Here is a 72,089-nt window from a genome sequence, read left to right on the forward strand (position 1 = left end):
ATTTTCAAAAATAATTTTAAAATTCTTGAAATATTTCAAACTTAATAAAATATGAATTTCGTAATTTTTAAAGAATCCCGGAATTAAATACGTATTTAACAAATAATTGAAATCAAAAAATCATATATGGCTAAATAATTGATGAAATATTAATTTCTCAATGTTAAAAACTCCTAAAAATAATTAATAAAATTATGAAGCCATAAAAATAATTTTAGAGATAATCCCCATATTTATGAAAATAAATCTTGAATAGGATCTCTTTAAATACAAAAATAAAACAACACAGCTTCACAACTAATTACACAAATCATCCTCGAACACCAATAATCATATATAAGTAATAATAATTTACTATCCAGCTGACAGAACCCACAGACATATTTTATTATATAATTACTTAATAATTACACATTAAAATAATATAAAAATATACGAGTCGTTATAATCTTCCCCCCTTAAAAAGATTTTGTCCTCAGAATCTGAATTTTAACCCAACAAGTGAGGATATTTGTCAAACATATCTGACTTAAACTCCCAAGTAGACTCTTCTACTTGAGGATTCATTCAAAGCACACTCACCAAGGATATAGACTCATTCCTAAGGATTTACTCATAATGATCTAAGATCTGAGTCGATCATTCCATGCTGAACAATTTGGACAAGAGCCCGTCGGCTCCTACTTAACGATTTGGTTCGAATCAAGAACATATCACTTTAATAATGACATGCTGAACACGTTATAAAGGTCTGCAACTGTAATGACAATGCTAACTCATGAGCACTTCATCTATCTTTCTCGATACCTCTAACAGGTACATATATTTAGGGCTCAACTCGCTCCTTCTAACTAAACCTCACTGATTTCTTTCAAAGTGAAATTTTTGTTAATATCCACGATCCTACTTTTATATTCATACTCTTTCGATGCAAATCCATCTTCTTTCTTTGTCCATCCCAAACTGCGTCAACTCTTTTTCGAATCAACACCACTACGTCCTTGGTGCGCTGAATTTACTCAGGATCTAACAACATTTCTACTCCCACTTTCTCTCAATAGAGGGAAACTCACACTTATGCTCACACAGGCATTTCAAGGTAGCATTTCCTATTACCATGATAATTATTAGCATTGAAGACTCAATCAATGGTAGGTGATTACCACAGTTTCCTTTTAAATTCAAACTATATACTTTCAACATACCTTATATTTCCTGAATCGTCCTTTCACTTTGACCCTTCGTCTAAAGAGGATAGTTAGTACTCACTTTCAATTTAGTTCCCAAACATTCGAACACCTCTTACTCATTTTCATCAGTTAAGACTAGAGAGTAATCTCATATATTCACTTCTTATCACCTTTAGGTATTCGACCCCAACTTACACTCTCAATCCGTCTTTTCTACTCAAGACATCTGTCCCTAATTGGACCTTGCTTGGTTTGTATTTACTCAAACAACCGTGGCTCATAATCAATTTTGACCAGAATTTCATACTTTTGAAGCTTAGTATACAATTTCTACTTTTTAACTCTGCGCGCATATCTCTTCAGGTGTTCAACTTGGCCTTTCTTAGTCCTTAAATGGGCGAGGATGTTATCAAGAAATACAATTACATCATCCAAGTACTCCTTGTACCCCATGTTCCTTAATTCCTTATAGACAACTGATACAATTGTTATCCCATATATTATCACCAGAACTCACAACGCTCGTAACTCATCCTAATCACAATCTTTGATATGTCCTCAGGCTGGATCTTAAGTCAATCCCTGAGAACTAACACACTCCTTGAATTAAGTCATATAAGTAAATAATTCTTAATTGGGGTTACTCATTTAAACTCCCGGTAATCATTACATACTCTCATAATTTCCTCCTTCTTTTTAGCAACATCTCTGGCGTAAACTAAGGGACTATATCTGGTATGCTCATTTTCCTGACTAATATCTTTTACATTTATCGAACTATTATTTCTCCCCACTGGCCTACAAGGAAATTCCAAGACAATTACATGTTACTCGATTCCTTCAACTTAAGTATTTTATTCCTCGTATCTTTACACAAGGTGAATCTAGTTTATCACCTTAGCTTATTAACTCTTTTCTTCGCACAATTGGAAGAGCTTCTTATCTTGCTCCTTCTTTTAGCAACTCACCCTACTACTGGCTTCCATACGTTTTACTATTAATCTTTCCCGAATTAATCTTTGTCTTATGACAGGTCAACCAATTCGTTACTAAAATCATATCAAACTCCTCTAGCTTTAAGGGTGTCGGATCAGCTGCACTACGTCCGAATTCTAACCGCTCGATCTTTTGGTCCCTCTGGAAGTTCTACCTCTAGCCGTGCTGGATATTGGCCCTTGGGATGTAATACCCTGAGTAACCATTCCAAAATTCCTTGTAATAACCTTACTAAAATGGTAGCGAATAACTCCTGGATTTTCTGGATTACATTCCAACGCAGCATGACCCTTATGACCGCATTTGAAACATTGAACATTCTTTGTTTTCGAATTTGAGAACCACATTAGCATTTAACTTCATATAATTGGAACCGACTTCTACATAACTGACCATTAACTGATAAAATTAACCAACTCTTCCTCTTGAATTGACCAATTGGAGTATCATCTGAAATCCCACTAACACATCATAGTATACGTTGTATTTTTAAAAGTAGGATATTTTCCAGAAATTTGGGCATCATTTCCTCTATATTACTGACTACCAGTCGGGCTCAAGCCGACACCAACAATCAACCAACAACCATATCACCCATCAACATTAACCAAACCACCAACAAGTATACTAACCATCTTCCACCACTCCACTCCACAGTTCACAATACTGTGACACATAACATGTTAATAACCATATGTATCACTAACCAACATAATAAAACGGGGTTGGCTATTTCAGCCACAATTACCAACAAGCAACTTCACAAACTAGGTCAACTTAAGAACCTCTTCTACGCATACTAATCTAAGTTTCAGCCAATCATACTTCTAAAGACGGTTCCCTATCATTTTCCATAGACTCGTGTACCACTGAATTAACTTTTCTAAGACAAAAACCTTCTCCAATGGATCACCAATCCCTTTCTGCTGTCGTTATTCCAAAATAGCAACCGAGTACAGAACTTTTACTTCTCCTAACGGTCAACTCTTTGTTTACTTCCCATAACTAGGACGGTCTAACCATAATGGTTACTGAAGGAAATTCATCATCATAAAATACCAAATGAGATTTCAAAATCAGAATAATCCATTCTAAAAGAGATGTGAAGGAGATGCCGATATGACTGGGAACAACCATACAAGTACGTAAGATGGCCAGTCTTAGTACCATACAGCTTACAACACATATTTCGGTGGCGTCCCACCAGACCCTTTGTCACACAGACAAATAGTCACATCATATGTATTATTTGCCCCAATCAACCGATACAACCTCCAAGGAAATAAATATAAGGGTGCAAGGTATAAATCTCAATACTGATCCACCTTCAATATGAGACTCGGCTGTCATGGCAGCCGCTGACTATTACCCTTCCACCTGAACTTTCACGGTCAAATTCGCTTGCTCGAGAAAAAGAAACTAGAAACCTCAACTAGACATTGCCAATGATCCCTATATATAAGGAAAACTTACTAAAACCTAGGGCAGTTCCATCCAATCCCCAACAAACATCAGGGTTACGCCTTCGAACCCTTGACTAATCTCACAGACTCGCTCCTTTGGTTGAGTTGCTGACTCATATCTATATAGAATAAACCTTCTTGCACTCTTCTGACTCTATTCCTAACCTAAATCAGGGACTCAAACCTGTAGCTCTGATACCAACTGTGACGGCCTCAACCCCGTGTTGGGAACCACGGACTTAGGGTGTTACTACGTTTTACGATAAAGATTACGAAAAGAGGATTACCTTGTTAATGGTTGATTCCACGCTCTTCTATTGTATTCCTAAATTCCCTTGAGCGAAGTGTGGCCTCCGTCTTCTCAAGTTATCCTCTCTTCTTGCTCCTTGGTGGCTACAATATGTTTTCACACAATTGCCAAGCAAGAAGAGAATAAGAATATATATAGGCTACAATAGGGACCATGGATAATTAGGATGGGCCTTCTAATTACATCTTGAGCCTAGCCCAATGTAATTAAATATTAATTCAATCCACTAAAGAATTAATATTTGCACTACCTTTCCTAATACCGTAATTTAATTAATTCGGTTCCAATATTATTTGCTTATTAAATTCCCCATGTTTAAAATATCATATGTCCATTAATTAAATAAATTACTGATAATTTATTTATTTAATATCTTTTATCCTTGATCATCCACTCAACCTTTATTTAATTATGCCAGAATAAATTCCACCTGCAGGGTTTCACATAATTAAATCTTTTTGAGCTTTCAAGGGGACATCATTAACCCGAATATTATCAGGACATGGATTCCTTCAATAAATAATATCCATCATGTATATAATTCCATCACCCAAAATATAATGATATAATTCAAAAGAATTATTTCATATATAAATCAAAGCATGTAAATAATATACACGTGTCAATTATTATTTCCGGATTAAGAACCTAAGCATTAATAATAACATAGAATCTTAGTTCTCCTTCTTAATCAGTATTAAGGGAACAATTCTAAATTTGATCCTGTTCAATATACACAAAGTATACTAGTATTATTTATTAGTCAATATAAACTAATCTAAATAATACTACAGCCATACCAGTGGATTGTCCAACACCACCTGTGTTGTGACCTTATTATATTATATAACCGTATTTAACAATCTAATATTCTGTATCCCATTTGATACTAGATTGTTCACAATATATAATATTAGACAACATGTAAACATTCAAATGATTCTCAAATAAACTGGCCAGAAATAAATGTACATACTTCAAATAAATATTTATAGTATACACTAACAATCTCCCACTTATACTCAAAATATTCTATGTGTACATCAGTGTTTATTTAATCCACTATTACATAAAAATCTATGTGTCCATCCATCTGACTCCTATCGCTTCCACATGCTTGTCAAAAACCTTGGTTGGCAAGCTCTTTGTGAAAGGATCTGCTCGGTTGTCTTCTGATGATATGTGAGCCACAACTATATCCCCTCGCTTTACGATTCCTCGTATGAGATGATACTTACGTTCAATATATTTAGCTGCTTTGTGGTCTCGCGGTTCCTTTGAATTTGCCACAGCACCAGTGTTATCACAATACACCGTCAAGCTCCTAGGCAAATTAGGTACCACATCTAAGTCCAAAAGGAAGTTCCTGAACCATACAGCCTCCTTGGCAGCCTCAGAGGCCGCCACGTACTCGGCCTCCATGGTGGAGTCTGCAATGCATTTATGCTTTACACTCCTCCATATAACGGCTCCACCTCCCAAAGTAAAAACATATCCCGAGGTTGATTTCCTCTTATCCCTATCTGATTGGAAATCTGAATCAGTATATCCCGAAGGAAATAGATCTGAGGCCTTGTAAATTAACATATACTCCTTAGTCCTTCTCAGGTACTTGAGTATAGTTTTTACTGCACTCCAATGTTCCTGACCTGGGTTCGACTGATATCTACTAACCATGCCTACAGCAAAGCAGATGTCAGGCCTCGTACATAACATAGCATACATTAAGCTTCCACATGCTGAAGCATAAGGAATTGCTTTCATGCTCTCTATATCCTTAGGTGTCGAAGGACACTGCTTCTTAGATAGAGCAACTCCATGCTTAAAAGGTAAAAAACCTTTCTTGGAGTTATGCATGTTAAAACGAGCTAATACTTCATCAATGTAGGGCTCTTGAGATAAAGCCAACATCCTTTTCTTGCGATCCCTTATAACTTTGATCCCAAGGATGTATGCCGCTTCACCTAAGTCCTTCATGTCAAATTGTTTGAACAACCATGCCTTTACTGATGACAACATCTCAACATTGTTTCCAATGAGTAAAATATCATCTACATATAGTACTAGAAAAACCACTGCATTACCTTCACTTCTCTTATACACGCACGATTCGCTTGGACTTTGATCAAATCCATATGACTGGACTGCCTGATCAAAACGAATATTCCAGTCTCTAGAAGCTTATTTAAGTCCATAAATAGACCTCTTAAGCTTACATACCAGATGCTCTTGGCCTTCCTTAATGAATCCTTTTGGTTGCTGCATATAGATGGTTTCTTCAAGACTTCCATTAAGAAAAGCTGTCTTGACATCCATTTGCCAAATCTCATAATCGAGATGAGCTGCTATAGATAAAAGAATACGGATTGACTTAAGCATGACTACCGGTGAAAAGGTTTCCTCATAATCGATACCTTCTTTCTGAGTATACCCTTTCGCAACAAGTCTTGCTTTCCAGGCTTTCACCTTTTTATCTAATCCCCTCTTTTTCTTGTAGATCCACATACATCCAATAGGTTTTATACCTTTGGGTGGTTCCACGAGCTCCTAGACCTGATTAGAATACATTGATTATATCTCAGATTCCATCGCCTTTTGCCAAAGATCTGCATCTTTGTCTTGTACTGCCTCTTCGTATGTACGGGGATCATTATCATGTTCACCAGGGACCAAGTCTGAAGACTCTCCCAAAAACATGAATCTATCAGGCTGTTGAACAACCCTCCCACTACAACGAGGCATTGGTGCGGTATTAGTGATAGGTTATACATTATGTTGTGGTTGTTCTACTTGTACTATAGCTTCATGGGTATTATTTGTCCATCCCACTAGTTCCTCTAAAACGACACTACTCATGGGTTTGTGATTCATTATATAGTCCTCCTCCAAGAATCTTGCATTGGTGCTAACAATGACATCCCGATTCTTCGGAATATAAAATAAATATCCTTTCGTTCCCATGGGGTAGCCTACAAACAACCTTACTTCTGTACGAGATTCTAACTTAGTCGCGTTCTTGTTCAGCACATGTGCTGGACAACCCCATATTCGAATATGTCTTAGACTCGGTTTATCCCCGGTCCACAATTCTAAGGGGGTTTTAGGAACCGACTTAGAAGGTACTAAGTTCAGAAGATAAGCTGATGTCTCTAAGGCATGTCCCTAGAACGACTTGGGTAAATCCGAATAACTCATCATCGATCTAACACTCTCTAAAAGAGTCCGGTTCCTTCTCTCTACTACACCGTTCTGCTGGGGTGTGCCTGGTGCAGTTAACTGGGATTCTATCCCATTTTCTGATAAATATTCCCTAAATTCTCCAAGCAAGTATTCGCCACCACGATTTGATCGTAGTGACTTGATACTTTTATTAAGTCGCTTCTCCGTTTTAGCTTTGTACTCTTTGAACTTATCAAAGCACTCAGACTTACAGTGCAACAAATAAACGTACTCATATCTAGAATAATCATCAATCAAAGTGATGAAATATTCATAACCACCACTTGCTTGGATATTCATGGGTCCACATAAATCAGAGTGAACCAATTCTAACAGTTGTTTGGCTCTATTCCCTTTTGCCTTGAAAGGCCTATTAGTCATTTTACCTTCCAAGCAGGATTCACAAACTGAAAATGACTCCACTGCCAATGAGCTTAAAGGCCCGTCTACTACCAGTCTTTGAATCCTCCTCAAGTTAATATGACCTAATCTCAAGTGCCAAAGATATGTTTGGTTCAAACTAGAAGGTTCCTTTCTTTTAGTAGAGTTAGAAGATGTGTTGTTCAATTCCCTAAATTGCAGTTGCAGTGCAGGTTGACTAGGATTAATTATATACAAATTGTCTTGCAATGTACCAGAACATATAATTCGTTTATTCATCATAATAGAAACATTACGATCCAAACAAATATTATAACCATCCAAAGCAAGTTTAGAAACCGAAATTAAATTCCTTCTAAAAGAAGGTACATAAAGACAATTGTTCAAAACCAAAATCCTATCAAAACCAAAAGATAAATGAATAACTCCTACTGCAACTACTACTACTTTCGTAGAATCTCCCATGAACACGTATATCTCACCATCTCTAAGCATTCTGGATAGTTGGAACCCCTGCATAAAATTACAAACATGATCAGTGGCTCCTGTATCTACACACCAAGTGCTCGTAGATATAGCCGCTATAAATGTTTCTGTAACTAGAGAAAGAGACATACCAATATTGTTTGTCTTCTTAGGAAGAGGACAATCCTGTTTCCAGTGACCTGGCTGTTTGCATCTTAAGCACTTTCCCTTAGGCTTTCTCACACCACCCTGAACTCCCACTACTTTCACAGCTTTCTGTGTCTGAGCCTTTTTCTTCTTCTTAATACCTTTCGGCTTAGAGGAAGAACCTTTCTCAGCCACATTCACTTGAACACTCTGCCGAAATAATCCTTCAGCTGCCTGAAGTTCTGTCAGCAGTTCCGCGAGACTATACTGCCTCTTGTTCATGTTATAATTCAAGCGGAACTGCTCAAAACTCTTGGACAAGCTCATAAGGATAATGTCAATCTGGGTTTCCCCGTCAAGTTCAGCACCAAGGATCTCTATCTCATTCAGATGAGACATCATCTTGAGAACATGATCCCTTACAGGTGTGCCTTCAGCCATCTGAGTGTTCATTAAAGCCTTCATGGCTACTTGCCTAGTAGCCCTATTTTGATCTCCAAAAAGTTCCTTGAGATTAAAGAGCATATCCGAAGCAGTGGCCATAGACTGATGCTGATGCTGCAAAACATCCGACATTGCTGCCAGAATGTAACATCGCGACATTTCATCAGCCTTAATCCACCGTTTATAATACTATTTCTCATCTTCAGGAGCATCAACAACATGCTGTTCAGGCTTGGGTTCATAAGTGCAAAACTTGTACTCCTCAGCAGTCAACACAATGTCCAAATTTCGTTTCCATTCAATATAGTTAGGTCCGGTAAGTTTGTTATCCTTAAGTATGGTGAATAGTGGATTAAAACCCATTTTATCCTGAGAATCATGCATAAAAACATCACATAAATAAGGGTGCATTAATTATTAAGATCTATTGATTCCTCTAACAATTATTAAAATTTAATGCACTAACATATAAACACCATAAGCTTCTGGTACGCCACGATGTGTGACATGTATACCACCTAATTTTGTTTAAATGTTACTTCGGTCCTATTACTAAACAATATGCCACGTTGGGGTGGACTATATTATTTTTCATAGCTAAGTGTATACCATCATCAAATCTTAAATTATTTGAAATCTATGGAACTTGGTACGCCACGATGGGTGGCGTGTATACCTTCCAATTATTCGTAATTTTGCCTTGAATAGAATACTTCAATTCAATATTCATCAATAGTTTGATTTCCAGGTAGTGGAGGAGTCACATCGGTCTCGCTTAAAACCCACAGCCTTACAAGTTCGATGAACCCGTTTTTGACAAAATCGCCCCAAATCAGAAATAAAGAAAATCCGTATTTATTCCTTTCAAAATTTATTAACTTAAGAAGTTTGTTCTAGTAATTTCTATAACATTCTAGACACCATAAATTACATGCCACGATGGGTGACGTATATATAATTTATATTCGTCTTTATGTTAAATTACCTACAACCAATAATGGAGACCATGGGATTTAATTTCATATTAATTCCCTCTCCCACTTAGAATTTTTTTTTATTAAAATTGAGGAATTTTAAAATTAAATGGGGCCCTATGTTGTTATAATTATGTCTAATCATGCATTCAAAATACACACATAATTTTAGCAACATATAACATTTAATTAAAGCAATAAATAAAATGTATGTCCATGTCGTCCTAATTAAGTTAAACATGCAATTTTAAAAGAATTACACACATAATTAACGACACACATAATCAATAAATTAAAGCAATAATTAAAATTTAATGGAAAAAATTAAAATAAATTTTCCACTATTATGGCCCTTAAAAAAAATCCAGCTCTAAAAAAAATCTATCCCAAGCGCGCCCCGACGCCCCAAGCAGCCCCAGCAGCCCCAGCAGTCCCAGCTGCCGCAGCAGCCGCAGCAGCCCCAGCTGCCGCAGCAGCCCCAGCTGCCGCAGCAGCCCCAGCAGTCCCAGCTGCTGTAGCAGCCCCAGCAGTCCCAGCTGTCGCAGCGGCCCCAGCAGCCCCATGTAATCGCACAGCGGAACAAAAAACTACCGGAATTGATTTCCGATCGCACATAACTATTACAAAATACCCGGAACAATTACAAAAAAATAGATCTAATACAAAACTAGTTTTGTAAAATCTATTCTAACACGATCAACCCTCGTGTAAATTACAACCACGATTAAACCACGTGGAAACCAAAACAAAAATTAACCACGATTAAACCACGTGGGATCCAAACACATAATTAAAATATACATGGCCATAATAGTGGATTAACAACCTGCATCAAAACCAATACAAGCAAAACACTATATACACGCATATATAATTACGACATGGACATTATATCATAAAACGTAGAACCCATTACCAGGCTCTTGATACCAATTGTTGGGAACCATGGACTTAGGGTGTTACTACGTTTTACGATAAAGATTACGAAAAGAGGATTACCTTGTTAATGGTTGATTTCACGCTCTTCTATTGTATTCCCAAATTCCCTTGAGCGAAGTGTGGCCTCCGTCTTCTCAAGTTATCCTCTCTTCTTGCTCCTTGGTGGCTACAATATGTTTTTGTTGTAAATCTCACTAACAAATATAGCAACATAGAAGCAAGTGTATAAAGAATTTAACAAGTTTAGGCCAAGACCACAGTTAACAAAACAAAACATGCAGGTAAACAAAATCAGTAACTGAAATAACGTAGAGAGAAAGAAAGATGTACCCGAAACCATAGCTTTTAACAGTGACTGAAATACAGGTTCACAGATACAAAATGCCAAGAAAAATGATCACAGCTGAGTCACCAGGCCTTGCTCGAAGTCCTGGCTGCTCTTGAAGAGAATATTGCCCCTACCTGATGCGTTTGGGATGCGCACAATATCTCCACCAGGATAAAACAGCTCGGAGTTTATGTTAACAGCAGCAACAAAAGCTCCACTTCGACCAGCACCTCGGTCACCGGAAAATATCAGCACTTCAGGACTTGTGGGAGAGAAATGCAGAAAGATTGAAGAGAAGAGAAGAGAATGTAGTGTGTTCTCTCTTATTCATTCAGTTTAGCCTCTATTTATAGGAGAGGAAAAATGAAACTGTCCACACACTTGATGTCTGAATTAAACTGCTTCATTAATGAAAAAATCAAAACTGATCAGATTTTGAATTCATTAATGAAAAAATCAAAACTGATCAGCTTTTGAATTTAAATTATTTGTAACAGCTTTTCACATTAACACCCACATTATTATCAGAACTTAAGTTAAGTTCTGATTTGATTCATCAGTACTTAAGTTCTGATTCTGATATCAGAACTTGTTAAGTTCTGATTTTATTCATCAGTTCTTAAGTTCTGATATCAGAACTTGTTACAGATCAGATTATTTGCAGGTTCATTATATTTAGACTAAGCCCACTAACAAAGTGACTTAGCCTATTTCAGTACCCAGCCCAATAATCCAGTCACCGATAAATAAATTCGAATTAAAATAATTCTCAAATAAATAAAATCCTCGCCCAGGTCGCCTCGCGTACGCGAGACGCCGAGACATTCGCCCAAATCGCCCTTCGACCCGACCCGGTCCGGTCCGGTCCGGTCCGGTGCGTGGCGGGGCGGGGCGGGGCGCGCGCGTGAAGCACATAACAACACAATGGACCATCACACACCTTAGTAGTTGTATACTACTCATGTGGGTAATACCATATAAAGCACACACCCTCCTTTATTTATTTCAATGTGGGACAAACATTCTCAAATTTTTCCAAGCTTTTCCAAGCTACTTTCAACTCTCATTTCATATGGATTTCATTAAGAAAATTCTTAAAACCATACATGAAAATTTAAGTTCAAATATCATTGAACAATTTCCAATCATTAGATTTTAGGATTAACATCAAGAACATAATTAAATTAAGCTCTAAAATCCTAATTTTCTAACAATCCCCCACAAATCCATACAGAAATGCGATCAATTTCCCTTCATGACTTGTTTTTCAGAGTCGGTACCCTTCCGGGTTTGAACCCTCCTAATTCCTCTACTTCAATGGCTATCGGACTCAGATGGAATGTTTCACCTTGAATTTTAATCCGTTTAGTATAACCATATTCCATAGACGACGACAAGTCAAAGGTTATGGTGCCAATCTACGGCTTTGAGACATTAATGGTCATGTCTCGATCCTGTTCGTCGAATGCTTCAAGGATTAACCCTATCCTCTAATTGCGACCACACAATTACATTCGCTTAGCTGGGCATCTCCAGAGATATACTGCCTCTATCTCGTCAAATGACTTGATCCCATTCAGAGTTTTAACACTCTTGCTTTTCTGGCAGTGTCAGTACCTTCTAGGTTTACAGGGAATAGACTCAGATACTATAGTATCATCTATATAGCAAAGGTACTACCAACTCATCCTTACAGCTTGTTATTACCCATTGAATACACTTCGAGGGATCTCCTCTCATGTGTATTGGGTTCCCACTGTTGATGAATTATGATGGGTTGACAGTCCCATCCCCAACCTTGACTTAAGGACCACTGCAGGTTCCAGTCCTTTAGTAAGAGGATCAGCTATATTATTCTGAGTTCCTATGAACTCTATAGCTATGATCCTATCAGTCACTAAACCCCTTATAGACTTGAGTCTAACTTGGATGTGTCTCTTAGTTTTAGCATTATGCTTTTTACTGCTAATCTTGTCGATAGTTGTTCGACTATCACAGTGAATAGCAATAGCAGGAAGCGGTCTGCTTACTACAGGTATTACAGACATAAGTCTGTGTAACCATTCAGCCTCCGTCCCTGTGGCATCAAGTGCACACAACTCAGCCTCAAAAGTAGACCGAGTAATTATAGTCTGTCTGCTTGACTTCCAGGATATTGCTCCACCAGCCAAGGTGAACACGTATCCAGTCACTCCATTGGAACCAGACTTCTTAGCTATCCAACTTGCATCACTGTACCCTTCAAGCACACCAGGAAATCTCCTGTAGTGTAAACTAAGGTACATTGTGCCTTTTAGATATCTAAGTACTCTATCAAGAGCATCCCAATGAGTTCTGTTTGGACAGCTTGTATATCTAGCCAATTTAGACACAGAATATGAAATATCTGGTCTAGTGCAGTTAGCAAGATACTGCAAGCTCCCAATAATCTGAGAATACCTTAACTGAGACACAGGCACTCCTGAAGTATTCTTGACAAGGGAAACTTTCGAATCATAAGGTGTACTAGCGATTCTACACTGTGAATAACCATATTTCTCAAGTATAGATTTCTCTATATAATGAGATTGAGTCAAGGTTATTCCTTCAGTGGACTGAACCAGTTTGATTCCAAGAATCACACTTGCCTCACCCATATCCTTCATTTCAAAATGTCTTTTCAAGAATTCTTTAGTCTCGTTAATAATCTCAATATTGGTTCCAAACAATAAAATGTCATCCACATATAGGCACAAAATAATACACTCATTACCTTTAACTTTAGTGTAAACACACTTATCACTTTCATTAATCTTATAACTGAAAGGCAATATAGTTTCATCAAACTTTTTATGCCAATCTCTGGGAGCTTGTTTCAAGCCATAGATGGACTTGATCAACTTACATACTTTCCTTTCATTGCCTGATGCAACAAATCCATCAGGTTGATCCATATAAATCTCTTCTTCAAGTTCACCATGAAGAAAAGTCGTCTTTACATCCATCTGATGGATGATAAGACCATGGACTGAAGCCAATGCTATAAGCATTCGGATTGTTACCATTCTTGCAACCGGAGAGTATGTATCAAAATAATCAATTCCTTTCTTTTGCTTAAAACCCTTAGCTACCAATCTAGCTTTGTACTTATCTATTGAGCCGTCAGGGTTCAGCTTCCTTTTAAAGACCCATTTGCACCCAATAGTAGAACACCCAGGAGGGAGATCAACCAACTCCCATGTTCCATTAGAAAAAATAGAGTCAATTTCACTCTTGACAGCGCCCTTCCAGTGCCTTGACTCAGAAGAATCCATAGCTTGCAGGAAAGTTAAAGGTTCATCCTCGATATTGTAAGTGATGAAATCACCTCCAAAATCCTTGACTACCTTTGCACGCTTACTCCTCCTTGGTTCCTCTAGTTCCTTAGGAATAGAGCTACTACTAGGTTCCGCCCCCACATTTGTCATCTTTTCCACATGATCAGGAATAGAACTTGATGTGTGAGTAGGATCTTCATCAGAAATCATTTCAGGTATTCCAGTCTTCATAGGGTAGACATCCTCAAAGAATGTCGCATCTCGAAATTCAACTATCGTGTTTGCCACTATACCATCTATGTCAGATTTTAACACTAAAAATCTCATAGCTGTAGTGGTTTCAAGATAGCCCAGAAAGATACAGTCAACAGTCTTTGGACCTAGTTTCTTTCTCTTGTGTTCAGGAACAAGCACCTTAGCAAGGCACCCCCACACACGAAGATACTTAAGACTAGTCATCCTGCCTTTCCATAACTCCAAGGGTGTTTTATCCATGTGTTTCAGAGGGACTCTATTCAAAATATGGCAAACCGTATTTAGAGCCTCCCCCCACATGTATTTAGGCAACCCGGAGTTAATAAGCATACTATTAATCATATCTTTAAATGTTCTGTTCTTTCGCTCAGCAACCCCATTAGACTCAGGTGTGTATGGTGGAGTAACTTCATGAACTATACCATTGTTTGCACAAAATTCATTAAAAGCATTACTCGTATACTCACCACCTCTATCAGATCTCAATCTTTTAAGTAACTTACTAGTTTGTTTTTCTACTTCAGTTTTATATATAATGAATTTACTAAGTGTTTCATCCTTATGTCTAAGTAAATAAACATAACAGTATCTACTACTATCATCTATAAAAGTAATGAAGTATCTAAACTGGTCCTTGGTCAACACACCACCAAATTCACAAATATCAGTGTGTACTAAATCTAACAAGTCTGAATCCCTAACAACGTTATGAAAAGGTTTCCTTATCTGTTTAGCAGACACACATACTTGACATTTAGAATTCTTTTCTATGGTATATTTTGGAATCAACTCTAAGTTCATCATGTTCTTAAGAGCACCAAAGTTTAAATGACCTAGTCTAGCATACCATATATTTGAGGACTCAATACAGTTAACAGTGGGAATAACATTATTATTCAAATTTCCCAAAACGGGATCCGCATTAATAACAAATAAACCATTTGACAAGTAACCCTTGCCAAAGAATGTACCAGTGTGAATAAGAACTACTTTATTACACTTGAACGAAATTTCAAAACCGCTAGAAACTAAACAGCTTCCACTTATTATATTTCTACGCATGTTGGGAACATGATGCACTCTCGTCAGAGATAGAATACGTCCTGAAGGGAACTTCAGATCCACGTTTCCAACTCCATGTACTTGAGCAACACTAGCATTCCCCATCTTCACAGTCAGGCTATGACTCTGTTGATAAGATACAAATAAACTAATATCAGCACAAATATGTACATTAGCTCCAGTATCTATCAACCATTCATTTGACAGATAGGTAGAAAATATCACAGGGTTGTAGGATACATACCGGTCAACGTCGGTTTCAGAAGCCGTAGCCTCACCAACAACCATGTTCACTACAGGCCCACTTGCAGTTCCAAGCACAACATTTGCTTGCGCTACCTCAGTTTTCTTCGCTTTCTTCGTAGGGCAGTCCTTACTCCAGTGCCCAACCTGCCCACAAGACCAGCATGGTTTGTTTGCCTTGGGTTTCTTGGCCTTGTCTTTGTCACTCTTAGGTTTATTACTATTAGCTTTCTTAGCAAAAGCCTTCCTCTTTTGTCCTACAGTTGCTATGTTTACCTTCGAGGTACCGTGTTCAGTTGGCATCACATGTCCCTGTTTGGACTTGTGTTGTTCTTGCACCGAGATGTCCAGCATAAGGTTGGTCCAGGTGATCTCTCCTTTCTGTCTTTTCAGGGAGAGAGAGAACTCTTCCCAAGACTTCGGGAGTTTTTCAATCACACTCATCACCTTGAACTTCTCCGGGAGATTCATTCCAGACTCCTTCAAAGCATGCACTATCATCTCGAACTCATGGACCTGCTCAGTCATGGACTTATTGTCCACCAGCTTGAACTCGAGGAACCTTGCCACAGAATACTTTTCTAGACCTTGTAAGTCAGTATTATGTGTCTGGTCCAGCTTCTCCCATAAGAGTTTTGCAGAGTAGGCATCAGAAGAATAGACATCAAACAAAGTGTTTGTTAGTGCCGCCAGAATGGCCGCCCTAGCCACTCCATCCTTCTCAGCCCACTTCGCAAAAGCCTTAACTGTGTCAGCCTTCTCTTGATCCACTACTGGTTTCTCATATTTCACAACCGGCCACAGACCCTTTATAGTCAACCACAACTTCATCCTTTTCTGCCAGCGAGAAAAGCCAATGCCACCGTTGAATTTCTCCGGTAAACCGGTTAGTTCAACAGCTTGTGGGAAACTATAGGTGGTCCAATCAATGGCCCCAGCAGTTGCACCCGAACTGCTACCACCACCAACGATAACCTCACTTTCGTTAACCATTATGCTAAATTCTATATAACTAATATTCTCTTCAAGAATGTTGTAAATCTCACTAACAAATATAGCAACATAGAAGCAAGTGTATAAAGAATTTAACAAGTTTAGGCCAAGACCACAGTTAACAAAACAAAACATGCAGGTAAACAAAATCAGTAACTGAAATAACGTAGAGAGAAAGAAAGATGTACCCGAAACCATAGCTTTCAAAAGTGACTGAAATACAGGTTCACAGATACAAAATGCCAAGAAAAATGATCACAGCTGAGTCACCAGGCCTTGCTCGAAGTCCTGGCTGCTCTTGAAGAGAATATTTCCCCTACCTGCTGCGTTTGGGATGCGCACAATATCTCCACCAGGATAAAACAGCTCGGAGTTTATGTTAACAGCAGCAACAAAAGCTCCACTTCGACCAACACCTCAGTCGCTGGAAAATATCAGCACTTCAGGACTTGTGGGAGAGAAATGCAGAGAGATTGAAGAGAAGAGAAGAGAATGTAGTGTGTTCTCTCTTATTCATTCAGTTTAGCCTCTATTTATAGGAGAGGAAAAATGAAACTGTCCACACACTTAATGTCTGAATTAAACTGCTTCATTAATGAAAAAATCAAAACTGATCAGATTTTGAATTCATTAATGAAAAAATCAAAACTGATCAGCCACATTATTATCAGAACTTAAGTTAAGTTCTGATTTGATTCATCAGTACTTAAGTTCTGATTCTTTCATCAGTTCTTAAGTTCTGAAATCAGAACTTGTTACAGATCAGATTATTTGCAGGTTCATTATATTTAGACTAAGCCCACTAACAAAGTGACTTAGCCTATTTCAGTACCCAGCTCAATAATCCAGTCACCGATAAATAAATTTGAATTAAAATAATTCTCAAATAAATAAAATCCTCGCCCAGGTCGCCTCGCGTACGCGAGACGCCGAGACATTCGCCCAAATCGCCCTTCGACCCGACCCGGTCCGGTGCGTGGCGGGGCGGGGCGCGCGTTTGTGTGTGTGTGCACGTGAAGCACATAACAACACAATGGACCATCACACACCTTAGTAGTTGTATACTACTCATGTGGGTAATACCATATAAAGCACACACCCTCCTTTATTTTTTTCAATGTGGGACAAACATTCTCAAATTTTTCCAAGCTTTTCCAAGCTACTTTCAACTCTCATTTCATATGGATTTCATTAAGAAAATTCTTAAAACCATACATGAAAATTTAAGTTCAAATATCATTGAACAATTTCCAATCATTAGATTTTAGGATTAACATCAAGAACATAATTAAATTAAGCTCTAAAATCCTAATTTTCTAACAGTTTTCACACAATTGCCAAGCAAGAAGAGAATAACAATATATATAGGCTACAATAGGGACCATGGATAATTAGGTTGGGCCTTCTAATTACATCTTGAGCCTAGCCCAATGTAATTAAATATTAATTCAATCCACTAAAGAATTAATATTTGCACTACCTTTCCTAATACCGTAATTTAATTAATTCGGTTCCAATATTATTTGCTTATTAAATTCCCCATGTTTAAAATATCATATGTCCATTAATTAAATAAATTACTGATAATTTATTTAATTAATATCTTTTATCCTTGATCATCCACTCAACCTTTATTTAATTATGCCAGAATAAATTCCACCTGCAGGGTTTCACATAATTAAATCTTTTTGAGCTTTCAAGGGGACATCATTAACCCGAATATTATCAGGACATGGATTCCTTTAATAAATAATATCCACCATGTATATAATTCCATCACCCAAAATATAATGATATAATTCAAAAGAATTAATTCATATATAAATCAAAGCATGTAAATAATATACACGTGTCAATTACTATTTCCGGATTAAGAACCTAAGCATTAATAATAACATAGAATCTTAGTTCTCCTTCTTAATCAGTATTAAGGGAACAATTCTAAATTTGATCATGTTTAATATACACAAAGTATACTAGTATTATTTATTAGTCAATATAAACTAATCTAAATAATACTACAGCCATACCAGTGGATTGTCCAACACCACATGTGCTGTGAACCTTATTATATTATATAACCGTATTTAACAATCTAATATTCTGTATCCCATTTGACACTAGATTGATCAGAATATATAATATTAGACAACATGTAAACATTCAAATGATTCTCAAATAAACTGGCCAGAAATAAATGTACATACTTCAAATAAATATTTATAGTATACACTAACACCCCGGGGTCAGGAGTTGACGTCACCAACAACAATACTAATAAACAATATAACCCAAATTATTAATTATACATAATCTCGACCCCCTTTACCAAGACCTTTTCCAGGTTTAAGTATGACTTAGGTTACAACCGACACAAAACCAGCTTACTAAAAACAATCCAAACAATACTATCCTTGTTCAGCAACTCAACAGACCCGCTTGGGTCCAACACAACTACCTCAGAGGAGCCTGACACGGAGGGAACTGGAACTCTGCCCCGACTACCACTGAAGAATCTCCTAGGTATCTGCAATACATATATAAAACATTTTGCAAGGGTGAGCAATCAATTGTTCAGCAGTAACACTATATGAATAATAATCAAAAACAATTTATGATAAACAATTATAGGAACAGAAATCATAACTTGCTAGAAAACAAGTAAAACATGTATGAACTGGATATCCAAAACTAGCATGCTCTGTAAAAACCAAATCATTAGTTGTGTGCTGTGCATAAATACCAAATTTCAATTTTAGCATACTCTTTCATTTTCAAATCTTCCGTCCCATCGCAGGACCCATAAACCATTTGTCCCGTTACGGGGTCCCAACATCATTTGTTCCGTTACGGGAACCATAAAACTTATCCCATCACATGATCTATAAACTTGTCCCATCACAGAACCTATAAAACTTGTTCCTCTCCGGGAACCTCAAAATCACTTGCTCAGATATAAAAGTATTGGATGATCCCTGGTGAGACATCTGATCAGGCTATCCTATGAAACTTGTTCCGGAACTCAGAGACTAGCTAGGTCTCTGTCATGCTGGGCTGGTGGTTATAATAGGGTGCGCAACCCTTTCGCCTCTTACGCTAACTTCCAGTTACGGGCCTTCTGCGCACACTCATCCAATTATCTGATCATTTTTATCCAGTTTTCTAAATCACTTACCTATCTCTTATTAAAACAATTATAACACAGCACATTTTCCAAAACATTTTTATTTTATTCAAAATTTTAGAGATAGGCATTTTCAGAAGTTACTTTCCCCCAAAATACAAGTTAACAAAACAATTTAAATCCAGGGGATACGTAACTTAAATCGTTCTGTTCCAGTACGTAATTTAAATCAACAATTATTCATATATACTGAATAGTAAAAGATTTGTTCAGGGGTACTTGCCTTGCAGAGCTTTACAAATAATATTGATTGACCTTGAGCCGACACGGACACTTAGGCTTTATCACCTAACCACTAGATTACCCTGGCTTCAACTTCAACACTCCGGTCCTTCGATTGGAACCTTACTGAACTTGTCGGCTGTCCACTAGGCTATCCAGCGCCAACTCCTGGGCTTTCCGACTAGCACCTACAAAGTCAAAATACCCTAATTTAGACCTTCGATTATACTTGACATATCCTCGCTAACAATCTACCCGAACATTAACAAAACCCGACTCGTAATACTTCATATAATCATACACGTATCAATTAGGGTTCACGTCTTCGAAAGTCGGTTCGGTGTTCGTTTTCAGAAATAGGTATATTTATCCTTTATGAAATTAGGGCTATCGATTTTCGTAAAGTATTTCATCACAACACATAATCAGATTTCGTATAAGGTACGTACATATAACCGATCGACGTCCCGATAGTCATTGGGTACGGCCCCGTATTTCCGTAATTAAATTTTCCGGAAATCGGGAAGCACCCCTTTGTTTATCGGCTAACCCGTCGAACATCCCGACGTCAAATCAATCACAACAACAACCCAACCCAATTCAAATTTCAACCACCAACTTCAGTCAACAACAACAATTCACAAATTCACCAATATCACTTAAATACAATTATTAATTATCAGTCCCGTTTTATAATTTTAATCGCATTTTATAGTTTTATTCGCAATTCGTATTTTAAATCATATTTTGTATTTTAAATTGTAGGACTCAAAACAACGTCATCACCGTCCACCGTCGGCTCGCCGAAACTCATCGCCGACGGCGGTAAAAATCGCGGGTTCCCATTTATTACGGGCTTCCAATCGCAAATTTCACCGATAAAACTTTCCGAATAATTAAAATCATAATTCAAAAATCATAGAAACTCATTCGAATTTTATTTTCAAAAAAAATCAAATAGGGATTCAAGTAACAACACAGAACCCCGACCAACACAGCAGGAGGAGCACACACAGCATGCACAACACGCGCCACCACTCGCCGGAAAACACAGCGAGGGCGGCGACCGGAAAGAAACGAAACAGGGAGGCACACGACAAAAGGATATCACACTCACGCAACACATACAACTCAACATACACAACGGTAAACAGAATCAAGGCGGAAAATATAAGGCGGCTCACCGGAAAAAAAAAATCAACCAGAGAACAACAAGGCGGCAACAGGGAAGAAGAAGACGGGGAAAATGGGGAAAACACAGAAAGAAGAGAAATAAGAAGAGATAAAGAGAGTGAAGGGCGAGAGGGAGAAATGAGTGAGGGAGAGAGACAATCGAGAGAGATTGAGCAGCAAAGAGATCGAGAAAGAGGATGTAAGAGAGAGAGACAGGGCTGAGAATTAGGACGGGTTGAACCCGATTAAAAATCCCCCCTTCTGCTAGGAGATAAGAACAATCGCAATTATCTAACTTTATCGCTATATTTCTAATTTCTGACACCGCAATTCAAAGAATTAATCGAGCATTTAGCGGGTAAAACAATCCGAAAATTCACGAAAATAATTTTAAAAATCCCAAAATAATTAGGAGTTAATAAAACAAAATTTCCAGAATTTTTAAATCATTTTTGAAGCGCAACTCGGACCCGCATTTGACGATTAACCAAAATAATGCGCGGGTCAATTTAATCCCAAAATTTTCCAAAATAATTTCAAAATTCTTGAAATATTTCAAACTTAATAAAATATGAATTTCGTAATTTTTAAAGAATCCCGGAATTAAATACGGATTTAACAAATAATTGAAATCAAAAAATCATATATGGCTAAATAATTGATGAAATATTAATTTCTCAATGTTAAAAACTCCTAAAAATAATTAATAAAATTATGAAGCCATAAAAATGATTTTAGAGATAATCCCCATATTTATGAAAATAAATCTTGAATAGGATCTCTTTAAATACAAAAATAAAACAACACAGCTTCACAACTAATTACAAAAATCATCCTCGAACACCAATAATCACATATAAGTAATAATAATTTACTATCCAGCTGACAGAACCCACATACATATTTTATTATATAATTACTTAATAATTACACATTAAAACAATATAAAAATATACGAGTCGTTATAGGCCTCATCCAACTCATCCTTCAAACCATCAGCTCGAATCTTCTCAACCCGGGTCTGGTTGTTGGCCTCCCGGACCTCTGTGAAGGCGATATCCGAGCAAATGGATATGGCGCTTCCAACCTGGAATATGTTAGAGAAGAGACTAAATACAGAAATGCAAAGAAGAAACTAAGGGAAATGCAATCCGGATGGAAAATAAATAAAAAGGTAATTGAAGTTTACCTGCCCCTATTGGCCAATTACCCTCTTGAAAGTAGCAGCCATACTGGAGCCATCTACCTCCTCCCAGTCATCTTCAGAGGGGATGCTAGACATGAATCCAACCAAATCAATCAGGGACTTGGTACCAACCTTCACAGGATCCCCATCCGGTCCTTTTCCTTTCGAGTCACAGATGACCCGGCTGGAGATGGAAGGTTTGCCCCGGGGAGGCTTGGTTAGGACAGACTTCCTCTTCTTCCTTGGGGGATCCTCGTTATCTGGAATCTCCTGGACCTCGGGCTCAGAGTCCCCTGCATCATGACCCGGATCCGAGACGTTCTGGGGAACAGAAGATTCGGCTCCACCCTCGATGTCAGCAGATCCGGATCCAGGTCCCGGGGCCCCCTTAGTGGCTCTCTTGAAGGCAAGGCCAAGAGTATTGAATGCTGTGGCATAAACGGAAGAAGACATGATTCCAAGAAAGTCACGGTAAAAATGAGGCAGACCTGTAGAATAGCAAGAAAAGGAGGTCAAATTCCGGAATAAGAGGATCCGGATTGAAATGCACAATAAAGGACCCGGATCGGGACAAAACAAATTTTGTAGTACAACTCAAAAGCAAAATAGGAACGGGATCCGAATCAACAAGCGAAGCAAGAGACTCGGATCAAGGGCCAGCATGTTCCCTAAACAGATTACAAGTCAAATGCAAACAGAAAAAGCAAATCTAAATAGAACATGCGATCCAGATCATGCACATAAATGAATAATATTTAAGAGAATAAGGCGATCCGGATCATACGAACAGGGCGAGGATCCGGATCAACGGGCGAAGCAGGTGACCCGGATCAGTAGCCAACAAGATAAACTACAAGGAAAATAGGGAAAGGATCTGGATCAACAACAAGAGCAGGTAATCTGGACCAAGCAAACGAAAAGGTAAAACTAAAAGAAACATATAAACCAGATCAAGCAGCCAAGCAAGATAAATTCTAAGGGAAAAGGACCCGGGTCTATGTATTTAATAACTTACAACCGAGTTTAAAGAGCAGCTTGGCGTTCATAAAGGTGTCCCGGGTCGGCTGAAATCCGAGGGAATCACAGAAGGACCTCATTTGGGACAAGGCCCGACCTTCAAGTACAGCCGGGCTAAACTTGGTCTCAACACCTTCCATCGTAAAGTAGGGGAGATAAACTAGATCATATCCCTTCAGCAGAATGATCTCCCCATTCCAGAACTTTAAGGAGGTCTGGTGCATAATAGGCTTGGCTCTACCCGGGCCATACCCACACTCCGCGGCCCGAAACCTAATCTCGTAAAAAGGTTTCTAGCTGGATTTGGAAAGATAGAAGGTTTGGTGGAAGAGCTTCAGGGTTGGCAGGAACCCGACCTTGTTGCAACAGGCAATGAACCAGGTCATAGACTTTATCCTGTTTGGTGTGATCTGCATTGGGGATATCTTGGACACATGCTTGCAGAGGTGTTTGATAAACATATGGCATCGGGGGCTCCACCCGGATCTAAGGTGCTCCATCCAGACAGGGACAAACCCATCTTCTGGGAGGTGATAGATACTTTCATGAGGTTCCGGCCACCTCCACTTAACATCAGGGGTTAACTGGAACGCAGCCCGGACCGCCTCATCCATCTCAGCCGGGTCCACCTCGGCATATAAGTCTTGCAGTTGATAATGATCCCGGCTTATAGGGAACTCGGCGAACATCCTTTCAAGAGCCTCCTGGTTATACACCCCGTGATGGCCATTATGCTGCCTATCATATCTAACCCTCCCGTAATAGACTTCGTTCTCAATTTTCGTGGGCTTCAACACAAAGTGGTACTTTACATCTGTCCAATAGCCCCCGGGAGTGAAGGGAACCGAATTCTCAGGAAGCTTTTTATACTGGAACTTCGAGATTATCTCTGTGGAAGGGGATGCCTTGTTACCCATTTCTACCCGGATCTGCGTCCCCTCAGATGAACCTGGATCACTTCCCTCGCTTGAAAGACCAGGGTAACAATTGAAAGCTCTTCTTGGAAGCCTCTTGATCCGGACCATATACCTATTAAAATGAAGGTCAGTTAGCCTGGGCCTTACAGATTTTATATATTTTACTAAGCGGTCTGAATCAAGCACGTTATGTTAGTTTTACCATAACCTAATGATCTGGACCGCTAATGCAAGTCTAACCCGGAAAAACATCAACGATCCGGACCCAAATTCGAAACCAACCCAGAAGAAACAAAACAACCATAAATCCGGATCCCGAACGAATACCCGGGACCCGGATTGAAAATAACCAAACACAATTTTATAATCCTAAGGCATGTGATTCTACCCAAATAAATAACTCTGGATCCGGGTCTTACACCCCCTACCCGAATCGTAACAAAACCCTTAGCCACAAATAGATTGCTCAAGAATCAAAAAAGCAAATTACATACTTTATACATATACACACATACATTCAAATGAAGAACACCAAGAACATCACCAAAAAACCCAGAAAAATCAAGCCCAAAAACCCGGAATCGAACCAAAACACATAAAAACAAACATATCTAAGCATAAATGGCCACAAAACAACCATGTCCATCACGAAATCACACTAAAAACACAGATTTCTACTATCAAATCGCGGATGAAAAAGCAACTTCGGAACATTCAAGAACTTAAATAAAAAATTCAAGAAATCAAAAAAATAAGTAAATGAAAAGGCAAGGAGAGAGGAGCTTACAGATTGGTCGGAGACGAGGACAAGAAAAGGTAGAACAACGGTGAAAAATTAAGCAGCAGAAACTCCAAACCTTCGAAGAAACTACAAGAAAATTAAAAGAGCAAAGAGGAAGAAGTGACTGTTCATTTTTGGGTGAATAAAGAATAAAATGAAAGGGGGGAGGCAGCCTTTTATAGGCTTAGGAAGAAGAGTAGCCCCTGCCACGTGGCAGGGTATGACTAGCCGAAATAGCAGTTACAACATATATATATATATAAACACTCATATATACACATTAAACCGCATTGAAGGCCCATAATAATTAGAGGGCGTCTTTCAAGGAAAATAACTGCCCCACAATTCAAAATCGTGGGGGGGGGGAAGGAAGAAACGTTACAAATTCCGCCCTTTTTTCAGAACCCATGACCCACTACCCGGATCAAGGGCCCCTACCCAGATCATTGTAAACCAAATACAGGTTTCGGAGCATGAATTCCTCAAAATCAATCCGGATCCTCCTCAACTTCAACATATATGGATTAGGAAACAAAAAATATACAGAAATTTTTCCATCCAACCAAAATTTCCTACTCCAATCCGGATCCGCATCTACAACACCAGATCCGGATTGAGGGCAACCAGGGAGCGGAAATTTTTTCCAAAGCAGCCAAATTCTTCTAGCTTAATCGGGATTGGTATCTACTACACCAGATCCGAATTGGGGGGCAAACAAAGAAGCAGAATTTTTCTAAGCAGCAATCTTCACCTACCTTAATCCGGATTGGCATCTTCAACACCATATCCGGATTGGGGGCAGCAAAGAAGCAGAATTTTTTCTAAGCAGCAATCTTCATCTACCTTAATCCGGATTGGTCTCCGTACACCAGATCCAGATTGGGGGCAAAAAAGAGCATAAATTTCTGTACAACAGCAAAACTCTTCTACCTTAATCCGGATTGGCATCTACTACACCAAATCCGGATTAGGGGGCAGCCAGGGAGCGAAAAAATGTCTAAAGCAACAGAATTCTTCTACCTTAATCCGAATTGGCATCCACTGGACCAGACCCGGACTGGGGGCAGAAAAGAAGCATAATTTTTTCTCCTAAAATAACGGCTACGTGATACTACTCTACTCTCTCATCTAGAAAATCTGTATAAGGGAGTGGGGGGCAAATGATAGGGTATAAGCAACCTGGCTAGGGCCCAACCTGGATCTAAGGGGTATCAGGCTCAAATGATGGACCAAAACCCCCCTCACCCAGCGCAATCAAGTGAAGAGACCCAGGCTCAGGGCCAACCTAGGATCTGGATCATCTCCCAACCAGGATCTAACTAGGGTCCAGCACATGACCTGGATCACCTGCCTACCAGGGTCCAACCCATGACCTGGATCACCTGCCTACCTAGATCTAGCCCAGAACCAGGATCACCCTGAGGGGGGGTCTCAGCAAGCACATGTACATTCCGCAACCCGCCAAGGAAGGGTACGTGGGCACGTGACGATGACAACTATCAACAAACAACATATCAGACAAATACGGCGCGTGTTAGAAGGCCGTTAAGACACCCTGAAGGTGGTCCTCCCTTGGACACGTGTATGCAATCCACTCAAGTCAGGCGTCCTCCGCCCCAAGAATCAACGGCCCTGATCTAGAGGTATCAACCCCTAAACCCTACCTTTGGGCTATCTATACCCCCAAAGATGAAGGGTTTAGGGGTTAAAAACACTTCCATTACACACACTCTCATATATGTAGCCTCCACACACACAGCCACCTGAGTTCTTTCTATCTTCATCTTCCCCAACCAGCTTCTTATTCTTACACCGGAGGCGCCGCGGGGACAAAACCCCCCTCTGGCGTTGTTTTGCAAGCGCCCAACAACAGCTGCACCTCATTCACACCCAAAAGGTCCAGGCACGGCGTCGGAAGGAGCCGTCCTGCTCACCGGAATTATCAATCCTCGTACTAAATAAAAATAGTTTATCGATGTCGAGTTCGAGAGAGTTTTAAGAGAACGGAGGCTAGTTCGAGTCGAACTCATTAAAAACTTGGATACACTCAAACTCTTTGTCGAGACTAAATGTTTGTTTGAAATTGAGTTCACGCTGAGTTAGCTCGATTTAAAGTTCAGCCTGAATTACGAAAAATCGAAAATACACAGACTTGTGTGCGAAATTGGTGGTGTTAGTGTAAGACTAGATTACACCACTTGAGAATTAATATCATGATCCTATGAAATTCAAATAACTACTATTTAGTACTTACGTATAAGATTGAGATATGATTTCGAATATTACTATTTATTTATACACGTGAAGTTGATAAGTGTGAAGAAGAACGAGGAATACGCTTACCATGTGGCCAACATTACCAGCTGCAGCAAGTGCATGCTCAATTTTAGAGATATCTGCGGAAGGGATAATTATGTGTGCATTTTGTCACTCATTTTTTTGACCAAGACTAAATAATGGAGAATCCGGAGATCACGAGAAAGACTGGATCATGAACAGAAAAAGAGGAAGAAAAAAGAATCATAACTTGCTCAAAACTAATACAACCAAACTGAAATTTAGACTTAACGATATTTCTGATCCTCGTCCCAATTTTCAATTAGACAACAATGATGAGAGAAAAGATCGAAATGACATGAATTACCATTATCATGATCATACACCGGATGATGAAAATCTTGATTGTTTTGCATTGTTTTCATCATCAGATGTTAAATAATTATCATATTTGATTTCCCTTGGCTTGAAGATGAAGATTGCATGTTTAGAACAGATGATGTCGATCAGTTATGCAGGTCAAGCTTAGAAGAGGTGGCATCTGAACAAAAAATGTCGTTCAATATCTATTTTGATCATCTTCATGACCACAGTACAGAGGCTTGGACTGAGATTAACCAAGACTAAGATAAACAAGAATACTGTGTTGACGAGAAGTCTGATTCTGCATCATCCGATTTTGATCAGGAGAATGGGCTAGGCAGGATGGAATGACCTCTGTGCTTAATAAACCTCTCAATTGAATGATACAACATAATTTTCAACTAATGAGCGTCTTACTATAGAGCTCATAAATATATGTCATAATATATATTATACAGTGGCCAGTGACGACAGGAAGGGTCTATCCCAGGCTGAAGCCCGGCTAAACATTGAAATATACCAGGTAGTTTGTATCTCAATTGTCAATTCAGAGGAATTACCAAATCAGGAAAGGTTTGATAATTGATAGACAATCAAGGGACGAAACTTAGTGTGACTCTCGCATACTCTTTACTCAAGTAGAGCCTAGGATGTCCAGCCCATGCATACATCTGGCTCAACTTACAGATATGAGTTAAGATTTATATCTACGAGATGTAAGTCTAGAAAATACTTGTTAACTCGCACAAATGACTTGATCCCAGTAAATCTCACAATTAGTGATAACTCCGGTGAGCGGGCGGCTCCGTCCGACGGCGTTCCTGGACCTTCTGTACGTGGATGAGGTGTAGCTGCTGGCTGGGCGCCTGCAAAGCAACACCGGAAGGGGGGTTTGGCTCCCACGGCGCCTTCGGTGTAAGAATAAGAACAGGCTTTGGAGAAGATGAAGGTGTATGTAAGTAATGTAAAGGCTGCTGTGTGTGTGTATGGATGTGTATATGTGATGGCTGCTGTGTGTGTGTGTATGGATGTGTAGCTGTTGTGTGTGTGTGTATGGATGTATGAAAGTGTGTGAGTGTGAATATTTTTCAACCCCTAAACCCTTCAGCCTTGGGGGTATATATAGCCCCAATGTAGGGTTTAGGGGTAGTTACCTCTAAATCTGGGTCGTTGGATCTCGGGACCAGAGGACGCCTGGCTTGGGTGGATTGCTTACACGTGTCCAGGGGAGGACCACCTCCAGAGTGTCCTAACGGCCTCTGACACGCGTCGTGCCTGTCTGGTGTGTTGGTTGTTGATAGCTGTCATAGTCACGTGCCCACGTACCCTTGCTTGGCGGGTTGTGGGATGTGCATGTGTTTGCTGGGACCCCCCTCATGGTGGCTTGAGTCCTGATCTGGATCCGGGTAGGCATTAGGTCCGGGTTCCGGGTTGGATCCGGATCCGGGTCATGGGATGGGCCTGGGTCTGGTCTCTCCATTTGATTGTACTGGGAGAGGGGGGTCTCGGTACATCGATTGAGCCCGGTATCCCATAGATCCAGGTTGATCCTTACCCGGGTCTCTTATACCCTATCATTTGCCCCCCACTCCCTTATGCAGATTTTCTGGATGAGGGAGTAGATTAGAATTACGTAGTTGCCTTGGAGAAAAATTTATGCTCCTGGTTACCCCCCAATCCGGATCTGGTGTAATGGATGTCAATCCGGTTTAAGGTAGAATAGTTGCTTCAGAAAAATTTCTGCTCCTGGTTGCCCCCCAATCCGGATCTGGTGTAATGGGTATCGATCCGGATTATGGTAGAATAGTTGCTTCAAACCTGTTTCCGGTTGTCAAGGATCCGGATCATGGCTTTGGGTCCGGATCATGGGCTGTGGAATTTGAAGAGTTTTTAACTTGTAACGTCTTTCAGTTTTTTCCCTCTCACAAATTTGAATTTTTAGGCAGTTATTTCCTAAAAACCCGGCCCATATTTATTATGGGTTTTAATGTATCATTATTGGTATATACATAAACGTATATATATGCGCATATTTGTAACTGAAGGGTTGGCCAGTGGTTTGCTGCCATGTGGCGGTGCAGTTACAAACTCCCCCACCCCTATAAAAGCAACCCTCCCCTTACTCTTTATTTTATTTTCATTATTCTCACAAGTAGGAAGAAACTCAACAGTCACTTTTCTTTCTCTCGCTAAGATTTCTTGAAGCTTTTTCTGTGATTTGAAGGGTTGGATCTTGTTCTTCGCGTCCGCTGCTCCCCGCTCTTCTATTGTGCTGCCTAATCCGTAAGTTTTCATCCTTTTTCCTCTTGTTATTCTCTTCGATTTCTCACATTTTCATTCAAGTTTTTTGCATGCTTCGATTTGATAGTAGATATTCCCTTTTTGGCTTGCTTTTGCAGTTGATGTGTTCGATTTTGTTTATAGGTTGTTTAGATCGGTGATTTTTTGCCGTTTTTGGTTTGATTTTGGTTGTTTTTGTTCGGACTTTTCTGGGTTTGCTGGGCTGTTCTTCTTGTTCTTGGCTAAAATATATGTGTGTATAGGTAAAAAGGGTGGATTTTGCTTTTTGATTCTTGGGTTGACTGTTTGGGGGTAAAAGTTTTGATTTTGATCCGGGTCGAGGGTATAGGATCCGGATCGGGGGGAGGTTTATGGGTAGAATTATATGACTTGGGTTTTTTGAGCTGTTTTTGGTTATTTTTTAGTTGTTATTGATCCGGATCTGGGTGTTTACCGCAATGGTCCGGGTCCATGGTTGTTTTGATATTTATTTGTGGTTAACATGATCCAGATCGTTGATGTTTTTCCGGGTTGGACTTGCGTTGGTGGTCCGGATCATGATCCTGTAACATAACGTACCGGATCCGGACCGCTTAGTAAGACAAAGAAAATCTGTAGGGCCCAGGCTAACTGACCTTCATTTTAATAGGTATATGGTCCGGACCAAGGAGCGAGCTAGGAAAATCTATAACTGTTATCCCAACTTTTCTGACGAGGAGAGTGATCCGGATTCGTCTGGTAGAGAACAGATCCGGGGCGAGATGGTGAGAAAGGGGTCCGGGTCTGTGGGAACGATTACGAGCTTCCGGTTCAAGAGGCTTCCGGAGAATTCGTTTATCTTCACTTCGGACGGCCGTTGGTCCGATATTAAGTATCACTTTGTTAGGAAGCCACCCGGGTTTGAAGATAGCATTTACTATACCCGGGTCAGATACGAGAGGCACGAGGATGGCCACCCGGGCGTTTATGATCAGGGCGCCCTGGAGGCAGCTTTTGCTTCGTTTGGGATCAGCCGGGATCATTACCAGCTGAAGGATTTTTATGCTGAAGCTGATCCGGGTGATATGGACAAGGCAATCTGGGCTGCTTTTCAACTGACTCCTGATATCGCTTGGAGGTGGCCCGAGCCACATGAGAGGATTTTCCATCGTCCCGCAGATGGTTTTGTTCCGGTCTGGCTGGAGCATCTAAGGTCCGGGTGGAGCCCCTGCTGCCATATTTTTCTAAAGCACCTGTGCAAGTATGTCTATAGTATATCCCCCATGCAGATAACCCCGAATGGAATCAAGTCTATGACCTGGTTCATAGCTTGCTGCAACAAGGTCGGGCTCATGCCTACCTTCAAATTGTTCCACCAGATATTTTATCTTTCTAGGTCAAGCCAGAAGCCTTTTTATGAGCTGAGGTTCCGGGCAGCGGAGTGTGGATTTGGTCCGGGTAGGTCCAAACCGGTCATGCACCAGACCTCTTTGAAACATTGGAATGGGGAGATATTGATGTTGAAGGGGTACGATCTGGAGTATCTCCCTTACTTCAAAGCTGGGGAAGTTAAGACGAAGTTCAACCCAGAGATCTTAGAGGGGGAGGCTGTAGACCAAATTAGGAAATTTTGTGGTAGTCTCGGGTTCCAGCCAACCCGGGATACCTTTATGAACCATAAACTTCTGTTCCAACTTGGCTGTAAGTTCTTTTTTAACCTGTTTTTTTATTGATCCGGGTCCCCATCCCCTCTTGGAGATCCGGATTACCTTCCTTTTCCTTGTAACTTGTAATTTTTGATCCGGATCAGCGCCTATTTTGGTCTTTGATCCGGGTCCCTCTGCTTTTCCTGATGATCCGGATCAACGTCTATTTTGCTTTTTTACTTGTAGCTAATTTGCATAAAACGTCTTCCCATGATCCCATGATCCGGGCTCACTGCAGTATTTTATTTCCGGATTTGGTAGTATTTGCATCTATATCAATCCTGTCCTGAGTTTTATTTTCCAATTTTTCAGGTTTGCCGCATTATAACCCTGCATCCCGAGCCATAATGTCTTCTTCAGCTTATGCAGCAGCTTTTAACTCCCTTGGGTTGGCCTACAAGACAACAAAAGGGGCTCCTGGGACTGGATCCGGGTCCGCCGACGCAGAGGGCGGAGCCGAGTCTTCTGCCCCCCGGAATGTTGCTGATCCGGCTAGTTCACCCTTGGCCGAGGGTCCGGAAGTCCAAGAAATTTCAGAGGATGATCCCCCTTCGAAGAAGAGGAAGTCTGCCCCGGGAAAGCCTCCCCGCGGGAAAGCTGTTGTTGCCGACCGGGTCATATGCGATTCGGAAGGGAAGGGCCCGGATGGGGTTCCTATCCGGATAGAGACAAAGAGCCTTATTGACCTTGCCAGGTTCATGTCCAGTATCCCCTCCGAAGACGACTGGGAGGAGGTTGAGGGATATAGCATGGCGGCTGCCTTGAAGAGGGTCACAGGTCAATGGGGGCAGGTGATTTCTGAATTTTTATGCTCTTAGTTCCGGATTATGCCCCCCAATTCACTTTGTGCTTTGCTCATAAATATGTTTTTTTTGTTTCTCAGCTTGGGAGTGTAATATCCATTTGCTCCGATGTTGCTTTCACTGAAATCAAAGAGGCCAACAACCGGACTAAAGCCGAGAAGATACGTTCCGATACCTTGAAGGGAGAGTTGGAGGAGGTCCGGGAGGGGTTCCGTGTGGTGGAGTCCGGATTGAATGAGAAGCTGAAGGATTCCGAGGCCCGGGCAGAGGGGCTGGCCAAAGAAGTGGAGAGGCTCAAGGCCGAGCTTGCTGCTAAAGAGAATTTGAACAAGGAGACTATCATTGCTGAATTCAAGGCTAGTGATGTTTATGATTTTGAGGTTGCTCAGGCTGGGGTTCCCGAAGTGCGCAGGTCCTGGGTCGTTGCTGAGCGCCACATCAAGACCGACCCCCTGGCTTCCTGGGAGAGCTTTATTCAGGAGTTTCTTGCTACAAAGGCTGCAGTTGAGCAGGGTCAGGGGGAGCCGGAACCTTATGATGGTCCGAGCCCCAGCTTCCTCTAGATCCGGACTAGCTTTGCAAAGCTTTTCGGGCTCAGCCCTTGTAATTTCATTTTCTAGGATTTTCCATTCTCGTACCTTTGATTTGAACTGTTTGTAATATTTGGATTTGTTCCGGATTGATGTCAATCCGGATCCTGCTTTGAACTTTTCTTCCGTTGTAGAAAATGTTTGTTTTTCTTCCATCTGTTTTTTTTCTTTTATGAGCAATCCGGATCATGGCTCTATTACGCGAATGATCCTGATCCGGGCTGTGGCTATTGCCCCTAACCCGGATTGGGTTTATATCAGGGTTGGTCCGGGTATGGAACCGTGTTCGGGTTGATGTAAGCACATAATTGTTGTTTGCAATCCGGATCTAACGGCTTATCCAGGCTGCTACTTAGAAAATTGTATGCTTGATGTACTTAGAAAATGTAAGTACATGATTGTTGTTTCTAATTTGCTCTCAATCCGGGTATAAAACCCACCCGGGTTGAGGTTTGCATTTTTGTTGTATGTACTTGGAAAATGCAGGTACATAATGGTTGTTTGCAACCCGGATGTGAATGCTTATCCGGGTTGTTGTTTACTTTTTTGCTTTATGTACTTGGAGGGTTACCTAAGTACATAATGGTTGTTTGTAACCCGGATTTGAATGCTTATCCGGATTGAATTTTTCTTTTAAATATGTTTTCAATTCGGGTATGTCTAATCCGGATTGGTGATTGCTCCATTTACTTAGAAATTTTCTAAGTAAATAGTGGTTGCTTCCATAACTGGTAATTTAAAAGTAATAACTTTCTAAGAAAGGAGAATTCTTTTCATTAATTTGCAATTTTTTTCATACAAAATATAGGATCATAGATCGGTTGCTTGCCATAAGCTACAAGTTCTGGTTGCTTTTGGTTGCTTTTACTGGTAAAACTTTCTGAGCCTGAGTCCATGCCATGTATTTGGCACTTCAGACTCGTCCATGTTCATGAGCTTGTATGTTCCTGGCCTTAGAACTTCCTTGACTTTGTATGGGCCTTCCCACTTTGGCATTAGCTTTCCAGTGTTGGTGGGGTCTGAAGCTTCCGTATCTCGAAGGACCAGGTCTCCAACTTGAAAGTTTTTGACCCGGGACTTCATGCTGAAGTGCTCTCTTATTTTCTGTTTATACTTTTCCATTCTTGCCACTGCCTGGTCTCGGACTTCATCAATTAGCTCAATATTCGTTCTGAGCCCCTCCTCATTTGCTATCTCATCAAAGTTGATTGCTCGATGGGAGGGGGATCCTACTTCAATTGGTAGCATGGCTTCAGTTCCATAAGCCAATTTGAAGGGGGTTTCTCCTGTGCTTGTTCTGGAGCTTGTTCTGTATGCCCAGAGTACATTAGGCAGTTCTTCTGGCCATTTGTTTTTGCTTTCCCTGAGTCTCTTCTCTATCCCCCTTAGAAGTATTCGATTTGTTACTTCCACTTGGCCATTTCCTTGAGGGCAGGCTACAGATGACTTCTTGTGCCTGATGCCCCTTTCTTGAAGGTAGGATTCGAATTCTGAACCAACGAACTGCGGACCATTATCTGAGACCAGTACTCTCGGGATCCCAAACCTCATCAATATGTTGTCCATGAACTTGATGCAGTCTTGTTGGTTTATTGTTCTCATTGCCTTTGCCTCTACCCATTTTGTCATATAATCAATTGAGACTAGTAAGTACCTGAGGTCTACTCTGGCCCTGGGAAAGGGTCCCATGATATCAATGCCCCATACTGCAAATGGGATTGGTGACAAGACTGAGGAGGGTAGGACCGGGCTCATCCTGGTGACATTGCTGAATAACTGACATTCCTTGCACTTTTTCACAAAATCTATTGCATCTTGGTGAATAGTAGGCCAGTAGTAACCTTGTCTTATGATTTTGTGAGCTAAAGCTTTTGCGGACATATGGTCCCCGCAGATTCCTTCATGAACTTCCATTAGGTAGTACTGTGCCTCTTCTGGGCCTATGCACTTCAGGATTGGGGAGGAGAAGGTCCGGCGATAGAGTATACCCTCTTTGATGAAGAATTTTAAAGCTTTTGCCTTTAACCTTTGAGCCTTCCCTTTATCCTCCGGGAGCTCTCCCTTCTCCAAGTAGTTAATGAATGGAGTCATCCAATTCGGACTGTTGTCTATTTCCATGACTTCTTCAGACTATGTGCTCGGTTTCTGCAATTCTTCGAAGTAGACGGAGCAATCCAAAACTGATGAATTTTGAACAAGCTTAGATAGTGTATCAGCTTCTGAATTTTCCTCTCTGCAGATTTGGATTACTTGTATTTTTGGTATCAAGGCGAGGTAGCTTTGAACCAGAGCCTGGTACTTGGCTAGCACTGGATCCTTGGCTATGTACTCGCCATTTGTTTGCTTTACGACGATCTGGGAGTCGCTATAGATTTTGAGATTCTGGATCCTGAGTGTTCTTGCTAGCTTCAATCCTGCGATCAATGCCTCGTATTCTGCTTGGTTGTTTGTTGCTGAGAAGCTAAAGGAGATTGATGTTTGGATTGTGAACCCTTCTGGGCTCTTTAGGATGAGCCCGGCTCCCGATCTTTCATTGGTTGAAGAACCATCAACTTTGAGAGCCCAGGCTTCTATTTCTTGATCTGTGTTTCTCTCAGGGTCAATACTCATGGGCACGGGCTCTTCTTCTGGGAAATTGCATTCTATGATGAAATCAGCTAGAGCCTGGGCTTTGATTGCTGTCCTAGGAATGAAACTCAGATTGAACTGACTTAGCTCAACTGCCCAATTTACCAACCTCCCTGAGACATCTGGCTTGTGTATTATCTTCTTTAATGGTTGATTGGTTACAACTCGTATCTCCCTTCCCTAGAAGTAGTGTCTGAGCTTCCTGGATGCTGTAACTAAGGCAAAAGCAAACTTTTCTAACCTCGGGTACCGGGTCTCGGCATCTTTTAGCACTTGGCTCACATAATAAACTGGTTGTTGTTTGCCATTCTCTTCCCTGATCAAGGCTGCTCCGACTGCCAGGGCCCCTGTTGACAGGTAAAGGGATAGGGGTTCCCCGGGTTGAGCTTTGGTTAACACAGGGGGTTGAGAAAGGTACATTTTTATTTCTTCAAATGCGCTTTGGCATTTCGGGCTCCAATTAACTTCTTTCTTGTTGGTTGCTCCTTTTAACAGGTCAAAGAAGGGTAGTTATCTTTCAGCTAGCTTGGAGATGAATCTTCTGAATGCAGCTAGTGATCCTGCTAGCTTCTGCACATCTTTTTGTGTTCTGGGAGCCTTCATCTCTTGGATTGCCTTTATCTTTTCTGGGTTGGCTTCAATTCCTCGGTTACTTATCATGAATCCAAGGAATTTTTCTGCCCCTACTCCAAATGTGCATTTTTCTGGATTGAGTATGAGTGAGTATTTTCTCAAGTTGTCGAAGCATTCTCTCAGGTCTCCTATGTGCCCGGGGATGCTTATAGACTTTGCAATCATGTCGTCGACATATAATTCCAGGTTCCTTCCAATCTGGTCTTTGAAGATTTCATTCATTGCTCTTTGATATGTTGTTCCCGCATTGGTCAATCCGAAAGGCAACATCACGTAGGCATAGACCGCCCTGTGGGTGATTAAGGCTGTCTTTAGGATATCCTTGGGATTCATCTTTATCTGGTTGTACCCCGAGTAGGCGTCCATGAAACTTAGCATTACGTGCCCAGAAGTTGCATCGATCAATTGATCAATATTTGGCAAGGGGTAGGGGTCTTTGGGGCATGCACTATTCAGGTTTGTGTAGTCGATACACATTCTCCATTTTCGTTTGCTTTTTTCACCATTACTACATCTGTCAGCCATTCCGGGTATTTGACTTCGCATATTATTCCGGCTTTGAGTAGTTTCTCAATTTCTTCGTCAATTGCTTTCTGCCATTCTGGGGCAAAATTTCTTCTCTTTTGCTTGACTGGCTTCCTCTCGGGGTTGACGTCCAAGCTATGGATCGCTATGGATTCATCCAACCCGGGCATGTCTCTTGGTGTCCACGCAAATATGTCAGAGTACCCTTGGAGTAGTGATACCAGGTCATTTCTGAAATTAGCCTCGAGCCCGGATCCTATCTTTATCTTTTTGGAAGGATCGCATTTATTGATCAGAATTGTTTCCGTTTCAACAGCTGCCTCTATCTTTGATTGATCCATGTTTGATACCATCTGCTAGATCCGAGCCTCTGTATTCTTCTTCATATAAATCTGAGCATGGGTCGTCATCTCTTTATTGTTTCCTTCTCCAATAATTTCTGGGTTGGTTTCTTGCACAGTAGGGTCGGTTTTACCAAGGCCTAGGCCCAATTCGATCTCTTCTGTGTCTTGGTTGCTTTTTTGCTCTTCTGAGCTTCGTTTGGTTGCTTTTAGGTCTGAGAGGGACTCTATGATCTGAACTTCTTTTCTCGCATCATCCCTCGAGTGTGGACGATGTTTCTTAATACTTTTCTGTTTCCGGAGTACCACAGCCTTTCTCTTGTTGTCTTGATGAGTTTCAGCCATTACCAGGGCCTGGCTATAACATCTTTCAGCTACCTCATAGTCTCCCTTGATTTCTCCTACTCCTGTTGGAGTTGGGAATTTGATTTTCAAGTGTGATATGGATGTGATTGCTTGGATCCTGGTCAGGGCTGAGCGCCCGATTATGCCGTTGTAGGATGAAGGAGTATTGATCACGTAGAACTTTATCACATGGGTAACTTGGTTTGATCCCGATCCGAATACGACTGGCAAGTATAAAGTTCCCTGGATCAGGACCAAGTTGTTCCCGAACCCATACAGAGGGTCCTCTTGGCATTCATTGGAGCGTACGCTACCAAGCCTCATTCTGTCCACAGTATGCTTGAAGAGTATGTTCACTGAAGATCCGTTATCAATCAGCATCCTTCTCACTTCGTTGTCAAAGATATCAAGTGTTACCACTAGGGCTTCGTTGTGATTCGGGTTGACCCCTTCATAATCCTTGCTGCTGAATGAGATCATCATCTCCGAGTAGGATTGAATGGTGAACACCTCATCTCCTGAGCCCGGGCTCCTAGGGGGAGAGTGTGAACCTCCCAGGACCACATTTACCACATTCTTACCTTTTCTTTGCCTTTCTTCTCTCTGATTTTTCTCCCGGGAGATGTACTGGTTCAGGTTGCCTTTCTTGACTTGATCTTCAATGAAGTATTTTAAAAAGAGACAATTTTCAGTCTTGTGCCCATGGGTTTCATGATAGTCGCACTGCCTGTTGTAAGGCCTGCTCTCTGGGGGAGTCTGCATTTGCTTCGGAGGGTAGTAGAATGGTTTTCCCTTGATCTCCTTCAGTATTTCTTCCCGGGTCCTGTTTAGTGGTGTCCACTCTGGCTCTTGCCTAGGCTCCCTTGCCTGCCTAGGTGGACCGGGATCACTTTTGGATTCTGTTTTAGGACCCAATCTTTGGAATATTAGGGCGTTTTGTACCACATTTGTTTGCTGGGTTTGGTTGCTTTGTTTGAACTTTTTCTCCTGATGGTAACCCCCTTTCGGTCGGTCATCAGAAGATTTGTTCATGTTTCCTCCATTCCGAGTCATTCTCATCGCCTGGAGAACATCTGTTTCTTTTATGAACCAGGCTGCCATAGAATAAGCTGCGGCCAGGCTTTGGGGCTCTTTGTTTATCAACTCCACAATATACCTCTCATCATGTTCTGGGTCCAGGTTTCTTCGAAAAATGCTTAGAGCCTCCCTTTCATCGAGATTCGAAACTTTGTTGATGGTTTCCTGGAACCTCCGCATATAGGCTGAGAGTGCTTCGTTATCGTACTGGCGGATTGTCTCCAGGTGGCACATGTGCATTTCATGTGTTTTATTGGCTCTGAATCTTCTAAGGAAGGCTCCTCTGAATTCTTTCCAGGAGTGGATGCTTCTTGATAGGATTTTGCTGAACCATCTTTGAGCCCCCCCTTTGAGGGTCGAGGCGAAGAATCTGGATTTCGTCAAGTCATTGTAATAGTATATCTGAACTATCTGTTCGAAGTAGTTGAGGTGCTCTTCCGGATCCCCCAGTCCGTCGAAAGAGTCGAAGTTGTAGTGTTTGAGATTTTTCTGTCGAGGGATGGCTTCTAGGGAGTGGCTGAAGGGCGTGAGGGTCTCCCCAACTTCCAACCCGAAATCTTTCTCCATTTTTCTCTGGAGCTCGTAAATCATGTCCTTGAGATCTTTCTGACCCTCCTCTTCGTCATCAGAAATAAGTTCGGGGGTAGGGTCCCTCCGAGTTCTTTTGCCTTTAGTTTTAGCTAGGAGCCTCTCCTCCTCCAGCTACATTCTTTTCTGAATTTTTTGCTCCAGCTTTTCCTCTTCTTCCTTTCTTATCTTTTCTCTGATTTCTTCTAACTTTTTCTTTCTGGTTGCTTCTGTCTCCTTCTTACTAGGCTCTTTTTGATTCTTTTTTGCCTTAGCCCCAATTCGGTCGAAGACAGATCTCTTGGATTGCTGATAGTCCCCAGACTCTTCTTGCTCATCATCTTGTTCAAATTCCATCTGAGCCCGGGCTTGTTCATCTCTGTAGAGCCTGATTGCTTTAACAAGTTCGTGGCTTGTTAAGTTAGCCATATGCTCCTCTGCAACTGGAACATTGGTGTACTTGTACTGATTGAGCTCTATGACATTTCTAGCATCCCTTACCGGGGTATGCTGCGTCAGTGGTTGCTTCTGGAAGGTCTCTCTGTCTCCTCCAGGTTCTTGGAGTTGAGAGGGGTCTTGATCCTGAATGTGGGTACTACCAGCTGTACTTTTTCCTGCTCTTGTCATTACCACAATTGTACAAACAACTGACCAAGATTTGAGGCTACAAATGTGATCTGAGGTTGCTTTTTTGAATATTACAAAAAATTTCCAGAATAACAGCAAGCAAACTTTCTGGGTTTTGCTAACAATAATACTAAACAAGAACAGCAGGCTCTTGAACACAAAAGAAAATATGCAAGCTAAAACAGTTTTGGGTTTTAAAATTACCAAGACTATCAAACCCCAGGCTTCAAAACTATCAAGATTATTAAACCCTAAACAACCAAAACTTAACAAACAAGAGTGGGCTCACACAAACGTGGCCTAAAGTAACGAGCTCACACAAACGTCGCTAAAATGAACATTCATATTCAAGAAAGGGTTTGGTTGCTTATGTTCTTACAGGTTTAAAAGTGGACTCTCTCAAGAGTTTGCTGATGAAGATGAATCCAGGGGCACCGAGACCCAAGGATGGAGCCCCCTCCTTCTAGCGCCAAATGATAACTCCGGTGAGCGGGCGGCTCCGTCCGACGGCGTTCCTGAACCTTCTGTGCGTGGATGAGGTGTAGTTGTTGGTTGAGCGCCTGCAAAACAACACCGGAAGGGGGGTTTTGGCTCCCACGGCGCCTCCGGTGTAAGAATAAGAACAGGCTTTGGAGAAGATGAAGGTGTATGTAAGTAATGTAAAGGCTGCTGTGTGTGTGTGTATGGATGTGTATATGTGATGGCTGCTGTGTGTGTGTGTATGGATGTGTATATGTGATGGCTGCTGTGTGTGTGTATGGATGTATGAGAGTGTGTGAGTGTGAATATTTTTCAACCCCTAAACCCTTCAGCCTTGGGGGTATATATAACCCCAAGGTAGGGTTTAGGGGTAGTTACCTCTAAATCTGGGCCGTTGGATCTCGGGACCAGAGGACGCCTGGCTCGGGTGAATTGCTTACACGTGTCCAGGGGAGGACCACCTCCAGAGTGTCTTAACGGCCTCTGACACGCGTCGTGCCTATCTGGTGTGTTGGTTGTTGATAGCTGTCATAGTCACGTGCCCACGTACCCTTACTTGGCGGGTTGTGGGATGTGCATGTGTTTGCTGGGACCCCCCTCATGGTGGCTTGAGTCCTGATCTGGATCCGGGTAGGCATTAGGTCCGGGTTCCGGGTTGGATCCGGATCCGGGTCATGGGATGGGCCTGGGTCTGGTCTCTCCATTTGATTGTACTTGGAGAGGGGGGTCTCGGTACATCGATTGAGCCCGGTATCCCATAGATCCAGGTTGATCCTTACCCGGGTCTCTTATACCCTATCAATTAGTACATAATGTTATATTTCCATTATATGTAAAACTAACAATAACCAATGCAAAATCGTAGGTTACTATCAATTCCATGACCACAGCTCCTCTGTACTGATCGTCACACAAAGCCAGGATACCGTACAAATTCATAATTCAAGTCCTCCGAGGAAAATCTGTTATCTGGCAGCTAGATACTATGCTTCAGTTGTTTCGACCACCTTTTCCAGATCTGCTATAGTGCTTTTAGCTTCATCAATTTCTGGGCCATCTTTCTGATTTGATTCCTCCAGCTGAGCCTGTAAACGGAATCTTGTTAATCAGAATCAAATTCCTGATACTTTACTGTTTATGTTCAAACCAGCAGGAAACAAACATTAGGAACATAAATCTTTTACAAGCAAATCAGTAACACAGATTCAATTGATTAAAAGTCTTAAAAACTAAGACCAACAACATATACAACAGAGGACAGGGCACACAAAAAATTCTTTTTGTCAAGAATTAAACTACAGGATTACATGACATAGGATGTATATTGCCTTCACTGACTAGATAAATGGAAATACAAAAATTACTCCAATACGAACCAAACCCAATATATGAGCTTCAACAATTCATATCATCATCGCCCCTGACTACTACTGAGTAATTTTTACAAAATCCCAGGACTCTTCCAAACTATGCGTCTTACTGCCAATTCCACAACAAATGAAGTAACAATGTGTTATGATATGACATTAAATTTATCAAACCCTATAAGTAAACAATATAGGTCAACAGTAGGATATTACACATCCTCGTGAAGATGCAAGCAAGGACCACGAATTCAATTGGTGCATCAATAAACCTACTTTTTTACTGCAATGGCACAGCATGCTGTATTTTTCTTCAGTTTAAACTGAAAGCTAAGAGTAAGATGGACCAAGCAAAACTATTCTAGAAATGCAATATGTGACTGGAGGGAAATACAAATATACAATGCCTCTTAAAAATTTCAACCCCTGCACAAGTGAACAGCTACTAAAAAAAAGCAAGGGAGGTTGACATACTCAATTGACTTCCAGTTTTGCTTGCAGCATTTGTTACAACATAAGTTCATTTTATTTGTACATAAACACATTCGGGAACCCAGATTATGTTGCACGCATTTGGAGCCCAGTATTGTGGTATTGGATATGAAAACTCACTGTCGGACTAAACATTATTAAAACACTCCAAAACTTGCAGATACAACCACTCAAAATGAACAAGACCTATTAGACATTAAATTTCGCCTATCTCCAAGATTTTATACTCCCTGGCTAATAATGTGAAAAATTTGCTAATTTTTTGCAATCTAAGGGTTCATCTCTATATATATAACACGGCACTAATATGGTCATATATTGCTTTAATGTATCTAGCTTTATGCAACCACAAGTACAAAATTTATCTATCCCCAATCGTTTCCAGTCTGAACAACACAATTCTATCCCAACATTTAATATAATTAGCAACCAAAGAATCAATATACAACATAAACTTACCAAAAGCCCTTTAAGGTCGGCAAGGGAGGCTTCCAGGCGTTTGTGACAGTCTGGAATCATCATTCTTGATTCAGCAAGAACATTTTCCTGGTAAAATATATTTAGAAAAATGAGATTCAGGTATACAAAGGGGACAATAATTACAAGATAACTAAAAAATCGCAGACCCCATAGAAAGTTTAGGAATCCTTGTAGAATGTAGAACACTATGAGTCTATCACACACCTGGTTTTTCCTAATTTTTTTTTTTTTTTTGGGTAGATAACTGAAAGTAAACGAAATTTATGGAATGAAAAATTCGAAATTTGTCATACCTGTTGCTTAATGTCGTAAGGATCAGCTCCGGCATCCTTCATGGAAGCCGTCTTGGCAGCTTCCCTCTCAACTTGTTTCTTATAAGAATCGAGCTCCTTAACAATGCGTTTGCAAGTAGAGGTCTTAATTTCCAGATTCCTAATAGTTGCCATTTTTTGTCTGTACCTAACAAAAATCCCGACACTGCTTATGATCCAAAGATGATTATCATACAATGTGATCTATATACAATAGTCCTGCATTGAGTACCAATTTTAGAACGAGAACCGAGTAGCGATAACTAGTATAGCCGAAACTAGTGATTAAAAAGTAAGACAAGGGAAAGCGCTCGGCCCGAGAATTTTGAACACAAATACTTATATTTGTAGTAAAAAAAAAAGCAGAAAGAGAAGTAGTAATGAAGTATTATAACGATTACAGAAAAGAGAAATGAATGAAATAATAGACAGTTGATAATTTGTAGTTGCACCAACAATGAAGATCGGAGATTACCTAATTCTCGATTATTCTACTCGCCTGCCTCAGCATTAGCGAATCAATCCAATCCCACCGATAATACTTCAAATTTAAATTTTACTTTTTAATTTGAAATGATTGACGTATGCTTTTTTAAATAATCTGATTATGGGCTGGGCTGACTTGACGTCAGTTATTGGGTAATAAAGTAAACATATTTTACTAAGGGGGGAAAGGAGATTTTACTGAAGACAGTGGCTCAAGCTCTTCCTAATTATGCTATGAGTGTTTTTTTACTGCCTTTGGAGCTTTGCCGAGACATGGAGAGGATCATGTGTAGGTTTTGGTGGAAGGGGTCGAACAACAAGGATAAGGGGATTCATTGGATGTCTTGGGAACATATGTGTAAGAGTAAATTTAATGGTGGACTCGGGTTTCGTAACTTGCATGATTTTAATGTAGCCCAGCTGGGAAAGCAGGGATGGAGATTGATTATGAATCCCCAGAGCCTAGTGAGTCGAGTGTATCAGGCAAGATATTATCCGAATGGCACGTTTTTAACTGCAGGGTTGGGGAATAGTCCGAGTTTTATTTGGCGTAGCGTGGTGGAAGCTCAAGTTTTGTTGAAAAGAGGTATGTATCGCAGGGTAGGAGATGGGTCTAGTGTCAGCATCTGCTTAGATCCTTGGCTGCCTAATGAGGAAGACCCTTATATTCATACGGTTAGTGCATCTATAGAAGGCCAAGTGGTTTCATCTCTGATGATTCCAGGTCGAAATCAGTGGGACGAAGAGGTGGTTACCGACATCTTCGATGCACGAGACGCAAATCTGATTCTGAGCATTCCTTTACAGTCTACAGGGGTAGACGCTTGGTACTGGAGTAAGGAGAAAATGGGTAACTACACGGTTAAGAGTGCTTATTTGCTGTTGCAGGAATTTAAAGGTGGTCATCAAGGGAGTAATAATTCAGGGTTCTGGAGGAAAATGTGGAATCTAAAAATTCCATTAAAGGTTAAGCATTTCATTTGGAGGGCTATAACAGGTTGCTTACCAACAAAAGATCAATTGAGAATTAAGAAGGTAAATGTAAATGCTCTGTGTCCAGCTTGCAACGCTGAGGAGGAAAGCGTAATCCACTCTCTTATAACTTGTTCATTTGCCAAGGCATGCTGGGAAAATCTGAATATCAATCTTACAGTGGATGTCTATTATTCTTTCTTTGAGTGGATTAATGCTGTTTTTACAGTGTGCAGTGGCAAAAACTTACATTTGGTGATTATGCTGTGTTGGTCTTTGTGGAAAGGGAGAAATGACTTGGTCTGGAACAACAAGGGTATGGTAGTTTCAACGATAGTGGAGTCAGCGAAGTCAATCCTTAATCAATGGCAGAGTGCTCAAGACAGGTCCTTTGAACCATCTCTTAGTTTTATGACTGATATGGATGGTGATGCGCACTGGTGTGTTCCAAATGAAAATACGATTAAGGTCAATACGGATGCTGCTATTTTTGAAAACTCTCATAGCTTTAGTTTTTCAGCGGTGGCTCGAGATCACGAAGGCAGGCTAGTAGAGGCAATTTCCAGGTGTGAGAAAGGCCAGCTCAGTCCAGAAGTGGTGGAAGCTTTAGGCGTCAGGGAAGCGTTAAGCTGGATAAAGAAGAAAGGCTGGGAAGGAGTGGTGATCGAGACAGACTGCATGGTGGTTGTCCAGGCAGTCCGAAGTAGTACTTGTTTGATGTCATACTTTGGAAGGGTGATTGCTCAATGCAAACATTCGCTAGCAGAGTTAAAAGATAGCAAAGTGTCTTTAAGGTTTGTCAAACGGTCTGCAAACAAGGTGGCTCACTACTTGGCGAGACACACTTGTATTATTTCTGATCGTATTTGGAGAATGGATAATATCCATTCGGAGTTCATTGATGTATTGTCGAATGATTTGAAGTTTTAATGAAATTTTATTCTGTGGCAAAAAAAAGTAAACATATTTTACGATATGTCAAGAGGGCTGACATTATTTTTTCCTACCCAATTTGGATTCTGGACTTCAGTTAAGAATAAATGTTAAATGGATCCGTCCCTGCCTCAAATTTCATTATTTTTCTATGATTATATTGTATTAAAATTTTCATAAATTAGCCACCTATTTAAAAAGCGGAAGATAAGTTTGGTGTCAATCTATTATTTGTAAATTCCAGCCAATATTATGCTAATTTCAGCCATCTTTTATATTTTTTACTCTTTCTCTGCCGTAACTTTATAACTAATAAGTAGTTAAGTAAAATTAGACTAAAATGCAGAGTGTGTACCTGCAATATCAACAAAATGCAGAGTGTGTACCTTCATTCTTTCAAATTGCAGATTGTGTACCTTCAGTTAATGATCCTCTGCGGACTGTGTACGCCCGTCAACTCAGCTGTTACTCCCGTTAGTAAATAAAGCTGATTGTGAAGGGTGTTCTTGTAATTGCAGCAAAATATGCATTATTGTACCATATAAGCACTTGCTGGAGGTAATTTGGCACCAATCTCCTACTTTACTCTTCTTGATTCCCTCATAATCTTCTTTATGTCTTAATTTCCAAGGTTCTTGCTGAATTTCCCATGGCATGGTCCGTGCGTCCTGTAGCTGAAAATGATGTATACTCCCCGAAGGAAGCACCCAATTACAGTAGTCAGTCTCTTGCTTTATCTTGTTTCATGTTTTTCTCCTTGATTGCTGTTAGGGCGAAATCACGCGCTAATAATACACGCAAGTATACGCGTTCACAAGTAATATAGAATACTTTCTAGTTCGTTCCCACAGAGACTCAGACTAACTATGTTCAATTAAACTCACTCACCAATGTATGATTACTTCTCAATGCTAAGACAATAACACTTAGATTTGATTAACTAATTATTTACTACAATTAATTACTAAAATTAATCACTTAATTATCACTTAGAATTAACAATATTAAAACACTCATGAGATCACAACTTCATTACTACTTCCTTCAATAGTCATTGTTATTACCCTTAGCATGCAACAGTGATGATATTAATCGAATAACACGAAACTGATAAAAGCCAACTTTCATTGTACTAATACCATTCTACCAATCATCCACAATTAAGATAGAAGTTGAATAGGCATCAATTATGTTGAGTCCCTATATATCTACAGAAATTGACAACATAATGATTTAAGAACAAGTTATTCCTTTTGATTACATAGGGCGAATAAAACGGTTAGAGTTACCCACTAATCATGCAGACTCGTACATGAACCTATGCTAGCATGGCAAGTTCTAAATCTCGAGATCCACCGTCGCTTCACAAGAGATTAACACCCTATCTTATATGTTCGCGACGCACATAAGACGAATACGCACAACCAATACTAGATATCATACAATCATCACACACTAAGGTATTAAACAACTAACTAAAGAATTCCATAGTAAATCCGTTACGACCCCATGATCACGATTAGCCCATGTTAGCACTTATCGTCATCATGGGTTCATATGAAAATATGATAAATAAACACAAAAGAATAATAACTAAACTAATTATACTAAACCAGAGTACGTCACAAGAGTAATAGGTTCAAAGTAAGAAAACTAGCATCCAACGTTACAACGAAATAAAGAATCACAAGAAAATATGCTTCCTCTTCGTTGCGATGTGCTAAAACGGTCTTCTTCCTTATCTCCTTCGCTCCTTGATTAATACAACGATCCAACACACGTGAAACGTCTCTGAAATCTACTTATATAGGAGTCCCATAAAACTCAGATTACTTAGAAGTTGGAAGCCAAACAGAAATAGAAGTCTAAAATAATAAATCTGATTTTCCGTCCCTGCGCGGCCGCTCAGCATAGCTGAGCGGGCACTCAGCTTCCTGCGCGGCCGCTCAGCATAGCTGAGCGGGCGCTCAGACCCCTACTGGAAATGGTCTGATTTTGCTCCGTTTCTTCGCTGTAATCTGCTCCTCTCTTCCCTCTTGCAATGCTAAACACATACTAAGGCTTATTTTTGATGAATTCTCCCCCGAAATGCAACTAATACCCTGAAATGCACAAACACTAGAAAAACACATCAAATACACAAAATAATTGATTTCAAGACACCAATTTAAGCTATTATAAGACGTTCTAAGTGGTATAAAATGCCACTTATCACACCCCCAAACTTAAATCGATGCTTATCCTCAAGCGTCACAGACTCAAAAATAAAATAAAAACATGCATGAATGCAATCTATATGAAATGCAGCGATCCCCCTTACTACGACAAAACCAACCAACTTACGATATCTCAACAAATGCAATTAGGCGAAAAGATCAATCGAATCATGCAAACTAACATACAGCCAGAAATGTGGTGTGTGCAGATGCTTAACAGATATACTTCGGAACTAGATCAATTATTATGACTCAACTATCATCAAGACAATCACATGATTATACTAAGAATAAAAATTCTAGGCACAAAGTGACTTATAACACTACAAGAATCCTGGAGCTTATTACGAAATCATGCTTTTTATTCATAACAATAATGCTTATTTAACCGTGCAATGAGTGAGGTCCACAAAAGACTTATACAATGGTATCCATGTAGCGAGCGTTAGGTTAGCGGATCCCAGACTATAAAAGTCTTAGGTCACTAGGCATAAAGTCCCCTAAGAACTTAATAACTTGAATACCAAAGAGCCCACTCATGATCAATAATGCATTAACTCTTTATCTTTTTTTTTCTTTTTTTTTCATTTTTTTTCTTTATTTCTGAGCAAGTGTGTTTCACTCCATCTTGCTCAACCCTAGACTACTCGCATAAATATACGAGCTGGCTACTAGCCATTTGACGCCTAGCCATAATTAGCAACGAATTCCATTTTTTACTCCATTTTTTTCTCTTCATGCTTTTATCACTAAGAACCTATTATAAAATTCTAAGCATAATAAATAGATTGTCCTCGAAAATAATCAGGTCATAATAACAATTTAGTCCTTAAGCATTCTCTAAGACTTAGTGAAAATACAAGTGTTTCTAGCATGCATATCAACCTACACGACTCAACATCACTTTAATGCTATCACTACACTCGCATCAACATCACAAATCAGTCGGCAAATCATCGCAAAAGGGATCATGGCATATACATGAGCTACATGACATGATAAACAAATAAAGCTATAAATAAAAAAAACTATATGGAAAAAATTATGCAATTATATGAACTAAACTATCATGAATATGCAACTATAAGACACACACATAAAATATTCCTTAACTACCACCCCCAAACTTAAAATCTTCACTGTCCCCAGTGAAGGTAGTAGAAAGGAACACAGGGTATACCTACTCGGAGAGATCATCATCATCACCCTCAGTGGGTGGTGTATCAGGAGGCGGATATGCAGAGTCCTCACCAAAAATTGGCCACTGGATGTCAGCTCCAAGGCCTCGAAATGCGGTCCCTAGCGCAAGGGTAAACTCCTGAGCAAACCTGCTCTGCGTCTCGTACATAGCATCCATCCTCCGTGACAACCTCCTATACTGGGCATCAGCCATCCCAGCACCCTCCTGAGCTCTAGAAGAACCAGCCTCATCACGCCTTGGCCTCGCCATAGTAGCACCTCGTGCTGGACGCCCTCTTGAAAGACGATAACCCAGCCCCTGCTCCTCGGGCTCACCACCGGTCCACTCCTGCATCGCATTCAGAGTCCCGGAATCAATAGGAGCGGCCGGCAACTGTAACTGCTCATGAGACGGCCACTGAACTCCCACCGCTCGGCAAAGCTTCATAACCGTGGATGCATAAGGGATGTTCATGTGCTTAGCTCCCCTCAAAAACTTCAGAATTCCTTGGTAGATGAACTCACCAAGGTCCACATAGTACTCCTCATTCAAAATTCCCCACAACAACTGTGCTCTCTCAACTGTGACCTCATGTGCATGCGAAGAAGGCAGAATATTAGCACAAATAAACGCATTCCATGCACGGGCATACCTGTTCATCGCGATCACCGGAAAGTGACGATACTCATTAGTTCCAGTCTTGAAAGTCCATAATGTGCCCGACCTACAGAGAGTAGCACTGATCAAATCCAAGTCAAAATCCTCAGCAGTCTTCTCATTCCAGTTCTCCTCCGTGGGCTTCCTCTATCTCTGCCCAATCACACGGCGAATCGCCGCTGGGTGATAATCAACCGTCATCCCCCGGACCACAGAAAACCCATTCTTCTCGGCCTTCGCGTTCGCATAGAACTCGCGAACCACGCTCATCGGCACTGCTTCAGGCGACTCATAAAAAGCTATCCACCCCTTCTCAGCAATCATAGGTAATAACTCACCATCCCTCCCTGATGGTAAAAATCCCCTCTCCTTCAGAATCGGCTTCCCTAGAAGCCTAATGTACTCCTCCTTAGCAACCCTATCATTCAAACGAGGCCTCGCAGCAGTACCCCTCGAAGAATCAGCAGTAGGGACTGTGTTGCTGCTATCAATAGTCCTTGCTCTCTTGGGTGCCATCGAATCTGAATAAAAGTGCTTGAGAATTGTGTTTTTGTGTTTGGGAGAGAGTTGAAGTGTAGAAAGTGTATGGGAGATATATGGGATAGGTGTATGTATATATAGGGTATGGATTAGGGTAGAATTTGATTAGGAGTGGGTTTAAGGGTTGAAATCATGGGGTAATGGGGAATAGGTCGTGGGTTTATGGGCTGTATTTTGTTTTTTTATTTTTCTGATTTTTTTGGATTTTTATTGAACTAATTTTTTTTTTCTCCCAGCCGACTCCTGAGCGGGCGCTCAGGAGGCTACTGGATTTTTTTTTCTAGCCCGGCTTTTCTGATTTTTTTTTGGTTTTGGATAGGTTATTAACTTCTAAGGGTTCCTGTAACAACAAATCATGGGTTGCCTCCCACGAAGCGCTTCTTTTTCGTCATTAGCTTGACGTTGCGTACCTTCCTCAAGTTGACAATAAAACGGCACTAACCACTTCCCGGTTTGCCGTGTCCCCATAGTAGTGCTTCAACCACTGACCATTAACCTTGAATGCTTGGTCCGGATCATTCTCAAAAATCTCCACCGCTCCATGTGGAAACACAGTTTTGACAATTAAAGGTCCAGACCACCTTGATTTCAACTTCCCAAGAAAAAGTCGGAGACGAGAGTTGAATAAGAGAACTTGTTGCCCCGACACGAATAACTTAGGATGTAGCTTCCTATCGTGCCACCTTTTCACCTTTTCCTTGTACAATTTGTTATTCTCGTACGCTTGGAGTCGAAATTCATCAAGTTCATTAAGCTGAAGCATTCGCTTCTTTCCAGCTGCATCTAGATCCAGGTTCAACTTTTTCAATGCCCAATAGGCCTTATGCTCAAGCTTCGCAGGTAAATGACATCCCTTACCATACACCAGTTAAAACGGGGATATACCAAGTGGAGTTTTGTATGCTGTTCTGTAATCCCAAACAGCTTCATCGAGCTTTAAAGACCAATCCTTCCTTGACGGACAAATAACCTTCTCTAGAATACGCTTGATCTCTCTGTTAGACACTTCCGCTTGACCATTTGTTTGCGGATGATAGGCAGTAGCAACTCGATGATTCACATTATAACGCTGCATCATAGAAGTGAACTTACGGTTGCAGAAATGCTACCCTTCATCACTTATGATTACTCGTGGCGTTCCAAACCTTGTGAAAATCTGCTTATGAAGAAAATTCAACACTGCCTTTGCATCATTTGTCGGTAGAGCTTTGACTTCTACCCATTTTGAGACATAATCGACTGCCAGCAAGATGTACTGATTGTTGCATGACGAGACAAAAGGCCCCATGAAATCGATTCCCCAAACATCAAAGACCTCGACTTCAATCATAACATTTAACGGCATCTCATCCTTTCTCATAAGATTTCCCACTCTTTGGCAACGATCACACCTTAAAACAAATTGATGAGCATCCTTAAACAAAGTAGGCCAGAAAAAACCTGCTTGCAGAATACGAGCTGCCGTCTTCTCACCACCATAATATCCACCATAAACTGTGGAGTGGCAGTCTCGTAATATCCCCTCCGTCTCACAGAATGGGATACATCTCCTGATGATCTGGTCAGCTCCATGTCTAAACAAATACGGTTCATCCCACATGTACCACTTCACCTCATGCAAAAACTTCTTCTTTTGAGCTGTGGTCAAATTAGGAGGCATTATATTGCTGACAAGATAATTCACAATATCTGTGAACCATGGCTCTTCCTCCTAAACTGCGAACAACTGCTCATCCGGAAAAGATTCGTTGATCAATGTCTTATCATGTGAAATAGACTCGGGATTCTCCAATCTAGAGAGATGGTCAGCTACTTGATTCTCAGTACCTTTTCGATCCTTGATCTCTAACTCAAATTCCTGTAGTAAGAGCACCCAACGAATTAGTCTTGGCTTCGAATCCTTCTTGGAAACCAAATAGCGAATGGCCGCATGGTCAGTGAATACTGTCACTTTTATCCCAAGCAGATAAGATCGAAATTTCTCGAAACCAAAGACTATAGCCAAGAGCTCCTTCTCAGTAGTGGTGTAGTTCATTTGGGCCCCATTTAAGGTCTTGCTAGCATAGTATACCACATGAAAGAGATTATTCTTGCACTGCCCAAGAACTGCACCTACCGCATAATCACTCGCATCACACATCATCTCAAAAGGCTCTGTCCAGTCCGGTGCTGTAATAACTGGTGCAGTGATTAAACTCTTCTTAAGAGTCTCGAATGCCGTCAAACATTCATCATCAAATTTGAAAGGCACATCCTTCTCAAGCAGGTTCCACAGTGGCTTAGATATCTTCGAAAAGTGCTTGATGAAACGCCGATAAAAACCCGCATGACCAAGAAAACTACGGATTTCTTTCACAGAAATAGGTGGTGGAAGATTTTCAATAACTCCCACCTTGGCTTTATCCACCTCAAGACCCTTGCTAGAGACCTTATGCCCAAGAATAATGCCTTCACGCACCATAAAATGATATTTTTCCCAATTGAGCACCAAATTAGTTTCCACACACCTTTTGAGCACGGCACGAAGATTATTCAAACATTCATCATACGAATGTCCAAAAATGGAGAAGTCGTCCATGAACACCTCGACATTATTCCCAATCATGTCAGAGAATATAGCCATCATACATCTCTGAAAAGTGGCCGGTGCGCCACATAACCCAAATGAAACTCTGCGAAAAGCAAACGTGCCAAATTGACAAGTGAAGATAGTCTTTTCTTGATCCTCTGGTGCAATACAAATCTGATTATACCCTGAGTAGCCATCCAGAAGACAATAATACTCATGACCAACCAACCTGTCAAGCATCTGATCAATAAACGGAAGAGGGAAGTGATCCTTCCTCGTGGCCTTGTTCAACTTTCGGTAGTTCATGCATACTCTCCATCCTGTGACTGTTCGAGTGGGGATGAGCTCATTCTTGTCATTTGCTACCACAGTGATACCTCCTTTCTTAGGTACACATTGCACGGGGCTTACCCAAGAACTGTTAGAAATAGGATAAATGATTCCTGCATTAAGCCACTTCAGAATTTCTTTCTTCACCACCTCTTTCATGATAGGATTAAGTCTGCGTTGTTGCTCAACAGTTGATGTCTGCTATGGTCCATCCAATAGCCGATTTGAATTCTCTCAAGATCCTTAAGAGCTTGTCCTCCTCACTACCTGAAAGGTCAGATGCAATAATAACAGGTAATGTAGATGCATCACCTAAAAAAGCATACCTCAAGTGTTCAGGCAATGGCTTAAGCTCCAAGGTGGGTGCTTCCTCAATTGATAGTTTGAGCTTTCCTTCAACATTTTTGAGGTCAGAAGTACCAAGAGATTCAAACGGCATGTCCAGCTTTCGCCTCCAGGGAGAAGCATTAAGATATGGTAATTGCTCATTGCCATCCTCATCATCACTATCAAAATCCCCTACTAAGGCCTTCTCAATGCATCAGACATTAGCATATGATCGAGTTCTGAAGTAACCGCAGAATCAATCAAATCCACTTTTAAGCACTCTTCATCTTCTGTAGGGAATTTCATTGCTTTGAATACATTGAATGTCACATCCTGATCCTGTACTCGCATAGTAAGTTCACCTTTCTGCACATCTATCAAGGTACGGCCAGTAGCCAAGAAAGGTCTTCCCAAGATTATGGGAATCTTCTTATCTTCCTCAAAATCCAGAATAACAAAGTCTGCAGGAAAGAAGAGCTTATCCACCTTGACTAGCACATCCTCCACTATGCCTCTTGGGTAAGTAATAGAACGATCAACCAATTGTAGAGACATGTAGGTGGGATTTGGATTAGGCAAATCCAACTTTTTAAAGATCGACAACGGCATCAGATTGATGTTTGCTCCCAAATCACAAAGGCACTTGTCAAAAGACAACTTGCCAATGGTGCAAGGAATGGTGAAGTTACCTGGATCTTTAAGCTTTGGAGGTAACTTTTGTTGCAGCACAGCACTGCATTCTTCCGTTAGAGCAACGGTCTCAAGGTCATCCAGTTTCACCTTCCTTGAAAGAATACTCTTCATAAACTTCGCATAACTAGGCATTTGCTCCAGAGCCTCAGCGAAAGGTATATTGATGTGAAGTTTCTTGAACATCTCCAGAAACTTACCGAACTGCTTATCCAGTTTTTGTTATTGCAATCTCTTAGGGAAAGGTGGAGGAGGATAGAGCTGTTTCTCCCCTGTATTACCCTCAGGCAGAGTGTGTTCAACAATAGTCTTCCTTGGTTCCGCCACTTTCTCCTTTTGCTTAGCTTCTTCATCTCCAACTTCAGCTTCTCCTTCTTTTGCCTTTTCAGCATTAGCAACTTTCCCAGACCTTAAGGTAATAGCCTTGACTTGCTCTTTAGCTTCCTTCCTTCCTGGCACTTCCGTGTCACTGGGAAGTGTGCCAGGTTGACGATTGAGCACTGCATTGGCTATTTGACCGATTTGATTTTCCAAGGTCTTGATCGACACCGCCTGACTCTTGCACAACAGCTTAAGTTCCTCAAAATCAGCACTAGTGGGTGTAGCTGCACCTCCCTATTGAGGATATGATTGCCTTTGAGCATACTGTTGTGGTTGCTGGAATCCAGGTGGATTGAACTGTTTACTCACACCTTGCTGATATGGTGGCTGAATAGCATTCTGATTATTACCCCAGCTGAAATTTGGATGATTTATGTTGTTAGGATGATAAGTAGCTGGCACAGGCTGCTGTTGTCACTGATAATTATTCACATACTGAACAGATTCGTTAACAAGAGAACAATGATCTGTAGCATGAGAACCTGCACAAAGCTCACAGATCATAGCTATTTGATTGACTCCATAGGTAGCTAGAGAATCGACCTTCATAGACAGCGCGTGGAGCTGCGCTACAATAGCGGTGGCTGCATCGACTTCCAGAATACCCGCTACCTTCCCAGGCATCATCCTTTAAGTTGGGTTTTGATGCTCATTTGCAGCCATAGTCTCAATAAGATTATAAGCCTCAGTATAGCTTTTGGCCCACAAGGCGCCTCCAGCTGCTGCATCGAGCATGGGCTGAGATTGGGTCCCTAAACCATTGTAGAAACCAGTGATCACCATCCAATCGGGCATTCCATGATGTGGACACTTTCTCAACATTTCCTTGTAGCGCTCCCAAGCTTCGCACATAGATTCTGTAGGTTGCTGCGCAAACTGAGTAAGAGCATTCCTCATAGCAGCAGTCTTGGCCATTGGATAAAACTTCACCAGAAACTTTTGCGCAAGATCTTGCCAAGTGGTGATGGACCCAGTTGGTTCAGAATGTAACCAGTCCTTAGCTTTATCCCTCAGAGAGAATGGGAAAAGCCTCAGCTTGATAGCCTCATCAGTCACACCATTATATTTAAAAGTATTGCAGATCTCGACAAAATTCCTTATGTGCATGTTGGGGTCTTCAGTCGCAACTCCTCGGAAAGAAATAGAGTTCTGCACCATCTGAATAGTGCCCGGCTTGATTTCAAAGGTGTTAGCTTGGATAGCCGGATGAAGAATGCTTGACTGAATGTCATCAATTTTAGGCCAAAAAAAGTCCATAAGAGCTAGATCTGCCGGAATAATACGATCACCCATGATTACTGGCTCCTTCTGCTCACTTCCTGAATCCGAATCTTCAAAATCTATCTTCTCCGGAATATCAAGAACTTCGTCTGTCTCCTCAGCTGTATCTAAAGTCCTCTTGCGAGTACGAGAACGAGTTTGCATAAACGCTCGCTAAAGTACCTGAAACACAACCAAAAACAATAAGTAACACGTCTTAATCACTGAGTCCTAATGACCAATGATGGTAAGTACATAAACTAAACAAATACGCCGAGTCCCCGGCAGCGGTGCCAAAAACTTGTTAGGGCGAAATCACGCGCTAATAATACACGCAAGTATACGCGTTCACAAGTAATATAGAATACTTTCTAGTTCGTTCCCACAGAGACTCAGACTAACTATGTTCAATTAAACTCACTCACCAATGTATGATTACTTCTCAATGCTAAGACAATAACACTTAGATTTGATTAACTAATTATTTACTATAATTAATTACTAAAATTAATCACTTAATTATCACTTAGAATTAACAATATTAAAACACTCATGAGATCACAACTTCATTACTACTTCCTTCAATAGTCATTGTTATTACCCTTAACATGCAATAGTGATTATATTAATCAAATAACACGAAACTGATAAAAGCCAACTTTCATTGTACTAATACCATTCTACCAATCATCCACAATTAAGATAGAAGTTGAATAGGCATCAATTATGTTGAGTCCCTATATGTCTACAGAAATTGACAACATAACGATTTAAGAACAAGTTATTCCTTTTGATTACACAGGGCGAATAAAATGGTTAGAGTTACCCACTAATCATGCAGACTCGTACATGAACCTATGCTAGCATGGCAAGTTCTAAATCTCGAGATCCACCGTCGCTTCACAAGAGATTAACACCCTATCTTATATGTTCGCGATGCACATAAAACGAATACGCACAACCAATACTAGATATCAAACAATCATCACACACTAAGGTATTAAACAACTAACTAAAGAATTCCATAGTAAATCTGTTACGACCCCATGATCACGATTAGCCCATGTTAGCACTTATCGTCATCATGGGTTCATATGAAAACATGATAAATAAACACAAAAGAATAATAACTAAACTAATTATATTAAACCAGAGTACGTCACAAGAGTAATAGGTTCAAAGTAAGAAAACTAGCATCCAACGTTACAACGAAATAAAGAATCACAAGAAAATATGCTTCCTCTTCGTTGCGATGTGCTAAAACGGTCTTCTTCCTTATCTCCTTCGCTCCTTGATTAATACAACGATCCAACACACGTGAACGTCTCTGAAATCTACTTATATAGGAGTCCTATAAAACTCAGATTACTCAGAAGTTGGAAGCCAAACAGAAATATAAGTCTAAAATAATAAATCTGATTTTCCGTCCCTGCGCGGCCGCTCAGCATAGCTGAGCGGGCGCTCAGCTTCCTGCGCGGCCGCTCAGCATAGCTGAGCGGGCGCTCAGACCCCTACTATGCTGAGCGGCCGCTCAGACCCCTACTGGAAATGGTCTGATTTTGCTCCGTTTCTTCGCTGTAATCTGCTCCTCTCTTCCCTCTTGCAATGCTAAACACATGCCAAGGCTTATTTTTGATGAATTATCCCCCGAAATGCAACTAATACCCTGAAATGCACAAACACTAGAAAAACGCATCAAATACACAAAATACTTGATTTCAAGATACCAATTTAAGCTATTATAAGACGTTCTAAGTGGTATAAAATGCCACTTATCAATTGCAGTAGTGAGTTTGAAGTGATACAATTTTAATTTTTACTTGTATAATGTGATATTATCTGCAATATTGTCTCATATGACTGTAACCATCATGTTTGCATAGGTGTTATAGAAAAGTGTGATTTTTATGTTTGTAAGAGGATTAAGGTTTGAAGAACACGGTGAATACGTTTGCTTACTATGTGTTTCTGCCACCTTTTCATATTTATGCATATTCTCTTGATAATTTTTTCTTAAAAATGCATATTGGTGGTCAATTTGAACTAAATCCTAGAAATTATATTGGTGGACAAATAAGATATGTAGACAACTGTGATGTGGATGAGATGAGCTTTTTAGAGATAGGTAATATGTTAACTGAATGTGGTGAATCAACATTTATTTGTGAGGTGTTTTACAAGGTTCCAAATGGTGATTTAGAGAGCAATTTGAAGCCTTTATCAAGTGATGCTCATGTCTTGCAAATGTGTGATGCTCTGGATTGCAGTAGAATCATACATGTATATGTTGTTAGTGAAGCATACATACCATCACAGGTGCATTTGGATGACCTAGTTTATGTAAATGATCTTAGACATATTGCATATGAGAAAGAAGAATTGGACCAATTATTTGAACTTGAGGGTATACATAAAGACTTCAGTGATCATGAAGATATTGTAGAGCCTAACTTTGGAAATGAATTAGTTGATGATCATAGTGATCATCATAGTGATGGCAACAACTTTCATGGTGATAATTCAAACATGGACTCAACTGATGAAGGTGTAACATCATTTAAAAATGGTGAGTTCAAAAAAGACAAGTGTGCTGATGAAAAAGATATGTATTATGGTATGTGTGCATTTGATATCTCGACAATGACAGGCTTCTTGAATGAAGATGAACAAGACTTAGGTGATGTATCTGACTTCAGTGAGTATGCTGGTAGTGAAGAGGAGAGAATAGCTAAAATAGCACTGATGAAGAGGAATTGAAGTATCATGTTTTTAATGAGGAGACAAATACGGGATGTAACACCCCCAAATCCGGGGGATCCAGGTTGTCACGAGTTCCATTTCCCTTATCAATACTTAATCTTAACAGTCAACCAACTACTGCGTACTGTGACCCCACAATATACACACACACCACAAGTTATAGTCTCAGAGATGAATACCAAAAATAACACAAGTCATTTTATTCCACAATTATAAACCATTTGTAACACCCCCAGATCCGGGGTCGGGGATCCGGGTTGTCACGGTCTTTCTTTCCACAATATCACTTCACTTAATTAATAATAAATAACCTCATGCTGTGACCCCATACTAACACACACCACAACCCGTTATAGTCTCAGAGATGAAATTGAAATAAGTACAAGTCTTTGAATCCACCATTTAAAAGTTATTACAACCCAAAATGATTACTTGATAAATTTACAGTTAATTGCCATTATCTGCCACAAGTTATAATTATACATAATTGATTCTCAAAAGTAGATGGTCTGATCTACAATAGATTTACCTCTGCAACTATAGCAGCTACAACATCAACGGGAAGACGCTGTACGCTTCCCACGTGCTTGCGCTGGGTCTGCTGGAGTCTGGCCATCTTTCCTAACTGTTGTTGTGTGATGAAGAAATAAAGCAAGGGTGAGCAGCAAGCCCACCAAAATAATATGTATAATGATTAACAATATATGAGCCTTCTCATAGCACTCATGAAAGTCTTGGTCAAAAGAAATGAACCAAGTTTGATATCTTAATGCGATGAAGTCGCAAAATATTCAGTATATATACATATATACTTTTCAAAATATTGGAAGTCCTCTTCCATGCATAATACACACAGAGTTCCAGTGTATAACTGTATAAAAATACCGTTGCAAGGTGATCTCATATATCTAACCTTGTCTCAACGTTTTTCTGAAAATCTTTATCATGTATAAGATAATCATTTACTAGATATAAGTTTAAAAAAAAATGAAGTTACAAGATAACCCAAAATACTTATATCTTTCCCAAATACTACTTGAACTACCCCCGTTCAAGTTGTAATCAGTTCAAAAGTTCATCAAATAGATGAGACTACAAGACAAGATTTGAATAGATTCAATCTTTGAATATCATTATAAATAATGAAGTTACGAGATACTTCATTAAGTCCCGATATATAAATATATTCATATATATCTCCCATACATTTCCTGAAAACCTCTGTCATGTAAAGTATGAACAGAGTTATAATATCCAATGAATTTTGGAAAGGAAAAGAATTTTGGCATAAACCAGATATCTTGCTGATCAGGCAAAGATACCAATAAGTAACCTTTTCTACTGTAGATGGATGAATTCCTCACCGGTCATCACCCTGGCCGCATTAGGACCTCGCGCTAGACCGTTACCCGACCCCTCACGCGTTGATGGACTGCCACCCAGCCACTTACACTTTCATAGACCGTACCCCGGCCTGTCGCTTATGCCGACTCAATCAGATGGGCTTACTTTCCGAACATTGGGCAAGTAATCAATTCATTTACCAAAACTGCAACCTCGTTGCGAATATAAAATACACCACAGAGCCGGATTCCCCAGGTTTTGAGCGAGTATTTAAATCCCCTTAAAAAGGAAGATCTTAAATATAAAAATGAGTTTTGGGATCCGCTCTGACTTTAAAAATCATTTTGAAGACTCGAAAACACTTTAAAGAGTGTTTGGAGTAAAGCTGATTTAATGAAGTAAATCAGTCCCCATATATTAGAAAATATCTGAATATTATTATTTAAATAATATTCCCATAAAGAATAATCTTTATAAAAATAATTGAAGTAGAAGTATTAAAACTTATACTTGAAATAAACACTAAATAACCAAAGATGTACTTTTATGAAAGTATTATCTTTATTTGAATAATCGAAAATAAGTTTGATTATTAACACTTTATTCTCTAATGAAATAAAGAATATATTTCAGTAATAAGCGGAGTCATAATACCTCGAATGAATATTATAAATAATATTCATTAAATAAAATAAAGGAGTCATACATCCTCAAATGAATATCCAAGTAATATTCAATAAATAATATAAAGGAGTCATAAGTCCTCGAATGAATATTCAAGATAATATTCATTAATAAAATAAAGTTATCGAATAAACCTTATTCGATTAATAGTTTTGAAAACTATAACCATATATATATAAATATATATATATATATATATAAAATCTACTCGGGATCCTCGACTCCCGGTTTTAGAAAATGTTTTCACCTTTGGGTCCCTATACCAAGGGTATATGCAAATTACCGCTATCCTCTAGCATAGGCATTATCCACTATAAGCATTTGAACCAACAGATATATAAATCAAGAATATGAAACAGGCATGCATATATATACCATATCAGCATGCTTCAATATATCGCAACATTTGCTAATTAACCAACATGCATCTATCGCAAGATAATGCATATACATATATTCATCACAACAACAGTTATAACGGGTAGAAAACTTGCCTGAGCGACTTGGGGTGATAAAAGGCTCGGGATGAGTCTGGTAACCTATAAACAACAAGTAAGTTGGAATTAAACCAAAATCACTTGTAAATCTATACTTTAACTAACTTAGACTCTAACGCTTGTTTTGCGCTCACTGATTCGCTTAAGTCACTCGGGTACCCTCGGCTCCACCATTTTTAATAATTTAACCTTTACGAGTTTTAAAGCGATTCCTTCGCGAGTGTCTTACCAACTGCCTAACACACTTACCATAAATGTTTCATACATTAATTAACCCTTTTTGGTCTTTAACCTATGTTTCAAAGTAAGGCGAGGGAAAAAGTTTCGTTCGCGAAACGCCGTTACTTGAAACGGTCGTTTCTCCTAAACCGTGCATCGGAATCGAACGAACTACATATCAAAACGAAGCTCGTAACATGAGATATCTAGACATGGCAATGGTCATAATCTAGCAGGGGGTTCTCGGGTCCTAATGTTATGCACAAAAACAGTCTAAAGAAAATCGGACGTTACGACGGCTATGTTTACGCGATTTCCCATATTTAAACTATTCAAAACCAACCACAATTCAACCCCAAATCAATCATACAACCAACATCCCTCCAAACCACATCATAACAGCCCCAACAAATCCACATTAACCATTTATACTTATTCCCCACATGAACTAAAAGCTTTACTTAGGTTCTTTAACTAATTACCAAGATTTACAACTCCAACAATACAACAAAACCAACTAATCTCTACAAACTCAACCAAACTTCAACCAATCAAGCATCATGCCTCACATATGCTATATCAAACACATTCAATCCTAATTACTCAAAACTAAAGCTAGGGTTTGTAGTTTATACCTTCCTTGGAGAGTGGAGAATCAAGAGAATGGCTTGGAATCACCCTTAAAGTCCTTATCCAAGCTTAATCTAAACAAAACTTCAAGAACACAAATTTTAGTTCTTGAAAAACACTATTCACCATCTTCTTTCATGATTTATAGAAAAAGATTGGCTTGGATTTAGAAGCTTAAACTTATAGGAAGTATGTAACTTAACTAGGAGAAGCTAGGATAATTACCTTGTAAAATAGCAAGTGGAGGAGCTTGGACTTCCCATTTCTTAAGAAAGAAGCCGAGAGCTTCATGAAGAAATGGAGGATTTGGTGTTTTGTGATTTGTTTTGCTTGGTTGCTAGGTTTTTGTTTTGTTTGATTTAGTCAATTACCTTGTTGCCCTTGAATTTGTGTGGTTCTCATTCAACCACACCTCCTTCCTTCCCATGTCATGCCTACATCACTTTGTGATGTCATCACCCCTCCTTTGTCCTCTTTCTATTGGTTGGATGACATCATCCCCACTAATCCCTTTGATTAGCTTTTAATTGTTTGCCTAATGACCGCTGATCTGTTATACGGTTCGCTTAACTTTCGTTTTCGTTTATCGTTTGAGGGATCATACCCGGGATCTTATTACTTAGGTTCCCTTAACCTTTCTCAATATATTATATTCCTTTTATGATCCTCTCCTATAATCCTTTAATTTAAATCCTTTTTATTCTGTTACCTTTTTCTCAATTCTTTCCGTATCTAGTGGATTTCCGGGAAAAATCAAAGTGTTCGGATTTGGATTCTGACGATCTTTACATACACTTATATCCCATATAAAGTACTAATAAAATCTCAGAATATCCATATCAGAACCCCTACATAGTGTGGCATGAAAAGTTTTCTCATTCAGCAAAAACACTATTCATAAGGGTTTCAAAATTTCTCAAAAATTGGGGTTATTACAGTCTCCCCTCCTTAAAAGGATTCCGTCCCGGAATCAGATAGAAAATGAATAAGGATACTCTCTTAGCATTGCACTTTCTAACTCTCAAGTAAATTTTCCCACATTGTGGTTCTACCATCAAACTCTTACTAGTTTGATAACCCTTCTCCTAAGCACTCGTTCCCTTTTACTCTATACCCTTCCTGGTTGCTCCATATAGGTTACGTCTGGTTGCATGTCTATGCGCTCATATGCCCCTATTTGTCTGGCATCCGAATTACACTTCCTTAACATTGATACGTGGAACACGTTACGACCTGCTACATGTTCGGGGTTAGGGCTAGCTCATATGCTAACTTCCCAAACGTCTTAATATATCCAAGGGTCCAACAAATTATAGACTTAGCTTTCCTTTCTTTCCGAACCTCATCAATCCTTTCCAAGGGATACCTATAACATTACTAGGTCCCCTATTTCATACTCTTTGTCCTTTTTGAGTCAAATCAGCATACCTCTTATGTCCATCTTGGGTTACTACCAGCCGTCCTCTGATTAGATCTATCATATCCTTGGTCCTTTAGACCACTGCTGGTCCGAGCATCTTGCGCTCTACAACTTCATCCTAACATAATGGAGATCGATATTTTCTTCCCTCAAGGATCTCATAAGGCGATATCTCAATACTGACATATGATCTATTGTCGTAAGAAAACTCAATCCGTGTTAAGTGATCATTCCAATTTTTTTCAAGTCTATTGCACAGACTCTCATTATAGCTTTTAGCATTAGAGCTTTTGCTTCTCAATACCCATTCTTTTCCAGTTCGTAATCGCTACTACCTTCCGTTCCTAATATTATACTGGTTATACTTTTGCTCGTTAGCGTTCTATAACCTTTTAATAACCACGTCAACCTTAGTATCACGAATGTGTTCCCGTTCCGCATACTACCACCACTTTATTACTCCTTTTTCAGTTGTTTCTATTTTCCAAAATTTGATCAATCAAATAGAAGTAAAGGAATTTGTTGAGAGATCACTATGATCATGAACACTTGTTATATCGCATAGTCAGTACAGAAGGTGGCCAGCCTTTAGTACTTGACAAGCAATTAAACAATAGCCGGTATCCTACTCGGCTTCTATCACACAGATAGATAGTCATTCGGCAATACCTCCCCTTCTGGAAGGGTTGTTCTTCTCAGCTTACATGAAATGAAAAGAAGAGAAAAGAACGAATTGAAGAGAATTGTATATTCATAAAAATTTTATTGCCATAAAATATCTGGCTTGGAATCTACCTCTGAACTATAGAGGTTTGTCATAGAAGAACAAAACATATATGTATTTATATCAACATCAAGTATTATAGCATCGCATTTCACGTGCCTAAATATTTTCGCTATCCCGTCCATCATTCTATGGACCCATGCTCTTCCTCGAGCTTATACACAATCACCTTTGGAACTCCCTTGACATCGAAAATCGAATTTGGGATCTCATTCTATATATCACCGTTACTAGGATTCTATGCTCGCACCGCAACCTTCCTCGTATAATAATACGACTCTCTATTGATAAGAAAGAATAATTATTCACTAGGTAGATACTCTACTTAATTAGTCTATCAATGATAACTTATACACTACCACGACCCGATTAGGGGTACTCAATCTCAACACCCATTCCAATACAACTCTCATGGTTGTAATCAGCTCACTACTCGCAGAATCATTGCTGCCTTACTATGGTCCACCACTGACCCACTGTAGTCATTCATTTTCCCTGAAGTCTTAATAGCTAACCATACAGAGTCCATACATGTCGTATCTAATTCTCCTAAGGAGTTAACATAACCACCAATCACAATTCATGAAGAACACTCCAAACTCTGACGTACTTTCATGACATGAAGCAGAAAAAAATTGCAGAAGAGTTTCAATCAAAGCAACGATAGCAGGTTAATACCATTCTTAATCATATGCCTTAAATAGAAGACTTAACTCAAAGGTTCATCTAGTCCTTTTAGAAACATGGTCCTGGCTTATCTCAAGATAGGACCTCCTAAGATAGATAGCCCGTTCATGGCGATTACGCGAATTAAACCTTTACCAACTACTATTACGGTCGGGTATTGCACAGTCATCAGAAGGAATGTCAATCTTCCAAACCATAATACAACCTTCACAGTTTTAACCATCATCACTGTATTCCTCTCGCACGAGCGCCTATAATTATCCTCTTACCTTTAAAGTGTCGGCCACCTCTTTGGCCTTTCCTGATAGTAAAATTTCCTTACAGTCAATGTCACATTAACCACCTCCAATAAATTTCTACCTTATTTCAATCACTGCTTTTGTGAAGATGTATTCCTTAAAATCTGATGAGTAAAAAAAAATATCACCATTTTTCCATAAGTTATTGCCTCAGTCTTTAGAGGTTAATCACTGTCACGACTGACTCTCAATCATACTTAGAACATCTTTTATCTTAAGTCCTAATTGCCCTGAATAATTTTGACCTTTACTGGTTCGATCCATACTTTCTCGTGGTTTAACACGTGCCCCACTTGGCATCATTATAATTATGTCATATTTCCTTTATCAACATTTTTATTCTTGAGAATTTTGAATATTTCCTTTCTCCTTGTAAAACCGCTAAGGTTATCTTTCAATCGTTCCTCCTGTATTTCCTATATACAGGGCATATCAAAATACCATTTACTAATACTAGAACCATTGTCTATATACTTCTGAAAAATTTCTCCACTGATCCTTAAAGGTTATTATTACCTTAATCCTTTCCAATTCATACTGTCAAAACTCATACTATCCCTATTAAGGGTGAAATGCCAACCTTTATGCATTCCCCTAGGATTCGTTTTAAGTTACCGATGTTCTATCCTTAATTCCACCTTAAAAAAGGTACAAGCATCCTTCCATGGATAAATAAAGTCATATATCCCTGATAAGGGTATCTTATTCAATCATTTCCACCTCGATAGTCTATACCTTTTTTTCACAATAGCATCCTTATTCAAGTTAAGGTCAATCCACATGGCCTCCAAAAGATAAAAATGATTATCCGCTTTTCTTTCCTGATTTGGTAATGATCACATGGATGATCTGGAAGATATTGGTCGTGTTCAACGTGAACTTCTTCTTAATAAATCCTTATTTACTTTTGTTGTTTATCTCAACAGTCATCTCAATGTTGGGATATCTTTTATACCTGGCGTCTCCCTTCCTGGGTATCAAGCCACCGGTCTTACACTTCACATTCTTGAAGGTCACTTCCTTCATCCAATTTTCTTAATTTCTTACTTTCTTGTCTCCTCAGTCTATCTGCGTCTCATTATTTATCCTTCGAACTATCTCAAGGTTTCTTCGAATCCTCCCAACTTACAGGGGATAATATATATTTATCTCTTATACCTTCAACCATCAATTTAACTCATGGTATATCACCCTCATCCTGACGATTACATACTTTTCTATGTCTATTGCTACGAGTCTTTAGGGTTTCCTCATACCCAACTCCCTTATCATTCCTCAAACTCTATTGCCTTTATATTCCTTTCCACTTCAGTTTCTTTTTATTTTCCTTTCTCTTATCATTATTTCATGGACCAACACAACATAAACATTGATTTCATACATCCCGTCATTCTGGATTCGTGTCCTCAGAACGAATCTTGATAACTTTTACAACTTAGATTCATAATTCATCATACTCGTCTGCCTTTGTTCTGTCTCTAAAGCTTTTACACTATCTCCATAACCTTGGGAAGTACTTTCCTAAAACAATTGACTGAACTTAAATCAGTTTATTATAACCTCTGGCTCCGTGCCTTTCTTGGTCTTTCACCAGCGGGTGGCCTCTCTCTTAGGAGGGTAAGTGACAAAAATAGTCCTTTGTGGTTCGTCAATCATTTAGAATCTCAAATGATTCCTCTATTTCCTTTAGCCAGGCTCTTGCCTCGGCTGGGTCAGCTTGTTCCATGGAACTCTGAGAGCTTAGCGACTTAAAGGTCCTGAAAGAATTTCTCACCGTACTGTCTCCTCAGGGTGGTGGTTGGGGATAATAGTCTAAGTTCTCTTTAGACAGGTCCGTGAATTGCCGTATAGGGGTACCATCTCGGGTCTCCTTTCCTTACTCGACTTTTTGTTTCCGTAGTATGAAATGTTTCATCCTACTCCCCATAATTGGGGTCATCTTTTAATTTAAAATCCTCATTTTCCACTCCATTATGTCATGGGTTCCTTCTACCTTGATGGCGACCTCCCTGACTATCACGTTCAGGGTTTGCTCTAAATCTTATTCCTCAAACTAGCTTTCATCTAAGATCTCATCTTTAAGCTCTTGAACATTTGGAACCCAAATTCTGTAGGAATACCTCATTATTCCCTTCTCATCTTTCTCGGTATTAACCTCTTATCTATTTGTTGGCTATCTGCCTTCATTCATAACTTTTTCTGGCACAATATGATCTTTTCCAATAATTCGGGCTGTATTGCTATCTCAAACAGCTTTTCGGTACCGGCTCCGGTTACCTTCACTACTATTTCCATTTTCTCAAAATCTCTTATAAACTCTCCCAAAGACATTATCATCTTGAGTCTCTCCTTTTTACTAAGGGCATCAGCCACCACATTGGCTTTCCCCGAATGATAAAGAATCTCCCAATCATAATTCTTGATTAGCTCTAACCGCCTCCTCTGGCGTATGTTGAGCTCTTTCTACGTAAGAATGTACTAGAGCACTTATGGCTTAGGTAATTCTCGCACTTCTCTCCATACAAGTAGTGCCTCCAATCTTTAGGGTAAAACTATTGCCACGAGCCTAAGCTCATGGGCGGGGATATCGAATTTCATATTACCTTAATTGTCTTGACGCAGACGCGATTATCTTGCTGTGCTAAGAAGCACCCTAATTCCTTATGCGAAGCGTCACTTACAAATCACAAAATCTCCTTTTTCCATCCGGCAACGCCAGCATAGGGGCCATCACCAACCTCTGCTTCAGTTCTTGAAAGCTGTTCTCGCATTTCTCTGTCCATTCGAACTTCTCAGTCTTACGAGTAAGCCGCGTTAAAGGGGCTACTATCTTTACAACTTGAACGAACCTCCGGTAGTGACCGGCCAATCCTACCTCTGGTAGTTGCCCTAACCATGGTCATCAATTCCTCAGTGGTCCTTTATTCATTCTTGTCAGGATCCTCCATGGGATCCTCCTCAACAACTATCCCTTCTAGGACAACATCCTCAACCGCTAAATTCTCAATATCAACATCATTCGGTCCTGCATTAGGACACTCTATCGGATCCACAATCCGATCTCCAATTAGTAATAAAATATCATCGCGATGTTGCTCCTCAACCTCAGGGTTCGGAGTCCCGCTACCATATACGATAACGAACTACGCTCATATCACGATATTTATAAGGGTTCCCATAAGGGTTTTAACTGTCAGTACTACGTTAGGTAGCCCGACTATGAACTTGGCAAGAGTTCTTATTATCTTAGTGAACTTATTATCTTAACGTCACATCATCTCTGAGGTTTATAACGCTTGGCTCTGATACCATTTCTGTAACACCCCCAGATCCGGGGTCGGGGATCCGGGTTGTCACGGTCTTTCTTTCCACAATATCACTTCACTTAATTAATAATAAATAACCTCATGCTGTGACCCCATACTAACACACACCACAACCCGTTATAGTCTCAGAGATGAAATTGAAATAAGTACAAGTCTTTGAATCCACCATTTAAAAGTTATTACAACCCAAAATGATTACTTGATAAATTTACAGTTAATTGCCATTATCTGCCACAAGTTATAATTATACATAATTGATTCTCAAAAGTAGATGGTCTGATCTACAATAGATCTACCTCTGCAACTATAGCAGCTACAACATCAACGGGAAGATGCTGTACGCTTCCCACGCGCTTGCGCTGGGTCTGCTGGAGTCTGGCCATCTTTCCTAACTGTTGTTGTGTGATGAAGAAATAAAGCAAGGGTGAGCAGCAAGCCCACCAAAATAATATGTATAATGATTAACAATATATGAGCCTTCTCATAGCACTCATGAAAGTCTTGGTCAAAAGAAATGAACCAAGTTTGATATCTTAATGCGATGAAGTCGCAAAATATTCAGTATATATACATATATACTTTTCAAAATATTGGAAGTCCTCTTCCATGCATAATACACACAGAGTTCCAGTGTATAACTGTATAAAAATACCGTTGCAAGGTGATCTCATATATCTAACCTTGTCTCAACGTTTTTCTGAAAATCTTTGTCATGCATAAGATAATCATTTACTAGATATAAGTTTAAAAAAAATGAAGTTACAAGATAACCCAAAATACTTATATATTTCCCAAATACTACTTGAACTACCCCCGTTCAAGTTATAATCAGTTCAAAAGTTCATCACATAGATGAGACTACAAGACAAGATTTGAATAGATTCAATCTTTGAATATCATTATAAATAATGAAGTTACGAGATACTTCATTAAGTCCCGATATATAAATATATTCATATATATATCTCCCATACATTTCCTGAAAACCTCTGTCATGTAAAGTATGAACAGAGTTATAATATCCAATGAATTTTGGAAAGGAAAAGAATTTTGGCATAAACCAGATATCTTGCTGATCAGGCAAAGATACCAATAAGTAACCTTTTCTACTGTAGATGGATGAATTCCTCACCGGTCATCACCCTGGCCGCATTAGGACCTCGCGCTAGACCGTTACCCGGCCCCTCACGCGTTGATGGACTGCCACCCAGCCACTTACACTTTCATAGACCGTACCCCGGCCTGTCGCTTATGCCGACTCAATCAGATGGGCTTACTTCCCGAACATTGGGCAAGTAATCAATTCATTTACCAAAACTGCAACCTCGTTGCGAATATAAAATACACCACAGAGCCGGATTCCCCAGGTTTTGAGCGAGTATTTAAATCCCCTTAAAAAGGAAGATCTTAAATATAAAAATGAGTTTTGGGATCCGCTCTGACTTTAAAAATCATTTTGAAGACTCGAAAACACTTTAAAGAGTGTTTGGAGTAAAGCTGATTTAATGAAGTAAATCAGTCCCCATATATTAGAAAATATCTGAATATTATTATTTAAATAATATTCCCATAAAGAATAATCTTTATAAAAATAATTGAAGTAGAAGTATTAAAACTTATACTTGAAATAAACATTAAATAACCAAAGATATACTTTTATGAAAGTATTATCTTTATTTGAATAATCGAAAATAAGTTTGATTATTAACACTTTATTCTCTAATGAAATAAAGAATATATTTCAGTAATAAGCGGAGTCATAATACCTCGAATGAATATTATATATAATATTCATTAAATAAAATAAAGGAGTCATACATCCTCAAATGAATATCCAAGTAATATTCAATAAATAATATAAAGGAGTCATAAGTCCTCGAATGAATATTCAAGATAATATTCATTAATAAAATAAAGTTATCGAATAAACCTTATTCGATTAATAGTTTTGAAAACTATAACCATATATATATAAATATATATATATATATATAAAATCTACTCGGGATCCTCGACTCCCGGTTTTAGAAAATGTTTTCACCTTTGGGTCCCTATACCAAGGGTATATGCAAATTACCGCTATCCTCTAGCATAGGCATTATCCACTATAAGCATTTGAACCAACAGATATATAAATCAAGAATATGAAACAGGCATGCATATATATACCATATCAGCATGCTTCAATATATCGCAACATTTGCTAATTAACCAACATGCATCTATCGCAAGATAATGCATATACATATATTCATCACAACAACAGTTATAACGGGTAGAAAACTTGCCTGAGCGACTTGGGGTGATAAAAGGCTCGGGATGAGTCTGGTAACCTATAAACAACAAGTAAGTTGGAATTAAACCAAAATCACTTGTAAATCTATACTTTAACTAACTTAGACTCTAACGCTTGTTTTGCGCTCACTGATTCGCTTAAGTCACTCGGGTACCCTCGGCTCCACCATTTTTAATAATTTAACCTTTACGAGTTTTAAAGCGATTCCTTCGCGAGTGTCTTACCAACTGCCTAACACACTTACCATAAATGTTTCATACATTAATTAACCCTTTTTGGTCTTTAACCTATGTTTCAAAGTAAGGCGAGGGAAAAAGTTTCGTTCGCGAAACGTCGTACTTGAAACGGTCGTTTCTCCTAAACCGTGCATCGGAATCGAACGAACTACATATCAAAACGAAGCTCGTAACATGAGATATCTAGACATGGCAATGGTCATAATCTAGCAGGGGGTTCTCGGGTCCTAATGTTATGCACAAAAACAGTCTAAAGAAAATCGGATGTTACGAAGGCTATGTTTACGCGATTTCCCATATTTAAACTATTCAAAACCAACCACAATTCAACCCCAAATCAATCATACAACCAACATCTCTCCAAACGACATCATAACAGCCCCAACAAATCCACATTAACCATTTATACTTATTCCCCACATGAACTAAAAGCTTTACTTAGGTTCTTTAACTAATTACCAAGATTTACAACTCCAACAATACAACAAAACCAACTAATCTCTACAAACTCAACCAAACTTCAACCAATCAAGCATCATGCCTCACATATGCTATATCAAACACATTCAATCCTAATTACTCAAAACTAAAGCTAGGGTTTGTAGTTTATACCTTCCTTGGAGAGTGGAGAATCAAGAGAATGGCTTGGAATCACCCTTAAAGTCCTTATCCAAGCTTAATCTAAACAAAACTTCAAGAACACAAATTTTAGTTCTTGAAAAACACTATTCACCATCTTCTTTCATGATTTATAGAAAAAGATTGGCTTGGATTTAGAAGCTTAAACTTATAGGAAGTATGTAACTTAACTAGGAGAAGCTAGGATAATTACCTTGTAAAATAGCAAGTGGTGGAGCTTGGACTTCCCATTTCTTAAGAAAGAAGCCGAGAGCTTCATGAAGAAATGGAGGATTTGGTGTTTTGTGATTTGTTTTGCTTGGTTGCTAGGTTTTTGTTTTGTTTGATTTAGTCAATTACCTTGTTGCCCTTGAATTTGTGTGGTTCTCATTCAACCACACCTCCTTCCTTCCCATGTCATGCCTACATCACTTTGTGATGTCATCACCCCTCCTTTGTCCTCTTTCTATTGGTTGGATGACATCATCCCCACTAATCCCTTTGATTAGCTTTTAATTGTTTGCCTAATGACCGCTGATCTGTTATACGGTTCGCTTAACTTTCGTTTTCGTTTATCGTTTGAGGGATCATACCCGGGATCTTATTACTTAGGTTCCCTTAACCTTTCTCAATATATTATATTCCTTTTATGATCCTCTCCTATAATCCTTTAATTTAAATCCTTTTTATTCTGT

At 39.8% G+C, this 72,089-nt stretch overlaps 1 protein-coding gene and 1 non-coding gene across 7 annotated transcripts; one reads left to right on the plus strand and one right to left on the minus strand.

The window, feature by feature from the left end:
* Positions 1–18,897: 18,897 nt before the first annotated feature.
* Positions 18,898–43,602, minus strand: LOC141670503 (tubulin-folding cofactor A-like). Of its 6 annotated transcripts, none has more exons than XM_074476384.1 (6): positions 43,529–43,602; positions 43,036–43,201; positions 42,722–42,808; positions 40,306–41,491; positions 22,474–22,958; positions 22,066–22,371 (listed from the first exon to the last, which is right to left on the minus strand). In XM_074476384.1, exons 2-4 carry the CDS (start codon positions 43,186–43,188, stop codon positions 41,390–41,392), a joined length of 342 nt encoding a protein of 113 aa, XP_074332485.1. In that variant the 5' UTR covers positions 43,189–43,201; positions 43,529–43,602; the 3' UTR covers positions 22,066–22,371; positions 22,474–22,958; positions 40,306–41,389. The 6 variants fall into 6 exon arrangements, with proteins under 6 accessions (XP_074332483.1, XP_074332484.1, XP_074332485.1 ...); XM_074476386.1 differs by having other exon boundaries at positions 43,036–43,195; positions 43,529–43,595; XM_074476387.1 differs by lacking the exon at positions 43,529–43,602 and having other exon boundaries at positions 40,306–41,201; positions 41,338–41,491; positions 43,036–43,451.
* An 11,525-nt stretch (positions 43,603–55,127) lies between these two features.
* On the plus strand, positions 55,128–55,234 carry LOC141676392 (small nucleolar RNA R71). The gene has a single exon (XR_012556985.1). It is a non-coding gene; the product is annotated as a small nucleolar RNA R71 (small nucleolar RNA).
* Positions 55,235–72,089: the final 16,855 nt, after the last annotated feature.

The sequence above is a fragment of the Apium graveolens genome, chromosome 7 (assembly GCF_009905375.1).
Source record: "Apium graveolens cultivar Ventura chromosome 7, ASM990537v1, whole genome shotgun sequence".
Taxonomy (NCBI): Eukaryota; Viridiplantae; Streptophyta; class Magnoliopsida; order Apiales; family Apiaceae; genus Apium; species Apium graveolens.

What these genes read in the sequence shown, in the direction of transcription:
- LOC141670503 (XM_074476383.1), bottom strand. Translation starts at nt 43,188, where the DNA reads ATGGCAACTATTAGGAATCTGGAAATTAAGACCTCTACTTGCAAACGC. An exon ending in CTTACGACATTAAGCAACAG is followed by an intron (nt 42,809 to 43,035) that starts GTATGACAAATT and finishes ATATTTTACCAG; the next exon opens with GAAAATGTTCTTGCTGAATC. An exon ending in CCGACCTTAAAGGGCTTTTG is followed by an intron (nt 41,492 to 42,721) that starts GTAAGTTTATGT and finishes TTCCGTTTACAG; the next exon opens with GCTCAGCTGGAGGAATCAAA.